The sequence below is a fragment of the Oryza sativa genome, chromosome 4, assembly GCF_034140825.1.
Source record: "Oryza sativa Japonica Group chromosome 4, ASM3414082v1".
In the NCBI taxonomy this organism is placed as follows: domain Eukaryota; kingdom Viridiplantae; phylum Streptophyta; class Magnoliopsida; order Poales; family Poaceae; genus Oryza; species Oryza sativa.
Window position 1 is genome coordinate 19,299,729 of NC_089038.1, and position 70,272 is coordinate 19,370,000.

At 41.2% G+C, this 70,272-nt stretch overlaps 6 protein-coding genes and 2 long non-coding RNA genes across 8 annotated transcripts; 6 read left to right on the forward strand and 2 right to left on the reverse strand.

Annotated features, from left to right (window-relative positions):
- Positions 1–3,648: 3,648 nt before the first annotated feature.
- LOC9270560 (uncharacterized) lies at positions 3,649–4,567 on the forward strand. The gene has a single exon (XM_015779334.3). The coding sequence runs from the start codon at positions 3,814–3,816 to the stop codon at positions 4,165–4,167; it is 354 nt and encodes a 117-aa protein (XP_015634820.2). The 5' UTR covers positions 3,649–3,813; the 3' UTR covers positions 4,168–4,567.
- Positions 4,568–13,136: 8,569 nt separating this feature from the next.
- Positions 13,137–14,429, forward strand: LOC112938660 (uncharacterized). Its single transcript, XR_003241840.2, has 2 exons — positions 13,137–13,393; positions 13,617–14,429. It is a non-coding gene; the product is annotated as an uncharacterized lncRNA (long non-coding RNA).
- Positions 14,430–30,904: 16,475 nt separating this feature from the next.
- LOC4335653 (uncharacterized) lies at positions 30,905–31,878 on the forward strand. Its single transcript, XM_015779335.3, has one exon. The coding sequence runs from the start codon at positions 30,996–30,998 to the stop codon at positions 31,545–31,547; it is 552 nt and encodes a 183-aa protein (XP_015634821.3). The 5' UTR covers positions 30,905–30,995; the 3' UTR covers positions 31,548–31,878.
- An 8,080-nt stretch (positions 31,879–39,958) lies between these two features.
- LOC4335654 (uncharacterized) lies at positions 39,959–42,843 on the forward strand. Its single transcript, XM_066310137.1, has 6 exons — positions 39,959–40,283; positions 40,890–40,993; positions 41,659–41,772; positions 42,198–42,281; positions 42,421–42,556; positions 42,637–42,843. Exons 1-5 carry the CDS (start codon positions 40,091–40,093, stop codon positions 42,475–42,477), a joined length of 552 nt encoding a protein of 183 aa, XP_066166234.1. The 5' UTR covers positions 39,959–40,090; the 3' UTR covers positions 42,478–42,556; positions 42,637–42,843.
- A 360-nt stretch (positions 42,844–43,203) lies between these two features.
- Positions 43,204–48,168, reverse strand: LOC4335655 (uncharacterized). Its single transcript, XM_015780850.3, has 7 exons — positions 47,860–48,168; positions 47,045–47,256; positions 45,334–45,615; positions 44,808–44,930; positions 43,833–44,048; positions 43,647–43,683; positions 43,204–43,555 (listed from the first exon to the last, which is right to left on the reverse strand). The coding sequence occupies exons 1-7, from the start codon at positions 48,038–48,040 to the stop codon at positions 43,437–43,439; spliced, it is 1,170 nt and encodes a 389-aa protein (XP_015636336.1). The 5' UTR covers positions 48,041–48,168; the 3' UTR covers positions 43,204–43,436.
- A 1,585-nt stretch (positions 48,169–49,753) lies between these two features.
- LOC4335656 (uncharacterized) lies at positions 49,754–50,936 on the forward strand. The gene is made up of 2 exons (NM_001419254.1): positions 49,754–50,148; positions 50,235–50,936. The coding sequence occupies exons 1-2, from the start codon at positions 49,841–49,843 to the stop codon at positions 50,749–50,751; spliced, it is 825 nt and encodes a 274-aa protein (NP_001406183.1). The 5' UTR covers positions 49,754–49,840; the 3' UTR covers positions 50,752–50,936.
- Positions 50,937–53,034: 2,098 nt separating this feature from the next.
- LOC4335657 (B3 domain-containing protein Os04g0386900-like) lies at positions 53,035–54,160 on the reverse strand. Its single transcript, NM_001419253.1, has 2 exons — positions 53,705–54,160; positions 53,035–53,585 (listed from the first exon to the last, which is right to left on the reverse strand). The coding sequence occupies exons 1-2, from the start codon at positions 54,026–54,028 to the stop codon at positions 53,271–53,273; spliced, it is 639 nt and encodes a 212-aa protein (NP_001406182.1). The 5' UTR covers positions 54,029–54,160; the 3' UTR covers positions 53,035–53,270.
- A 374-nt stretch (positions 54,161–54,534) lies between these two features.
- Positions 54,535–58,783, forward strand: LOC136356365 (uncharacterized). Its single transcript, XR_010741101.1, has 5 exons — positions 54,535–54,740; positions 56,520–56,687; positions 56,860–57,158; positions 57,271–57,361; positions 58,373–58,783. It is a non-coding gene; the product is annotated as an uncharacterized lncRNA (long non-coding RNA).
- Positions 58,784–70,272: the final 11,489 nt, after the last annotated feature.

Sequence of the window (70,272 nt, forward strand, 5' to 3'; positions counted from 1 at the left end):
TGTTAAGGAGGGTACAGTACTATTTTCTTCTTGCGTGTGGCATATCTCGGAGTATAAGTGTGGTGGTGTACGCGTACGTGTGTACTTTTCGTGTAATGGGAAAGCAAAACATTTTTGGTTTCTGGATGGATGAAAGTTATATGTTCACACAAGTTGGAACAAAGTGAATTTCATTCCGATCAATAAACAAAGATATATTTGATTGTGCAGTAGTAAATGGTTGTGATTTTAACCCCGATCTGCAGTGTTAAATTTTCAACATACTCATAATTTCTTCTTATAAATTATTTGGAGGGACCTCGGTGTGCAGGTGACATTTGGTGGCTTCCGTTGCGGACACTATGTTTGGATGAAACTCCGAGGTGAAAACCTTGCTTGGCTTGCCGATGCTAGCAACAGCGACACCCGGTGCTATTTACCTTCTTGAAGGCGTTACTATTGGATCCTTTTTCAACTCCACATCAAGGGATTTCTCCGGGTGAAAACCTTAGAATCGTTAGGATAGGACGATCTTGTTGTTCTGTCGGCGCCCATGTCCTTCTTGAAAGCTTCGTTTTATGAGTTTTTTCCTTGTTGGGCTGGTGTTCTTAGTTCTTAGGTTCAGTTTATCAATACTGGGTTTTTGCTAGTTTTCTATAAATTAACCGTGCCGTTTGTAAGATTTTTAGGGTCCGATTTTCCTTATAAATTAAATCAACTCTCTTCTTTTATAGTGAATTGTAGGAGCTCCTGCTTGTTCCTAAAAAAAATATATTTGGAGGGACATGTCCCTTTAAATCTCGTTTTTTTATTCTGATCAATAAACTGGGCTCTTTTAGAAAAATGAGATTTGGAGGAAATATGTTTGTCGAAACTTTTTTTAAGAAAAAATTATGACCGCGTTAAGGATTGAACACGGGATCTTGTTATTAAAACCATAAACCATTTACCAACTATCAGATACATCTACCAACTGGGCTCTTTTTAATTTCCAGGGTGTAAAAAACACCTTTTTGACTAGGAGCTTCTGGTCACTACTAGATGAAGTGCACTGCGGTCCATGGGATAGCTTAATTAGCTAGCTAAGCTAAGCAATTCCTTTTACACGGCGAAGATAATTCAGCAGCTTGATTGATTGATTGATCCTTAAGAAAATTAAAGAGGACCAGCAATTCCAATCGATGATCATGTCGCTGTCGTTTTCCTGTCTAAATCTGGGCACCTCAGTGCCAACTTAAAAGATGGAAAACCACTTTCGCCAATCTATACCAGACGCTGTTTCGAGCAAAGCTGATTTTTCTTTGGCAAATTGCGAACAGTACGCGAGTACCATGCCTCAATCAGTTCAGCTAAAAGTGCACTGGTATACTGCACTAAAGAAATAATTTCATGAAAAAAAAGACAGACGATTTATTTATACTTTAACAATCAATATCTAAATGTTCCGTGTAAAAAAGGGAAAGGGGTTTTGCTATTAAACAGTTGCCTAAGATTGCCCAAACCATCGGTTAATACTTCAATGGCCAGGATCACTTTGAGATTTGTGCTAGGGTTAAAACCATTTCCTCCCTCTCTCTCCACGCCCCATTCCCACCTCCACCTACGCGCCGCCACCTTCAACAACGCACCGCCATCTTCTCTATTATGGTCTCCCTTCATAGCTCATTGTCAATGAGCCATCTACAACAAGATTCTCTTGCCTAACCACTCCTCCCCTGTCTCCAACGGCTTGAGCCAGTAGATACGGTCGCCATACTCCTACCTCATAATCTCTTCGGTGAGAAGCCATAACCCCATCTCTCCTCCCTCATCTCTAGCGGATCCCGCTACCAGATCTGTCACCACGTACCATTCCTGAGTCCCTAGCCACTCTGGTAGATCTGCCCTGGCTTGCCACTAACACTGGATAATAAATGTGTCCTCCTTTCCCTCAGCTAGTGTGGCGATGCCGCCGCTTCACTACCAGTCACGAACACCACCTATTATTGGGCCACCACCACCCCGGCTATTCCTGTAAGCCTGAAAATCCTCCGTCTTCTTTCTTCCTAAACCTACTTCAAAACTTAGTTCACGCGCCGCCACTCTCAATGGCATCGGTCAAGAAGCCACTACCAAGGAGGACGGCAGGAGCACGAATCGTGGTGCAAATCAACCATGAGCAGATTCAACTATTTTTTTTCTTTTAGTTTTTTGGTTGCCTAATGAATAGCAAAGGTGAAAGGGTTGATTCTGTCTATGCTGGAGAAAAAGAAAGATGGCCATCCAACATGTAGAAAGGACAAGGGAGAAGGCTAGAAGAGATGTTTCATGGCAATGAGATGTATCTCACATCTGCACTGCAGTTGCCATCATGCACATTTATGAAGTAGTCTGGATTCCTTATTAGATGTATATCACAAATAGATGTTTATTGAGTCATGAAATTTCCAGGAATTCGGATGATGGGTTACTAGAGGTTGGAACATAAAGATTCCATCAAACCAGGGTTACAATTAAATTTTTGGTGATCGAAACATGGACACACACCATGAAAAAGCCACCGGAGAACGATTTTGACGTATGAAGCCAAGCTAGTGAGAACATTAGTCTAGGAAAAAAGAATTTACATTTTCAGCCAATACTTTTTTCTAACTAATTAGTTGAAAGATAAAATTTTCCACTTGCTATATCTAGAAGCTTCAGTGGAATACCTATGTTGAGTGACAAGACCAAATTAACCGTGCCGAGAAAAGGTGCACCCTGTTTATGAAAAAAAAACAGAGAATTGCTAAAAGACTATCATAAGTTTTTTTATATACTTTCAAACAACTGTAGTACAGTTTTAGTGTACATGTAATTTTGCAGTACTCATATACATATTATATAGACTAATAAAATTGTTATAGTGTAATTATATATAATTACATTATAGCATATACTATAGTTACATTTAAAAGTTTTGAAATAAAAACAGGTAATCTTTTAACATATTAAAAAAATCAAGGGTCTATTTTAAAATTTTTAGAAAAAAGTTTTATAAAATATATGAAATTTTAATTATATTATTAAGCTACTACTAGTACTAGGAAAGCGACAATTCCCACGCGTCTAAGTAATCTCCAATTAATTTCCCCCCTCGTCCCCAGCTAATTAATAAATTATATTAATCAATGAAAAATAATACTCCTCCGTTTTTTAATAGATGACGCCGTTAACTTTTTCTCACATGTTTAACCATTCGTCTTATTCAAAAAATTTACGTAATTATAGCTTATTTTGTTATGAGTTATTTTATCACTCATAGTACTTGTGATTTATATCTTATATATTTGTATAAATTTTTTTGAATAAGACGAATGGTCAAACATTTTAATAGATGACGCCGTTAACTTTTTCTCACATGTTTAACCATTCGTCTTATTCAAAAAATTTACGTAATTATAGCTTATTTTGTTATGAGTTATTTTATCACTCATAGTACTTGTGATTTATATCTTATATATTTGTATAAATTTTTTTGAATAAGACGAATGGTCAAACATGTGAGAAAAAGTTAACGACGTCATTTATTAAAAAACAGATAGTATAATCACTACCCTCCAAAACCCACCCACCATCCGCCCATTGCCCCAATGCCCATGGTCGCCATGACGCCCGCCTTGACGACGCCCCACGCGACGACCCACCCACTCTACTATATATCTCCCCCCTCCTCCCCTCCCCTCGCCTCATCTCATCTCATCTCATCTCCTCCAAGAAACCCACCCATCTCTCTCCCTCCAACGATCCATCCATCGATCGATCGATCCAGCTTGCTCGCTTGCTTGCTTAGCTAGCTACCGACGAGTGACGACCATGGTGGTGGTGGTGGCGCCGATCGCGGTGGCGTCCGCGGGTCTGGGGATGCTGGCCGGCGTGGCGATGGCGAACAGGAGCAGCAACAGCAGTAGCAGCAGCGGCAGAACGTCGTCGCCGGCTGCGTTGCTGCGGTGGGGGGCGCCGGAGCCGGCGCCGCGGTGCGCGGCGTGCGGAGGGACGGGGCGGGAGGAGTGCCGGCTGTGCGCGCGGTGGTCCGACGCCCGGGGCGACTGCTCCGGGTGCCGGGCGTGCGCCGGCACGCGGCGGGCGCCCTGCCGGAGCTGCGGCGGCTCCGGCACGGGCCGCCGCGCCCCCGTCCGCGTCTCCTCCTCCGCGCCGCCGTCACGGTGACCGGGATCGGAAGGAGAAGCTGTGTCGCCTCTCGCCGCCGATGGATCGATCAAACCCCCCAGGCTCGCCGTCGCCGGCGTCGAGCTAGGCAGAGCTTATAGTTGGTTCTTGATTTCTCCCGTTGCTGGGAAGGAGATGAACCTGCAACATCTGCATGAACAGCTCAGAGCACTAGATTAGCAGAAGATTAATTAGTTAGCTGATCAGTAGTTGTAGCACTAGCTTAGCTAGTTCAATCAAAAGGCTCTGTGCTTGTCTGATCTGTCCATTCCAGTCACTGATGCTGCTGCTGTTCAATCAAGGCTCGATGTGTAATTAGCAGCAGCAGATAAGCAGATTAGTTAGCTGATTAATTGTAGTGGCAGCAGCTAGTTCAATCAAGGCTCGATTTATGTGATTATGTCTCTCTGACCTGTTCATGCCAGCCACTGATGCTGCTGCTGTTGAATTGCTTGCCCAGCTTGATCCAACCTCACTGTCAAAAGTGGAGAAATGAAACAAACTGTGAACATGTACTGTGTTCATCTATCAGCAACATCTCTTAATTTTGAGCAGCTCGCTCCGGTCCTTTCTACTTGGAGTAGAATATGAGCCGTTGATCGTATTTAATCGTAAGGTTGAGATCTAGTTCTACTCCCACCAAATTTTATGGGAGTAGAAATGTGGAGGGGTATATTTGTCTAGAGATAATAATTCGCGTGGAGGTATTATCATAATTTGCCATTATCTAACTGTTCACCCTCTCCCTATCCTATTCTAATCAACGTCATTCCCCTCCATCCCTCTCCTTCATCGCCCGTTCCTCTCCATACCCGTCTTTGTCGCTGGTCCTTCTCCCTCGCTGCCTCCGTCCCCTCCAGCGCCGTCGCCTCCCCTGGCCTCGCCGCCTTCTCTGCAGCAGCGTTTTCTTATAGGGTACAGCGGACTTATAGCTACAAGCTGATCATAGAAGTGAATTTTGCTGCTGATGATATGGATCATGTTGTTATAGCTTACGCCCACCACGGGTTGTCGCCAGTCCTGAAGTCGGTCTCCACTCACACCCACGGCACGAAGAGAACCTTGTCGTCGTCGACGTCGGCGTGAACCAATGCCAGCGACTGTTTCAGACATAGAAATGCAGCCCAGCTCAGTTCAGTATGCAACATGTAAGCGCAGTTCATTATGCAACAGTTAAGCTCAATTCAGGAAGCAAAATTTCAGTAAAGATTTTGGAGGATCTTTTCATCAGCAAAGATCAAAAGTTCAGTGAGCCATATCAGATTGTTGCAATTCGGAAGATCTTTTTCATCAGCAAGAATGCGATATCAGAGTTGGGAAACTTACCAAGGGAGCAGGTCCACCAACGACCCTGCCCTGGTCACATCATGACAAAAAAAATCAGGGGAAGAGGAAGAGGAGGATGAGAAATTTTGGTAGTGATGCGGGCCAGCGTCGGGGGCTCGGGCGCAGCGCCGCCGGCCGCGTCGCCGCCTGTCGGGAGGAGGAGCAGAAACCGCGGTGATGCGTCGGGGGCGAGATGCGTTGCGGCAAACGGTCGAGATGATCATCCTATTCCAAAATTACCCCTAATCTGTATGAAAAGATTACTAATCTATCTTTTAACATAAACGGTCGAGATTAATTCTACTTGTAGTAGAATACTGTAAGTATATTGCACCGGAGCACTACTCGACAGAGTTACAGAGTGTTCAGTTCAGTTATGCAATAATTCAGTACTTTACCAAGTCAAGACTGATTACTGACTTGCATATTATTACTGCATGCTGAGCAACTACTGCAAGTAAATTACTTCCCCACTTGCAGTTACATACATAATTAGAGTGATCAAGTTGCGAAGTGTGAACTGACTAATTAAAACCGAGTCGTCTGCATCAATCGACAACCCCGGGGAACAGCCCAACAGCATCTGGTCCTGTGAGATCTTGAAAATGGTATTCCAGAATCACATTCCACTTACTACTTTTTTTTCTTCATTTCTTTTAGGGTACCAAATAATAATCGAATTCCACCACTACTTAGTGGCACAAGAAGAATCCCAGCTACCTTCCACTCCGAAAAGAAGGAAAAAAGTTAATCTTGTTGATGATCTATATTTTCTAGTTCCAAATTAACACGGATCGCAGAAATAAAAAGGGCAGATCGAATCTTTTCCTCGAAACGCAATGGATAAAATCCTACGTCCGCCACTGCTCAGTCCACTGCTGGAACTGTCCAGGCAATTTCTTCTTCAGCGAACAACCTGGAAAAGAGAAACAATATATCTGGAATAATATCATATATATCGACTGAATAATTAGGTGAGCTAAACAAGTCGGAAATGTTCAGTTCATATGGACGCATCGATCGGCCAATTCAGGCGAGGCGACGCACATCATTGAACAGTGCTGGCGATAGCTGCTGAATCTGAAGCCGACCTTCAACCAACCAACCAACCAAACCACATCGATCATCAAACCGATCGATACATCCATGCGTGCTCCTCCTGAATAATCCTGATCAATTTGCACGCTGTTGTATTCTGCATTGAAGCGGGTTGTACCTACGCACGAAAGGTTCCCCGCTCTGCATGCATAAGACATTGAGATTTTTTTTTTCGAGAGAAGTAAGACATTGAGATTTGCTCTGGTCCAACAAAAAGTACCTTTAAGATACCAGCATCTTACAGTACTAAATCATTTTCGACTGTTAGATCTAACAATGCCTATCTCATCTAGCTAGATTCAACGATCGAAAACGATTTGGTACCATGAGGTACGGAGCAAATTTTTAAGGCATTACATCGACCCGTTTAAGATACTTAAAATTTATAGATCGATGGATATCTACGAACGAATTGATTCCTACAAATTAAAAGGTTGTCCTATAAAAGCAATCCGATAAAATTATATTTATAATTTTTTTGTGTGTGGAATGCATCGTTTAGGTGCATGCGAAGCATGCAAATAAAAATATAGAATCATGAATGATAAAAGAAAGGGGAATTGTGTTATACTTCCTCTGGTCACAAATAAATACGTTTTGCAATATGAGCGGTCATAACATTTCTATCTTTAACCAGTGCCATGGCCTAGTTTCCTTAGCGGCAATCAGTTGGCCTCGTACAATGGCTGAGTTTTTCTTCAAACTTCCAACTTTTCCATCACATCAAAACTTTCCTACACACACAAACTTTTAACTTTTCCGTCATATCGTTCCAATTTCAACTAAACTTCTAATTTTAGAGTGAACTGAACACACCCAACAACCGTATGGGACATGTTGTTGCCTCCGAACAGCTCTGCTGGCACGGCTTAGTTCGACCCGAGCCGATTGACCCTAACAGTCTCAGATGTTCAAACCGTTCTAAGAGCTTATGTTGCCGGCAGCTATTCTCAACCGTCACAGCTACAGCCACTGCGGCAACAAGCAGAAGCAAACATCATGTGAACCTCCCTGCAAGGCCTCGGATCTGGTCTACCTAGGCTGGAGAGAAGCACTACTGGCCCACGACCCACACGGCTTTGACAACTTTGCATTCCATGTTAAGGAAATTGGCCAAGTGAGGGACCCCAAAGCCATGATCCCATATGACACTGACATCTACTAATATCTCTTTGGATATTTTTTTATTCAACTTTAAAAGTGGTATGGCTAAATTTAGCTCCTAAAATAGTTTCAGAACAATAGAACTTTCCTCTGTTTTTTTATATGTTTTATACTTTAGTAATGAATCGTCAAAGTACTAGTGCCTTGATGACTTTTGATGTTCAAAACTTGAAAAAATGTCACTTGTTTGCAACAGGAGGTAGTACTCCCTCCGTACTTGTAAAGTAAGTCGTTTAGGACAGCGACACGGTCTCCAAAACACAACTTTAACTACTTGTTTCTATAAAAATATTTATTGAAAAATGATATATGTATACTTTTATGCAAGTATTTTTCAAGACAAATCTATTCATATAATTTTTACATCTTCAAACTCAACAACTTGAGAGTTAAATTTATATTCCCAAGGTTTGACTTAAACATTGTCCTAAACGACTTCCTTTACGAGTACGGAGGGATTACTTTATTTTTGAAACGAGGTTGTACTAATTCATTTTCTGTCTAAATCAATCATATTATCAATGCAGTGTATATACATACATCATACAACATGCGAGAATCAAGAAAGAATGACGTATGTGCGTGCATCTACTATGAAAACAAATAAAACGCACGTGCGTTCAGTTAATCTGGACTGCGAGAAATTAGATCGAGGGGCTGTTTGTCCAGAATCGATGCAATTCTTTTGAAAAAGTTTGTATGGAAATTTTGCAGTATTTTGAATACTTGACTTTATTCTATCATATTTGAACCATGAATTACGAAATAAGTGGTTGTAGCTTTAGTTAAAACAAACACCAGGTTTATTATTATTATTTTAAAATTAAAGACCAGCTTTTAAAATATAAGATGCACCTATCACGATGACTCCATGGGAGTCTGGGGACTAGAGCATGATATTATTAAAAATGCTCATTTATAATGGCAGCATAGTATATGTTGTTCCGTAAAAGTTCTCTATTAGAAAAATGATCGCTCCAAAACAGAACAATATAATGGCAATTGGCTAGGCAAACAAATTAAGCAAGGTTTGGCACGAGCTACAAAAAGGCCATTAATCGCAAGGTTGAAATGGCCTTGCCTCCCGATCTGTGGCACCACATAATATATTAGCTTGGATAAAATCTTCTCGGTTTAGTGATAACCAGCGATGAACGAATTATGAGAAGAAGTACTACTACACGTGTTGACGTGCATGCTTATTTTTCATCTTAGACATGCATGTCTTTTTCTTCATTCTTATAAAGTTTTCTCTCAAATTACTTATCCGATCTACAATCCGATTGCAACATTGTGTTCGTTACAATTAAATCTTCACAACAAGATCTTACATGATTATATTACGATGAAAAAATATTTATATTTGTAAATTACTTTTATTATATACGTAAGTTACTTTTATCATATATATATATAATTTACTTTTAGATTTTACTAATTTACTTCTTAGACATATAAAAGTAAATTCAATAAAGTCTAAAAGGTATTTACATGTATTATAAAAGTATCTTAAAACAAAATGGAAGTAACTTTGTCACGACATTAGAAGTAAATTTATTAAAGTTATTTTCTTTTGTTATAGTTACTTCTATAATATATGTAAATTACTTTTAAGTTTTATTGAATTTACTTTTATATGTCGAAGAAGTAATTTAGTGAAATCTAAAAGTAATTTAGTGAAATCTAAAAGTAATTTATAATTTTTCATCAAAATATAATCATGTGAGATCTTATTATAAAGATTTAATTGTTATGAACACAACAGTGTAATCGGATCATAGATCAAATGAGTAGTTTAAGAGAAAATTTTATTTGAAGTATAGGTGGATAGAGTCTCTTATAGGTGGAGTGGTAGCTGGTTTAGACAAACTAGCTATCACTAGCTGTGTAGTCACGTCCATTAGCTTGCACTTTTGTCTTGAATTATAGTATATGTTTTGGCCCCATATATTATCTATCATTGTCAGACAAAATTTGGCTGCTAGAAGTGCACCATCAATTCCATAATCTCCTGCCTAAAACGAGATACTCCGATCCGGCGTAGCCAAAATAGCATCGTTTTACAATACAACTTGCAAATTATTGCAACGGAGTTCGGCATACCTGGCTATATGGAGCTTGAACACAAGTGTATGTATATATGGCCACTTGCGCGACAGAGACGAAAGCCAGTAGTTATATCACTGATATCTGAGATTTTGGCAACGTGGTATATTCACAAGTTGCATGTGTTCTGTTGGCATGCAGTCACCAGAAATGGTTAGCTTTGTGCGACGAATTCAGAGAAAGCATCCATGAATGTAACGAAAAACAAAGCCATATATTCGTGATATTGATATGCCTTGATTTGATCAGCATTTGTTACTGTTTATTTATTTTATTTCATTTTGGTATATATAATATAGTTCATTTCACTGGTGATCACCGGATCGAATCAGACGAATTATATGCAAAAACTGTATAGTATCAACCATTTAAGAAAGCGAATCAATTATAACTTCAGACATTTGTCTGCGGAGACTGAGACGGGTCGTCGTTGAATTTCTCAAATCTCAATAATCTGAACTAATCAACAGGTCGATCCGATCAATTTGAATATCTGCTGATCAGGTCATGTATTTGCGAAAACATGCATGGATATCTCAAGATTCTCGTCGATCTCGGTGTGACAGTGCATCATGGTGCTACTAAAAATACTAATGGACATGAGTGAGGCAACCACGTCTCGTTCGCATGTTTAATTACGCGTGCGATGGATTAATCACCTTAATTTGATTTTTGTCCGGTGGATCGATCAAATCTTGCCGAATCGATCTTCTGCTTGCCTCGTCGGTAGTCATAATCAAACACGGTCTCCCCGCTGTTAAATTTTTAGATACGTTTAATCATTCGTCTTATTTTTCAAAAAATATATAATTATTATTTATCTTATTATTATTAAATATTTTTTAAAGTATGACTTAAATATATTTTATATTTTAGAAAGGTTTAAATAAGACGAATGGTCAAATATTTTCTAAAATGTTAATGACGTTATATATTACACACGGAGGTGGTAGGAATTAACAAGCGAGCAACGCACGTATCTTCGTCGCTATCTGTCTATTCTGCTAAGTGCAAACTACAGATTTTAAAGATTCGCACGAGACGGTGTAAAGTTTGATTGATAGAGTAGTTATAAATTACAAGATTACAACACTGGAGGGTCGTAACCAGGAAAAAGTAAAAAAATATACCACCACCCACACACCAACAGTGCCAACACATAAGTCCGGAAGAAGGCTAGCACCGGATCGACCGCCATTAAGCGTGACCAACTGCAGCTAGACCAACAAAGTAACGCAGACGAGATCGCCCAACAGCTAGCTGCCAAAAAGATGTCTTTAAGAAGAGAAGCGATGGAAAACCGCGTCACCGTCCGTCGGGGCTCAAAGGAGCCAAGACTGGGCTTTCACCCGGCAACCACCCTTGAGGGGTGATACAGCACGATAACGCCCTCAGGAGGGAAAATTAACCATTGTTGTCGGTCCGGCTAAGGCTGGGCTGGGTTTTCACCCGCTCACCTGCGAATCCACGGCTGATGCACCGATGCTCCACCACCACTCAACCTCTGCCGACATGTGGGACCCCTGCACCGACGCCCCCGCCGGCTAGCCTTCATGCGCCGAAAACTGCTCCACACCCACTGGCAGCTCCTCCTCGCACCGAGGTCGCCTCCTCCATCGCCAGCCGCGCCTCTCGTGCCAAGCCGGCCTCCTCCACCGGACGCGCCTCTCGTGCCAATCCGGCCTCCCTCCATCGGTCGCGCTTCTCGCACCAAACCGGCCTCCATTTGCGCCGTCCGCATCTCTCGCGCCTAGCCGGCCTCCGCTGCCATCGGCTGCGCCTCTTTGCGCCAAGACGGTCTTCAACCCCTCCTCCAAATGTTGCCGCGCCAACCAGATGCAGCCGTCTGCCACGCCCTCGGCTAGCTGTTTGAGGCTGCCATGCCTCCTCCCACCTTAGCCACGGTGGCCACCACCTGCCGTGTCGCCGCCGCCATCACCATCCGCCGTTGGTAGCCGCCGCCAGCCGCGACCGTCACCGCCGCCGCCGCCATCGGCAGCCATGCGCGTGGCTTGCCGCCGCAGCCTCCGTAGCCACGTTGCCATCGCGATCGTCGTTCAGCCAGATATGGCCCACCGCGGTCGCCACATCCCGTGGTCGCCCGCCGCCGATGCCGTCGCCAGCGCCAGCGGACGGCCACCACCACGCCGGCCGGCCCACCCAGTTGCCACCACCGTCGCCGCAAGTCCGAGTCACGCCGATGCCGCCGCCTCGAGTTCTCCCGCCCAAGCCGCGCCGACATGCCATCGCGGCCGTCGCCGCCACCGCGAGTTCTTTCGCCGAGATGCGCCGCCACTGTCGCGAGCTCGACGCCAAGTCGAGTCGCCGCGCCGTCGCTGCCTCTCTTCCGATCTGGCCACTAGGGGGCCAGATCCGCCACCGGGGAGGCCGGATCCGCATCCGACGCACCTGGATCCACCCCGCCGGCCGCTCAGCCACCTGCCACGCGTGCGTCGTGTCACCTCCCATGCCGAGGAGACGCTCCGCCGTCAGCGCGTTTTCTCCACCGCCGCCTTCCCGGCCGGCCGCACGGTTTTCGGCGGCGGGCTCCGGTGGCTGGAGGTGTCGGGAGGGGGTGGCGCGGGCGGCTAGGGTTCCGTTCCTGAGCCGCCCGCGTGAGAGCGGCGCAGAGAGCCCCTTCCTATAGCTTTGATTTGCAGATGATCACTAGTGATTCTATGTATATAAACAAAGGAAATAAATCAAGGTTAAGCTAATTACTCCAATACAGAAGGTGAGTCTCCCGACATACTTATGTGGCATTGTCCTAGTTATTCAACGTTTACTCTCTTGCAAATTAATTAGCGTGCAGTTATTTTGCATACTCACATTTTCCAGCTTAAACTCCCTCACTATTCATGCACATTTTCTAAACTGATACCGGTTGGTACTTTTTTAAAAAAGAAAAGTATAGAAAACTTGCTTTAAAATTATATTAATCTATTTTTATTTTCTAATACTGAACTAATCATGCTCTAATTAATCCGTCATATTTAATTTACAGAAAGTAGTTTGCTACTTTACCAGCTTATTAATCAACTGGATTTTATCGTGGAAAAAGTACACCGAAGGTTCATCGAGTTACAAAATCGTCCTCCAACCACAAAACTAGGTATACGGAGTCTCTTAACTATATAAAATCGGTCACCCGAGATCCTTCGGTGGTTTTGACTTAGTTTTGTTCTACGTGACGGCTGAGTCAGCGTAAGACCCATATAGACCCCACATATCATGATGCCACGTCATCTCCCCCCTCCTCTCCTCTCCTCTGTCTCTCTCTCCCACGGCGTGCTGTGCCTGCGCTCTGCTGTGTCCGATTCTTGTTCCGCCATTGCCACGAGATCAGAGGCGGTGACGAGAAAGATCACCTAACTCGCTGCCTTTGTCTTCTTCAGACCGTCTCCATCGGTACGCCTCTGCGCCCACGACCCCAGAGCCCCGCAGCGGGGATACCGCCGCCTCCGCTCAGCTATGGCTCGATGGCACTTTCTTCTTGCATTTGCCATCCGGCTCTGTGTCCCTGCTCCGTCTGGTAAGTCCGATTCTTTTACAGTTGAAAATTCTTAAATCGCACTGATCTCATTTGTGAATTTCAAAGATCATATATGAGGAAAAAAGGTACAAGATAGATTTGGGAAATTCGTTTAGTTTATTTAGCACCATATTTCTTAGCAGCGAAGAAGGATAATTCTTCTCCCCCTCTTTTTATTTTTTGTTCTGTGATCTTTGGTTTAAGTGTTCCTTGCGTTTTGCAGAGCTTGTGGTCAGTTTGTTAGGATCAACTGCCGTCGGCCGCGCCCTCGCCGGTCACCCGGACCCCTTCCGCGTCGTGCACCGGTCCGAGCTTGCCGAGAGGAGGTCATCGGGGAGTGCGTTGACGCGGTCCTCGCCGTCGTAGCCCTTGGCTGCGGAAAGCGTGGCGCCGTTGCTGGAGGCGGGATGGCCGGGGAACCACCGGATGCGGCCTTGGACGCTGCGAGGACCGCGGCGAGCCCCTCGTGCGCCGGCGTGGAGGGCCCTAGGGGCGGCGTCGCCTTCGGCTTCCGATTCTAGGTCGGTGCCGGCATCCCCTCCCGCCTCGCAGCCGCCGTCGACGCCGCCGCCTCTCCACCACCGCGCTCGCCCGCCAATGCCGCCTTGCCCTGCTGCCGCCCTCCCCTTCTCCTGTGTCTCCGCCGCCGCGTCGCCGCTACCGCATCGCCAGCCGGCCTGCCCAGTCCAGAGAGAGGAGAGAGAGAGAGAGGAGGAAAGGAGAGGAAGGGAGAGACTGGCTGACGTGACATCCTGACATATGGGACCAACGTGGGTCTCATGCTGACTCAAGCCGTCACGTAGACCAAAACCAGGGTGAAAACCACCGAACAATCTCGGGTGATCGGTTTTGTATAGTTAAAGAATCTTGTATATCAACACGCTCCCCGACGAGAGGAGGTCGTCGGGGAATCGTGGTTTTGCGGTTTGAGGACAATTTTTATCCCGATGACAAGTCGAGGGACTTTCGGTGTACTTTTTCCTTTTTATCGTTGAGCTGTTGATATGCAAGAGCAACGAATTTTTTTTATTTATAATTTTTTTTATTAAAAGTTTTACAAAAATAATTTTCCATTTTGAAAATTGACGGAAGTAGTCGCCTACCGCCCTCTGGGAGGGCGATTTGTAAAAATCGCCCTCTCAGAGGGCGGCGAAAATGACGTGACAGACGGCCGTTCGCTCTCGGGCGACGGCCGTCAACGAAATTTGCAGGCGGCCCCCTTACCGCCCTCCGCTAGGGCGATTTTATACTGTGCGGGGGGCCGCCTGCAAATGGGCGGCGAGGGGGGGCATGGAATTTTGCAGGCGGCCCCCTTGCCGCCCTCCGCTAGGGCGATTTTGTACTGTGGGGGGGGCCGCCTGCAAATGGGCGGCGAGGGGGCATGGAATTTTGCAGGCGGCCCCCTTGCCGCCCTGGGGGAGGGCGATTTTATACTGTGCTCTATATTTTTTATAAATATCAATAGTTATCAAATCTTTTTATATTGAAAACTATACAAGATTAAAATCTCCAAGACTGGTAAAATACAATTTTATTATTTTTTAGGGCATATTTGGATTATTACCGTACAAATATTTTGTTAGTGCCAAAATATAAGCAAGTTTTGGCACTACCAAATATTTGGTAAGGTAAAATTGCATTTGATCATATTTGGTTTGCTGCCAAAATGTAAAATTGTAGTGAAGAATGTTCTACATAATCTCAAATCTAGATTACGTATTACCAATGAATAGGCTTCCATTTTCGTGTGTGGTGTGCTAGTGGGAAAGAAGATATGAAGAGGTTGCCTTCAGATTGTCAATTATATAGCGTCGTTTTCACTGCAATATATGTGAACTCAATGAGATACATTATTCATTAGATGTGACAAGACGATCACGCGTGGGCGTGATTCACTTTATGTCAACAGGCAGCGCCGAAAGTTGATAGTGATAACTCGAGCTGCCGCTTTTCATGTGTGCTGTTGTGGACTGTGCACGCTACTGGATCTGACACTACCGTGAAGCGCCGAAAGTGTGTTGTCGTGAGCATAAGTTGTTCTAGCACTATATGAATGAAAAGAACTATGTAGACGAGACAAACACAAGTAGTACTGCAGTAGTAATAGTAAAAGTAGTACTGCTTTACAAGTTTGTAAGCCAAAAGAAACGGTCACATAAGGACTGAAGAGGTAGAACACTACTGACGAGGCCTCTTACCCCTGTCCCTCCTACCCTGCGCCCTAATGTGCCCCTGGGAGTACGTGAGTCGGTCCGGGGGTACGGCACGGCCAACCCGTCCTGCCTGTACAGGTGTGACCTCTGGCTGCTCCTGAGTGTGCGCCTCTGGAGCTCCTCCAAGCTGAGAGGAGCCTAGTACGTCGTGGTGGTGTGCACCGTGCAAGTCGTCGTCGTAGAACTGGCTAGTAGGACCAGTCCTACCGGCGTGAGACGAAGAGGCCCCAGTACCGAAGATCCCGGCTGCAAATCCTGCTGGACAAGGACCATCAGTTTCGTACAAGTATTTAACAGTAGTAATAAAAAGTAAAGTACCGTGTGGGCGAGGGATCGGCGCTCCGTGAGATGAAGAGCTGGCGAACGCGCCCGAAGAGGTGGCGAACGCCCCTGCGGAGCTCGCGGAAGCGCCGGTCGTGCCTGCGAACGCGCTCGAAGGCAGACGAGGTCCTGCGATGAGGAAACGTGCAGTTAAAACATGGTGACATATTCGTGCAAAAGCTGAAACAAAAATGAACTAATAGCTGGGCTGAACTGTACCGTGCGAAACCGGTGCTATAGGTCGCACTGCTCCGAAGCTAGGGGCGCTCGAAGGCAATAGTACAACAATAGTCGGAGGTACTCATTACAACAACATTGAATTGAAATTACACGATAGAAGTATTTAGTCCGAACACTCATTACATCACAACAACATTTTATTTCCTAAATCGAAAGCATTGTTACACCATGGAATCGCCTGCTGCGCGACGACGCATTGGCCTTGCGCGCCTGCTTGTTGTTCCTTCACCAGGTGGTCGCCTACCATCACTTGCCTGTCCAGATGGACTAGCATCTGCGCCGCTTGGAACTTATGCATTCTTCGGGCATTTCTTGTAAGTATGGCCGCGCAGATCACACTTGCTGCAGCGTAAAGTCCTCCCACCTGCTTCTGACTCATCCATATCATTTCTGATGCGTCTAGTTTGGCGTCGACCCTTTTTCACCCTTAACTTAGATGGATCTGGAATATAAAAAACTTGGGCACTCAGCGTTGTGTAAGATCCTGAGATCCCGAACCCATATATCTCCTCACTCCATGTATGAAAGATTGCTTCTTTCCTGAAATAATTTGAGACGTACACATTGGGAGATATGCCACAATCACCGGCAGCAGCAAGAACGTGTGAGCAAGGAAGGTGATGAAGCTTCGGCTTCATACAACTGCAGGTACATCCACCATCCGCCTTCAAGACACATTCCTGCACGGCTTGCTTGCAATAGATACCACGCCTGCTCCTATCAACACACATTATTTCATACCGATGCACTTGTGTGCCTTGAGCAACAACTCGATGTCTCCGTGCCTTTTTGATTTTATCTTCCATGTACTTTGTCACTACGTTGCCAAACACTATGTTGTTATCGGCCATGGACGGACCAATTTTCTTGTATCGATCCCTAAAGTATGCTTGCGTGCCGTGAAGGATGAATTCAACAATAGCAACCAATGGAAGTACCCGAACTCCTCGCATTACCCAGTTGTACACCTCTGCCAAATTGGTTGTCATTATGCCATACCGAGATCCATCGGTGTCGAACAATAGAGACCACTTCTCCTTAGGCTCATTCTCAATCCACTGAGTGAAATTTCTGATGGACGACCCTGACCTCCTTCTCATTGTTGGTGGGTCATCATGTAATGCACCAAGAGGTATGGGAGGCTCGTCACCTTCAACTAGTGGTCTGCGAGATTGCTCATCTGTTTGCTTCGTTGTCAACTCATCCAACTTGTCCCACAACTCATTAAATTTCTTCTCTTGGTTCTGTGCACAGAGCCTCTTAAAGAGCTCCATAAGATGCTTGTTCTTGAATTGCTTGTAGAAATTTGCACCCATGTGACGCATGCACCACCGACTCCGAACATCAGGCCACTTAGCTGGAAGTCCCTTCTCATCCCAACCGTTCTGCAAGTAGTCAATAGCCCGCAACATACCCGCATGACGATCATGTATAAGGCAAACGTTGGGCCTCATACGCACCACTGCAATGTGCACTCTCTCTAGGAACCAGTACCAGCTTTCAGTGTTCTCACTCTCTACAAATGCAAAAGCCATAGGTAGAACCTGGTTGTTCCCATCACACCCAATTGCTGTCAATATCTGACCTCGGTATTTACCTGTCATAAAAGTTCCATCTATGCATAGAACAGGTCGACAATGCACAAAAGCATTGATGCAAGCACCCAATGAGAAAAAGGCTCTTTGCAGCACACTCTTTGTTCGATCATCAACCGATGTAAATGTATGTAGGTCATAGTACGTATTATTATTCCTCTGGGCAATGGTGGCTAACAAACGAGGCAAATTATCATAAGAAGCTTCAAATGTGCCATACCTCATCTCAATGATCTTTTGTTTGGCTCTCCAGGCCTTTGCATAGCTTATGGTGTACTTGAATTTGTTCTCGATGTGCCTAATAATTGATTTTGGTTCAAAGCCAATGTTACCAACAACACTGCTGTACATCTCACTTGCCACAAAAGCTGAAGTGATGTTTCGGTGATACTTCTCCACCCCTTGTAAGTAGCACTTGTGCTCGGTCACAATGCTAACTTTCCAATAATCATTCCATTTACCCTTATATGCATGGACACGCCACGGACAATCTTCCTTCATGCACCTCACTTCATACACATAATTTGTTGACTTGACCACCCTAAACTCTCTCTGCAAGGAAACTGCCCAATGCTTCACCGCCTCCTTCATCTCATCCTTATGAGCATACCTTGCACCCTCAATTACCTCGTTCTCCTTATACTCCCAGGATATAACAAGTCCAGAGAAGTCCTCATTTGCCCAATCAGTGGCCATTACATCACCTTCCTCATCGAATGATGCGTCGTCGTCCACTTCCTCATTATCCGAATCTTCCCTCTCCATTTCATCAACAATTATACCGACTCTCTCCCCCTCATCCGCCATGCCCATAGCCTGCTCCTCCCTTGGTTGATTTTCCTCATTTTGCATCGATGGTCCAACAACATCCCCTGCATTGATAGGACCCTCTACATCTTCGGTTTGCATTGAAACATTTATATCTTTCTCTTGTACCGACACAAATATAACGAGGGGCCATGACCGTTCAAAAGCCATTTCCACATACCGTCTCCAAGCATCAGTGCTGTCCATCGGCATTAGTTCCCAAAAATAACCTTCTGTTGCACGACTCACTACAACTGACACTGACATTGTGTAGACTTCTTGGTCTATTCTAAATCCTCGCATTAACCTCGCATTTCTGTACTACGCCCTAAGTTACATTCTCTACAATATTGTTCTCTAAATTTCTAAAATTACGTTACATTCTCCAGATCAAACTAAACTACATCTTACAATTAACACTACTGTCTATGTCTCAATTCATACTATTATATTCTATGCTCTGGATCTACACATATGTGCTGTGTGCTATAGATGTGCTAAAATATATGGAACTAAAACTAAAACGCAACATATATACTCAAACATAACATATTAGTACAAATGCAAAAGATGTATGGGAGCATACCTGTGATGAATTGAGCGAACCAGCAGGGCTTCGCCGCTCCCCTTCTGCTGCCCTCCCCTCTCTCTCTTTCGTTTTTTTTGGATTTTTAGTGAATATAATGAAATTTCACAGATGAGGGACTGGGCTTTATAGGGGGGAGGCAAAAATCGCCCTCCCCCAGGGCGGCAAGGGGGCCGCCTGCAAAATTCCATGCCCCCTCGCCGCCCATTTGCAGGCGGCCCCCCCACAGTACAAAATCGCCCTAGCGGAGGGCGGCAAGGGGGCCGCCTGCAAAATTCCATGCCCCCCTCGCCGCCCATTTGCAGGCGGCCCCCCGCACAGTATAAAATCGCCCTAGCGGAGGGCGGCAAGGGGGCCGCCTGCAAATTTCGTTGACGGCCGTCGCCCGAGAGCGAACGGCCGTCTGCCACGTCATTTTCGCCGCCCTCTGAGAGGGCGATTTTTACCCAGAGGGCGGTAGGCGACTACTTCCGTCAATTTTCAAAATGGAAAATTATTTTTGTAAAACTTTTAATAAAAAAAATTATAAATAAAAAAATTTCCAAGAGCAACTAAGCTGAAACATGGGCCTCCGATCCGTCAGTGCAGATCATTCATGTTGGGCCGGCTAATCCCAAATAAGCCCGGCCCGGGGTTTTTTTTTCCTCACGCACGTGTTTGATTGTTGTTTGTTACTACCTTCTGTTTCGGATATATATATATATATATATATATATATATATATATATATATATATATATATATATATATATATATATATATATATAGTAAATTTGTTTGGTGCTCCATGGTGCCCGGGCACCATTGTTGAAATTGAGTATATACCCAATTCAAATGAGTATGAAACTTTTTCAATTACCTAGGTATTAACATTAACTACTTTACTAACTAGTTTAAAGCAAGTTTGAACTGAATTTGAACTTGTTTTTGTTAGATTTTGATTCTAGGTATATAGCATCCATACATATAATTAGTTAGGTATGTAATCATGTATTGTGAAATAAAGTTAAATTTGAGTTGTTTTGTTGATGTATAGGTATGAATCAAATTATTATAACTAGGTATATACTCACAATTTGAAAATTTTGAAAAATTTGAGTGATTTTGTGCATTAGATACCATGGGGCCCGGGCACCATGGTGCCCCATATGAGTGTCCTATATATATATATATATATATATATATATATATATATATATATATATATATATATATATATATATATATATATATATATATATATATATATATATATATATATATATATATATATATATATATATATATATATATTGCTACCATCTGTTTACTCCGCTGTGCAATCTATAGGTTCAATTCACAAGTATTTACTTAATTTGTATTTCTCCCATATTTCTCTTGCTTTTGGTAAGTCCTGCATTGTATGTTGACCTTATGGACATGTTTAATTATGGAGGCAAGAGTTGTTTCAAAGCATTCCTTTCACATTATACTTCAATTTTTAGCAATCAGAATGGTTTATCTACAGCATATGCATGCTATTTTCAGATTATATATTCACCGTTGATGTATCTCCAGCATGTTCTTAATTTTCAGATTATTCACCTGATTATTATATTGGAAGGTTTATTTGGTCCATACTTTAAAACTGCATTTTTTAAAAAAAATAATCTACTACATTATTTAGACAACTTAATTTAAACTATCGGGTTTGCTAAACATCCGCGACAGTTTTTTTACCTGAAAGTAGTCGAATTTGCTTCCGTCGGATTATATTACTAGTAGCGACATGATTTAATTATTAGGCCATTCCCAATCCAATAAATAGAATGGTGTCCATAGCATTAAATAAGCTGTCACCTAGAATGAAAAATGATGTGGCAAGTGAATAAATGAGGAAAGAGAAAGAAACCATGTATTGCATGAGACTTGGTTTTTATACAATATCCAAGACATCACGTGAGATAAGTAGCATTAAATTTAAGTATGGAATAGTGGTGTTTGCATTAGAAAAATAGTGTCTAGTACTAGTTTTTTTGATGATGTGGAGTATATGGAAGCTATGTTTAGTGTCTTGGGTTGGAAATAGTGTTAGGGACTCTCTATACGACACGACAAAATATTGCGTGGATCTCAGTCGGATTTTGGGTGGTGTGATTAAAGGTCAAATGCCAAAATGTCTGACATATTCTTTCATCAACTCTTGATACGTCCGTCATGTTAACGACCTGCATGTACATGTTTATCGGTGTGACCTTAGGGCTTAATCTAAAATTATTTATTCATTTAAACGTTAAAACCTAAAACTTACAATGTAAAAAAGCAACATATTAATTACATTGTAACTACTTCGTAAATACACCGTAAAAATAACACGTACATGTTGTAACTTTATAAAACAATTACGTGAGTTTTTGGATGATTCGAGCCCATATGATTGTTTTCTGTATGACAAAGGGCCCTGGTGGATCAGATGGTTTGTGGCAAAGGAAACACATCATATATAGCCGTTAATTAAATCGGTTTTGCTAAATATTTATCGATTATTTTGGGAACAAAAATCTATCATATATTCTTTTTTTTCTTTTTTTAAATAAGGTGTGCGTATATTGGAAAGTGGAGGAGGTGTGCCATTTGGTACTAGGTAGTCAACACGGTAATATCTAGCGACTCCCGTTACGAGCCGTTACAGATATGCAGAGCATGTGTAACAGCTGGAGAAATAGAATGTTATAGTTGATGGGCTAATATTTGTGACAGCTCTTAATTTAAAAACGTTATAGATGAGGGGGTACATCTGCAGTGGCTCAAGTTTATTTTTATTTTTTTTGATCGGAACATTTAATTCCATTAGACCACAGGCTCGGCTAAATCGCCGGCAACCAAATCCTCCACATCTGGAGGGGAACCATCCCATCTGACATCAGTTGTCTGGGAGTTATTACATCCGAGTGCAGCTAGAGCATGAGCTACTCTGTTACAGTTGCGAGGACAATAGTGAAAGCTGAAAACATTAAAAGAAATAACACAGGGCTGCAATATATCAAGACAGAGACCACCAGTTGCAGCAAGTCTGTATCCATTACTACTTTTCAAGCCTTGCACCAGCGTCAGGGAATCAGTTTCAAACTGAACTCTCATCATGCCTCTCCTAGCAGCTGCTTCAACTCCAGCTCTGAGTGCAAGAACTTCAGCATGAAAAGCATCCATGAGATGTAGTACCAATTTTCCTGCTCCCGACTCTATTACAAGTGGCTCAAGTTGAGGAGCCATTACAAATAAGTCCTAATTAGCCAGTAACGGTTCTAGATTGTTTTAGCCATCTCTAACTGCTACCAAGTATGCCCGTTACAAATACGTGAATTTGCAACAACTCATTTGGACCTCTTATAGATGTAAGGATTTATGCTAGTGCCTATATATTCACGTACAACTCATTAAGCACATTAGTCCTAAATCAATTATACCTTTGCCTTGATACATGCCCACTTTGAATCACATCTTCTTGATCCTTGGCACTTCATCTTGAACTCTTCAAATGATCAATGTGGATATTACTCGTAGTTTCAAATGGTCTCGCTCGGTCCAACGCGACAATGCCTTCCCTCGCCCTTCGCCACTGCATGGTCCATCGTAGCCAAGTCTCGCTTTCCCTTCTACGTCTTGCCATAGATTTCCGCTTAATATCCCTCATTGCCAATTCCTTCACTTTCATCTCATCAACCAATAATGTCCACTTCTAGCTCTTTACATCATCTTTATGTTGATCATCAATTTACCTTTCTTCTCTCTTCGTCAACATATACTTCAATCCTCTGACTTGATGCCAGAATTCAACCTAATCACACCAACTTAAAGAAATAGTTTGTTCCAATAATGGGTTGTAATTAATAATAAAAAACAATCACCGCACTCTTAGAGTCATAGATCTTCCAACTACCCTTACAAAGAAACTCACATTTTCATACATGTTTTGATAATTGGGCATAAAATGGCATGAATTCGCAACAAAAGATTAAACAACAAATTATGGGATATACAATTTTTTCTACATTATAATTAAGAGAGTTTGGTTAAAATAATTTATAAATAAACTCATACCCTCTCTGTTTTTAATATATAATACCGTTGACTTTTAGAAATATGTTTAATCATTCGTTTTATTCAATTCTTTTGTGCAAACATAAAAAAATATAAGTCATGATTAAAGAACCTTTAGTGATAAATCAAGCCTTAACAAAATAAATGATAACTACATATTTTTTTAAAAAAATAAAATGAATAGTTAAAAGTATCTTAAAAAGTCAAAGAGTGTTATATAGGAAAAAGAATATTACTAAACAACTACTCCTGCAATTCCATCTGAAAATCTTGTATCACAAGTATAATTAATGCTGCCTTTAAGATTCCAAGAGCCCACAGCACACCCAAAGCCACAAAAGCTAGGCTAGACTCGACAGTGTAAGCTATAGGTCAGCGACTCACATAGCTATGACATTTTCCATTGATGCCTCCAAAGGTTGACAACTCATCACCCAAGCATGAATCTACACAACAATTTTTACTGCTGTGATGTGCCAAAAGTAGTGGCTTTGGAGCATGAAAGGGCAAAAGCAAAGGGGCTAAGGTGAAGATAAAGGGAAAGGAACAGTCCAAGATGGAAGTGGGCAAGACACCCTTTTGTCTTGAGGCTGATCATGTCATGTATGGTGACCAAAGGCTATTTTCTCTCTTTCTTTCTCTTCCATTGGGCTGCTGCTGGCCAATAGTGGGAGACCATGATGCATAAATCATTGCCCAAAAGGAGGGGGTCTTTGTTCCCAGCTCATACCAAAATGCAAAACATTAGTAACACTGATGAGATGTATAACATGAGTATATTATGAGTAGAATTGTTGTACCAGTAGAGATCAGTAGCATGCAGTTAGTGGAGAGCACAAGGACCAAAAAAAGCTGATGGCCTAGGTAGAGCTTACATGGATATATGCATGCATTGTTGATGATGCATGCATGCATACAAATGAACATGGTGGGCAGCCTGTGCCTCTGCCCTGACATGCTCCATTCCCCTTTGGTCCCAGCTTTTCTCCCACACAAAGTAAAGCCACAAACTCTCATGCATCAGCACTTGGATGCACTTGTTGGATCTTGTGCAATTTTTTAAATAATCTTTTTACCCTTGCTTAGAGCAATTCTCCTTTTTTTACCAATGCCCAGCAAAAAGCCACTGCACAAAAGTGTGATTTTTCATGCTCTTTCTCAGTTATCCTGCACTGTTTTGGTTATCCCTGCTAAGTTAGGGCCATTGGTTGTCAGTGCCAACACACATTTCACTCATGTGACTATCAGACATAGCTGTATGATATGCCAAAAGTAGGCTATGAGGTGAAATGTTGCTTCATGATTAATTTCAATAAATTTGCAGTTTCCAACAAGGAATGACTAGAAGATGCTCCCAGCATATAACATGTTGCACATGCTTACTTCAAAATGAGGAGGAAAGGGTATTGTTTTGAGATTGCACATTATAGTTTTGCTAAATGCTAGAACCGAGAAGCCAGATTTTCACTTGACTGAGACTCTTAATTTAGTCACATCTCCTAGCCTATTAATTACATAAAGATCCAATATATGGCCACGTTGCTTCTTCTTCCTCCAAGTTAGTACTCCCTCTATTTCAAAATATAGGACACAACTATTTTTTTTTAAACATGTTTCATATTATAAGACGTGCATGTATCCATGCAATTAATTAGCACATCCTCTCCTCTAAATTATTACTCAAAACTACACTCTCAAGATCTAGCATTTAGGAAAACTATATATATGCTAGAACCGAGTTTTTTTAACTATACATATAATCTTTAGTTTAAGGGTGTTTATATCTTATAATTTAGAATGGAGAGAGTAATCGTTGTCAAACAAGCTAGCTGCAGGTGAGCCTCGTTCTCCCTGCTCTTGTTTTTCCACAGCAGAGAGATCATGAGTTAGGGCACCAAGGTAGAGTATGCGGTAAGAAGGGGAATACTACTCCCTCCATCCCAAAATGTTTGACGTCGTTGACTTTTTAAAAAATGTTTGACCGTTCGTCTTATTCAAAAAATTTAAGTAATTATTAATTTTTTTCTATCATTTGATTTATTGTTAAATATACTTTTATGTATACATATAGTTTTACACATTTCACAAGATTTTTTGAATAAGACGAACGGTCAAACATATTTAAAAAAAGTCAACGGTGTCAAACATTTAGGGAAGGAGGGAGTACATTCGTACCTAAAATACTGGCCCTGTTCTTTTCTACAACAAAAGTTGGATAAACTTTTGGATACTCGTGACACACTTTTCAAACTGCTAAATGGTACGTTTCGTGTGAAAACTTTCTATATGAAAGTTGTTCTAAAATATCAGATTAATCCATTTTTCAAGTTTGTAATAATTAAAACTCAATTAATCACATGTTATTACCACTTCGTTTTAAATGAAATACTTAATTTTTATCCTTATCTTCATCTTCGGGAGATTCAAACACACTGTCTTTTTAGCTTCAGATTTTATCTCACTAATCTTCTTAGAGTAGGATCCATTAGACCTCTTAAATACTATTTTATTTTTTTCACTTCAAAAAAATACTATTTTATTTTTTTCACTTCAAAAAAAATACTATTTTATTTTTTTTCTTTTTATTTAACCATCAAATTAACCAATAGTACTTCCTCCTCTCATTTTCTCCCCCTTCTTGTTTTCTATCCATATTAATGAAAGGTATAATATATAATTTCTTAATCTCTTGCTTAATTTATCTTTAACTAGTTAAAATAATAGTCTTTTAGAACCTGAGGGAGTATTCATTAGGGGAAAAGCTATCCGTCATTAATTAGATGATCAGCATCAGAGAAACACTGGTTGATGGCAGTTATAATCATGATTGTTTATACAAAAAGATAGTCAAACCGATATGGAGTATATGCATAGTCGGTCCATATATGCATGTTTTTTTATAAATAAAGTATATATGCATGAATACAGTCGAATCATAGACTGCTTAATTATTCAGAATCATCCATATATACTACTTAGGTCCCATGCATTCTCTAAAAAGCTTATATATGGATTTCCAAGCTCCTACATGGTAGGACTTTTTAGAAATTTATTTTATAGGATATTTTTCAAAAAAAAAACTCTTTGGAATCAACTTTTCAACTCTCAAATAATTGCTATACAAACTCAGTTTCATCGATCTATGAGCGATAAAGAACCGGCAGGAGAGAGTGTACAGTACACACAGGCTAAGGTTTGATGCATATATACAATCGACACGTCTACATCTGCGCCACGTGTGCTGCTATGTTTTTTTACCCCTAACATTGGGATATCTTGCACGAATCCGATCACTGACAACATTGCCTACATATGTTGACGTCATCTCCTCCCATTGCATGGCCCCCAATACCTGCAGCTTTATCTCCTGTAGAGGCGATGCGATGATCATCATCATTTCATTGCATACATTGCATGCATGCATGCAGATGTGTGTTGCAGCAGTGATGCTCCGGCCGTTAGCTACTAGCCTAATACTCCTTCCGTTGTAAAATAAGCTAACCTCGTACTATAATATGGTACATCACTGTAGGCCTATTAGGTACAGCTCCAACTCTTAAATTTAGCTCCAGGAGTTGGGTCTGGAGTGAAGTTGTGGAGCTGCCTACACACAGCTTCACAACTCTAGTTCATTTTGTGAGAGAGCTCCACCCAGCTCCACTCCTAGTTTTGGTGGAGCTGAAACTGTTTGGCTGAGCTCCAGCTTCAAGAGGAGTGGAGCTGGAGCTGGAGCTGTGCCAAACAGGCCCATAGTACACCAAATCTGAACATAGGCCTTATTTAGATCTAAAAAATTTTAGCCAAAAACGTCACATCAAAAGTTTGGACATATGCATGGGGCACTAAATGTAGGGGAAAAAACAATTACACAGTTTGCATGTAAATTACGAGACGAATCTTTTGAGCCTAATTACGTCATGATTTGATAATGTGATATTACAGTAAATATTTGTTAATGATGGATTAATTAGGCTTAATAAATTCATCTCGCAGTTTACAGGTGGAATTTTTAATTTATTTTGTTTAGTCTACGTTTAATATTTCAAATGTGCGTCCGTATACTTTAGAAACTTTACATTCAAAGAACTAAACACACCCTTAAAGTATATCTAAATTTAATAAATTATAGTATGAGATTGACTTATTTTGAGACGGAGGGAAGGAGTACTAGTACTGAAGTATCGGAGTCATATCAACTGGTCAATATCTTTTTCTCGCCACTAAGGTATGTTCTCTCTGGGAGAATGCAACCTAGCAGAGTGTAGTCCAGCATATATATGCAGCATGCATCAGCGAGTATAGCAAGCAGAGATCCCCAGGAAAAAATTGAAAATCATGCATGCAGAGGGGGCAGTGATCTTGATTTTCGCCAACTTTGATGATTTGATGCAAAGCTGACTGATGACTGAGTTAACAGCTTGGGCAATGCAATATCTGCTTGTTTGGGCAACACAATGTAGGAGTAGTATATGTAATGCATGCATCTTTCATAAGTACAACGACTCAAAAATGCTTTGCTTCAAGGAGCACCAAAACCAGCTTTGATGATTTGATGAAAAGCTGACTGATGACTGAGCTAACAGCTTGGGCAATGTAATATCTACTAGTTTGGGCCGGGCAACCATGTACACTAGGTATAGCTACTCCCTCCGTTTCACAATGTAAGTTATTCTAGCATTTCCCACGTTTATATTGATGTTAATGAATCTAGACATATATATATATATCTATCTAGATTAATTAACATCAATATAAATATAAAAAATGCTAAAATGACTTACATCGTGAAGAAACGGAGGAAGTATATCTTACAAGTCCATCAGTCGATGCATAGCTCAAATGCTTCAATGGCGCCAAAAAAAAACTAGTTGATATTCAATATGAGCCCCCTAGATAAAAGAAAAAGATCTCAACAAGACCCCAACTTAATTTTGTCCAGCCGCATTGGTAATCGAAGCATCGAAATGAGATTATGCAATGTAAACTACTTCCTCTGTTTTAGTTTTATATTATAAGTCGTTTGATTCTTTTCCTAGTTAAACTTTATTAAGTTTAATTAAGTTTGTAGAAAAATTTAGCAACATCTAAAATATCAAATTAGTTTTATTAAATTTTACACTGAATAAATTTTGATAATATGTTTGTTTTGTTTTGAAAATATTACTATATTTTTCTATAAAATTGATCAAACTTAAAAAAATTTGACTAGAAAAAGAGTCAAACGATTTATAATATGAAACGGACGGAGTGGAACATATATACTGAGAAGTACTAGTAGTAGCTTTTAATGAAAATAAGAAAAAGGAGAATGTTGCCAACAAGAGATCAAGGAAATTAAAACGAATTTACTTATGCTTGAATATATTTCTATATATACCAGGGAATTAAACTAGATGCAATTATGAATCCCATATATATAAAGAGCCTGGTGGTCGACTGCCATTTTAGTGTTTCAAATATCAAATCTTATATATTAATCTGCAAGATTATAGCCTGGACACATAAAAACATTTGTGTCTTTTGATAGCTCTGGGGTATCTAATTGATGCTTCTCAACATAATTAAGCAAACTTAAACCATCAAGAAATCCTCTGTTTTCTCCCCTTCGCTTGCCACGTATACGGTCCATGCATTTGGGCTGTGCTGCCCCTTCATTATCTCCCTTGACCCCAGCACACCTGTCACACTGGATTCTCTGTGTTCAAGTAGGCTGAATAGCGCGTGTTATACAATTATTCTTTCTTTTAATTTACTCCAATTAACGTGATTCTTTTATGTCTAGACAATTTGTTCTGTACTTCTGTTGACTGCATATAGTGATAATGATCTGCCAAAAATTTCAGATAACATGCATGACAAGAAAAACAGAGAAAAGAATATATAGTACTATCTCTCTGTGTATGTGCAGAAATGTGCAGTTTTATTGACTTTATGGTCTCAAGGATAATGCACATTTGTCCATTATTTTCTACTCACTGTTGCAAAATATAAGTATTTTATTTATAGTTTTGCAGAAATTAGACTGAGGTTAGAAATGATTGTGATTGTTTCAGGTGAGAAAACAAATGAAGAAATATCTATATTTTCATACAAACTTTGAATCTACAAATATTTATATTTTAGAAAGGGTGAGTATTAATTTATATATCCAATCTATATTATTTTAGACATCCATATCCATCTGGCGGTCGAACAAAACGAATTATTCTAAAAAAAATCAAGGACATGATATATATATATATATATGTATATATATATATATATGTATATATATATATATGTATATATATATATATATATGTATATATATGTATATATGTATATATATATATATATATATATATGTATATGTATATATATGTATATATATATATGCAACAGCAGCTAATATAGTACTAATTGATGAACAATCCCAATACAAAATGCATATGCAGCCACCAGAGCTGCAAAAAGGAGATCGATCATCAAGAAGATCATAGAGATCGATTAAACGAAGGTCCAAGGAAGAAGCCCGTTCACCTGTAGCCGAATAGTTTTCTTTGCCTCTCCTCTCTCTCTCTCTCTCTCACTAATCTTCTTCATTTGTCCCGACCATTATTTTTCTTTTACAGAGCGGAGAAAGCTAGGCCTACCAATAAAGCTCTCTCGCTACTACACGCTCACACAGGCCATGAAACTTCTCTCTCTTTAATCTCTCTCACAGCTCGAGCACACATGTGTATGCATGCCAAATAATTTGCGCCATTGCCAACCCGTAAAGCTACCTTGAGCTAGAGAGAGAGAGAGAGAGAGAGAGAGAGGAGGCAGGCAGCAGAGGCATGCAGCATGTGGAAGAAAAGGCAGCCATGAAAGAACATCTTCAGCTCACCCCCTATGCCCCCATTGCGGATTTGGTCGGCAGATCCTCCCTCTTCCCCTCCCCACCTTCAGATCGACCTCACATCATCAGGCTCCCAAAACCGCACCAATGGTGGTGCGCGTACGTGTACTGCTAATTAAGTAACTTCGTGTTTCCGTCAAGGTTTACTAAATCTTTTGGAGTGGGGTTACTGTCACCCCGTGGTTTGGCGGTTACCACGGTAACCGTACAAGGTAAAAAAGAAAAAAGTTGCTGCACGTGGTAACCACAATAATCGTACGGTTTTGTAAACCCTGGTTTCAGTTAATTAATTAGTCGCGCGAGCAAAAAGAAAAAGGTAACCCTCGCTATAACCAGTAGTAGCGATGGCTATGTCGAGAATGGCTAGTTTTGTGCATACTTTGATCCTGTTCGACACGCGTCAACGAGGTTCACAGCATAAGTAAACTACTAGAGTAGCCATAAAATTTTCCAGAGCCCGAACAAATCTAACTACGTGTACGTAGGCCTATACCCTGTCGACGAGGATTTGACACCTTCACCCCTACCATAGGTAAAAAATGTAAATCTGATTGGGTGCAGGGCATGCAGTTGCAGCTGTTGCATCCACAAGGGGTGCATATGTCTGGAGATGCCTTTGCTGTGGTCCATCCACCACACCAGTGCAGTGTGTGTTTCTGCAGCCTAAATAATACCAAGGGTGTCCCCGTACGCTTGAGTACAAAGGGCATCAGTTTGCAGCCTACTCCTGAGGGCATTTCGGTCATTTCACACACGCTCACTTCACCTAGAGTATAATAATAAACACACCCATACGCTAGATAGAAGAAGAGAAGAAAAGCAAAGCAAAGCAGCAAAATAAATACGTAGTACGAACGCGCGATTGCAAGCTTCTTCCTCCATGGATCAGGAGCAAGGCGAGAGAGAGCTCCAGCTGCTGCTCCCGGCGGCCGCCTCCGCCGCCGCGGCGGCATCGCGTGTCCTGTGCGGCGGCGGCGGCGGCGACGCGGCGGCGGGGCTGGGCGGAGGCGGAGGAAGCGTGGACAGCAGCGGCGGCGCGGCGGCGCTGGACCTGGACCTGTCGATGAGCATTGGGCCGACGACGAGGAGGCAGCAGCCGGCGGCCGCCGTGCCGTCGCCGTCGCCGCCGCCGCCGCCGCCGCCGGTGGTGGACGTGCGGGCGGTGAGGCAGCAGACGGCGGAGCAGATGAGGCAGGCGTCGGCGCACCGGGCGTACGCGGAGCGGGTGAGGGAGATGGCGCGGGCGGAGCTGGAGCTCGCGGAGCGGGAGTTCGCGCGCGCCCGGGCGATCTGGGAGCGCGCCCGCGAGGAGGTGGAGCGCGTCGAGCGCATGAAGGAGATCGCCGCCCGCCGCCTCGGCATCGGCCCCGCCGCCGCCTCCGCCGCCCTCGAGATCACCTGCCACGCCTGCATGCAGCGCTTCCACCCCTAGCTAGCTTCATGCACCGCCGCCATGGCGATGGCGTACGTACGCAGCTAGGTCGCCATTGTTGCTGACTTGCTGTAACGAACACTTCAGTAGCATATGCTATAGCTGCTGCGAATGGCGCCATGGCTGCGACATGTGTCGTGTTCAGTTTGGGATGGATGGATGGTGATCATCTGGTTGGATGCATGCATCAACACAAGGCTTCTTCTTCTTCTTCTTCTAGCTTCTTGTTGTTGCTTCTCTCTTACTCTTGATGTGTAAATGCTGGATTAATTTACAGCTAGCCTGCATTAAGTTAAGTTAAATTAATTTAACATGGGCAGGTAAGAACTAAGAACAAGTGAGTTAATTAATTTAGTTAGATATAGCTGCTTGGCCCTTTGCAGCTAAGCTTAGCTATATATGTAGTACGTACACATGGAAAATATAGTATAGTATAATGGAGAGAGATATGGGCTTCTTGATTAAAGGAAAAAAAAAGAAATATATTTACAGTAGTGAGTGGGGGGACCGGAAATATCCTTTTCGTTTCCCTGGAAATTTCCAATAAAATTTAGTTTCAAACATATAGTGAAAGCCGATAATATTATCCAAAAGTTAGATCTAGCTTTTGAATTGTGCTGACCAACCAAAAAAAGTAAAATTCTTGTAATCTCCGGCCTAGAAGTTTCTTTTAGAGTAGTGTTCTTGTGAAGTCTATTTAAATATAGTGTTCTCTTTGGTTTTTAATATGTGACACCATTTATTTTTTGGTGTACATTATATTTGATTGCTCATCTTATTCAAAAATTTTGTGCAATTATGCAAAATATAAGCCATGCTTAAAATATCTCTAATGATAAAACAAATCACAATAAATAAATAATAATTACATATTTTTTTAATAAGGCGAACGATCAAATGTATATCCAAAAGTCAATAGTGTCATGCATTACAAACCAGAAGGAGTAATGATTACTTTTGCTGTGATCTCTACTATAAGTGGAAACAATCTAGATTTTTTATTTTAGGGTAACTGTCCAAATGATTGTCTGATCATTTCTACTACCATTTTTACTGATAGTATATATTCTACTTAAAAAGTACTAATAAGGATATTTATGATTTCACCGGATAGAATGAATATATAATTGTTCCTTTAGACTTAGCCCCTGTTTAGTGGAGCTGGAGATTCCAAAAGCCAGCCATGAGGATTCAGCTAGTGAGAATATAGAGAACTGACCACTAGTTCATTTCTAGATTTTATAGCTATTGAAAGTCTAAAACTTCCCAATGAGCTACAGCTGCCATAAACTTCATCAAATAGGGCCTTAGTACGTTTACATCTACTAGCTGATACTCTTTAATTTCAATTTCATAACTCTTTATGTTTTGGACAATGACACAGTCTTCGAAACACATCTTTGACTATGATTTTTCATTATAATATATAAAACATAAGTAAATATTTTAGTTTATTAAAGTAATTTTTAAAACTAACATATACATCTTATTCTAGTTCCTTTAAACAGATATTTGATAACTATTGATAGTTAAAGTTTTAATTGTTTAACTTTAATTTTATTCAATACATTAAGAATTATAGAACCAGAGTGAAGTACCCATAATTTATTTTTTTAAGACATCGATATGCTTGACGACAGATATTGGCATGCTAGAGCAATATGCAACATAGATGAGTGAGCGAATCAGAGAAGGCCATATCACATTCTTCACACAGTGATAATGCCAGATGCCTTGAATTTGGGTGTGTTTGGTTGGTGCCCTAAACCATGTGAAGGTTGCCCCTGAGGCACTGCATACATCATACATGGTGCCCAATCACAATGCCATATGGACAGCTTCAGCTTTGTTGAGAGGAAACAATTAAAACGATATGCTATATAACAATATATATACGCACTGTTGATCACTATTCATGTCGTCAGCGTGCGAAAGGATTCGATGTCAGATCATCGAAAAAAAAACATGTTCAGATTTCTGTAGCAGCACAGCTTCTTTGATCCATGCTACCACTTAATGAGGAACATCAAGAATCAACGAAACTGTACATGAAAAACGAAAAGAAAACGATAATAGAGCAAAGAACAAAGCAGCAAAATGCAGTGTAGGCGGTGATGAACTAGACATCACATGAAGTGCAAATAAGAGAGCAATTACTACATAACAGTAGACCAGTGTACTACTACTACTACTTGGTAGTATACCTGTGACAAAGGCATATCTGTATCCATACAGACTCTGCAGCAAGCCCAGGTTTTGCCCCCCTGAACGAACAGTGCCAGGGTAAAGGATGGTAGCTGCAGGAGGCTGCAGGCACTGTGCACACTGGCCTGAATGCGCAGAGGAGGGAGGAAGACGACGACGACGATGTTGATTCGTCGACCGGGAATACGGTAGGCAGTACAGTACACCCAGTAGCGCGTACCATGAATGCGACGCCCCATGATTTCAGTGAGCACAAAGCGCCGCATGGTTTTTGAAATCCTGCAGCCCTGCAGGGAGAGGTGTTTTGTTCATGGAGTAGATGCAAGCGCCATTCAGATTCAGGCATGCAGCTATAGCTGTAGCTGGTCAAATGATTGAGAAAGCATGATATGATCGATGTGATGATGCCATTGGGTTTAAGGTTACGCTGCTACTAGAGAAATCATCTTTGCAATCGGCCAAATCAGCTTTTCGTAGGCGTATTTCTTAAGGCTCTGACCGTAAAAATTGATTTTCACAGGCGGCGGGGCTAAATTTAGAGGGTCCGCCTGAGAAAATAAAAGCCATTAATTGTTGGGAAAATAAAAGTGTTATTCAGGATCAACAGGTTGTGACAACATCTCTCCTGCTGTTGCTTTGATTCATGTGGCATTTGATCAGAGACCAATCATATGCATGGCCAAAAGAACAATCACAGGCAGTACTACTAGCTGAAATGATACCCATGTGCTCTTACTTTCTGATTTCCAGCTCTGTTGCCGCTCACCACTTGGGCGGGTTCAATCAGGTTGCATTTCAGCTTATGATCAATGCAACCATGCCCCTGACTGACTCTGACAATCATCTTGGCTTGCATGACACCTGAAAACTGCTAACAAAGCTACCGAAAGAAAAAAAAATCTCTTAAAATTATCAAAGAAATGTGACGCGAATATCTCCAAAGTACAATTTCTTGCGGCACATCGATCGATCTAGCATTGTTTCATTTTCAGTTAAAAAGTTCAGAGAGGTATTGAGCTAGTTGAGGCACCACTTGACACAACACTCTGGGTGCTTTGTCAATTGTCATCCATGGGTCATCTCATCTGATCATCTCCTAGGACCAGCTAGCAGCAGCAAGCAAAAGCTCCACAGGCAATTGCCACAAAAGGAGCTCCAGACAAAAGTTACCACCAAGTGTTCTCATTGCAAACGTTTCCCTACACATATGTTACATGTATCCTGGCTGCTGACTTTCTTTCAGAAGGTACAACCATATGGGTAACGTCAATGAGGGCATGATGATGCTACTTACTGTTAAATCACATCCACTCTGTGTGTTTTTCACAGCCTCCTCATCACCTTTTTAACCTCCCCCATGTCTTTTGATCCCTGCAGATGCAAAGATTGCTGAATCATGCATATAACAGCATTATTGCCCTTATCATTGATGTAAGATGGTTTGGTAACCACATTGTGGTACCAGATAAACCTACTCTCTCCCTAGTTATCCTGCAATGTAGGGCACAGCTTTTTTGTTCCTTTTTTTCCTTTTCTTTTTTTTTTACTTTTTATTTTTGCAAGGACGGGTTGTACTGAATTATATGTTGAGTACAGCAGCCAGGAAAAAAGAAAGGCATAACTAGACAGTACAGTGCAAAATTGTGCAATTTCCAAACAGTATTATTGTAAAAATACTATTTGACGTGTGTCCTGCTGGAACTCATGTTTTTTTATTCTTGGTTGCGAAATTGCTGTCGAAGGACAGGCAAAATTGTTATGGCAAATAATTCCACTATTTAAAGCTGTTTTCTTCTGTACAATGGCATCGTTTCAGCAGAGTTGGAGCCATCAGCCATCACAGAATGAAAAATCTGGCATCATTTTCATCAATTGCCTAACAGAAATCTCAAAATTAATGCTGCGATTTCTTCTGAAAAAAAAAGAAATAAAATGCATATTTATAGACAAGGTAAATGATGCAATCAGACTATGTACTTCCAAAATTCAGAATCATTGATCTTTATTCAACAAGAGGGTATAGGGAAACATGAGTACATGACAACATACATGATCCAAAAAAGGAGTTTCCTACACAGAACTAAGGGATGATCATTTGCTAGCATAGCTTTCCTATCAAAAGACAAGGGAAAGAAACAAAGTTAGCTAGCCTGAACTAAGATTCTCAATAGACAGATCCATTGCATGTTATATATACAGTGAAGTGGTGAAGTACCATCCTACTATTCTATAAACTACAACGAAGAAGGAAAGATACTGAAACTTCGCGCAAATGCGATGTTCCATTTAGTATTTTTATCCCATAGTATAGGAGGTTTGTCCAAACTCCAAAGTATAAATAAATATATATATATATATATATATATATATATATATATATATATATATATATATATATATATATATATATATATATATATATATATATATATATATATATATATATATATATATATATATATATATATATATTTCAGAAGAGATGTTTTAGAATGGTCTCTACTGGTAGTAGAATCAATTTAAGATGTTTATCTTTTTAAATCTAATAGATCATACATATTTATACTACCATCTCAACGCCTGAGATCACTTCTATTGGTGATAACAATGGCGGTAGAATAATAAGGAAAAGGTAATTATCTGCTCATGAGAGCGAAATGGCAATCGATATCCGGTAATTAAAAACATGACAAGAGAAAGCTGAATCAGAAGCAAGAACAGGTAATCTGTCCCCCAATCGAGACCGAATAAACTGCAACAAGGCATACTGATCTGCTGATGCTCAATGAGAGCGAAATGACATGTAGTTAAGCATGATGAGGCACAGCAGCATTGATCTCTGCAGATGAGTGGCGTCCACACATGAACAGGCGGCAGAACAGGCAGAGAGCCCAGCCAGCTGCATGTGCAGTTGCATTCGAGGGCTTTGCTTTGCACTGCACTGCATTGCACCAAACCAAACCAAACCAAACCAACCATTGCCTCTGCTCCTGCTTTGCTTGCCTGCCTCTGCCTGGGGGGCCATGGCTGCATGTGCGATGCACAGCTACAGCTGTTCAATCTCTGAAAGGCTAACTACATGGAGACAAAGCAAAGCTCATGAGCTAATCAACACACTGATGGATGTGAAATGTGTGATGAGTATACCCAGCTCACACAGTGTGTCATTGACTGCATGAGTTTAATCATCTCTCAGGATCTTAACAGACAGCATGTTAGAGTTGGAAACAGCTTAATCACAGTGTGCATGATTATCTGCTTAAACTTAACTGAGGGTGATGGATCAACTAACTAGTGGTGGCAGAGATGGTGACACAAGGGCTGATATGATCTGATCTCTCCTGTGTGCATGTTTGTTTTTCTTCTTTTTTTTTCACTGCAAAGTGTGATGATGGATAGGGCCCTTAAAAGGCACAGCACCTGTGATGATGTGTGCTGGTGTCATGCAAACTGCAGACCACAGCATAGTGGAAGCCACAGTGATGGGCTTCACTAAAGTGACTGGTCATCAACTAATCCCTGGTACTACAAGTAACAGCATTAGGGGAAAATGTATGTGCAATGTATGTGGAAGGCAAAATAAACTGTTTCCAACATCAATCAGATGTTCTGTCTCTTATCACCTGTAATTGATTTGAGTAATGAGTATTAAAAAAATTAAACATTGCATTAATAGGCATGTGCAATGTTGTTCCAAAATAAGTAGCTAAGACTTAGCCTTTGTAACCCAACCCGGAGCTAACATTGCATTACAACTTTACAGTAGCCTAAGCAACGTAGGAAAGATATACGGTGAAAACCACGTATGTGATGAAAATATGAAAACTATCGTAGAATATGTAATGGATATATGAACGTATATAATTTGTCTGTCACCCTGAGTAAATTTAACTCATGGTTAAATATATACTCATAACGATATGGATAATATATTAAACATCCATTTTCTAATCCTATGGTCGTTCCAAGTTTTTACTACATGTAACCACTACATATTTTTTAACACGGAAAAAAATGTAGAATGCTACCACCACCGTTATTGGTACAATCCTCTCCTTACGGATTTGCACCCAATAACAGGAATCAGTCGATCGAAATTTGACAGAATCTTAATATGCACATGAAAAAGCAAAAGATGTCATAACTTCTCGATTATTTGAACAAGAAATTAAAAGTCCCCGGGCATGCACAAGAACCACACAGATGGCCATAGCATGACCGGTTATAGGCAGGGATGTTCGAGGGGGTTCGAGTCTTTCTCCACAAAAAATTTGGTAGCCCCATTTGTCAGCTTGATCTCCATTGCTGCAAACTGTCAGTACTACAACCACAAATTCACAAGTGTACCTCCTTGGCTCCATTAATTAATTAATCCTGGGAAATGGTTAATGTAACAATGTTTGAGAAAAATAAGCCTTTGCTGATGTAGCTGATGTATCACTTGGAGGAGAAAACTTAGCCCTATATTACTGCACATGCATGGTCTAGTGCAGCTGAAGACTAGTTTAATTTAGCTAATTATCGCAGTGTATTTACTTAATTATAAAGATAAATTAAATATTTTGAATCTACCCGTCATCCAGCTGAAAATGTCACTAGAATTTGTAGCCGTCAAATAGAACATGTATGTATGTGTACGTCAAGCATGTTGCCTTCCACATGATTATGGATGAAAAATACTCGAAGCTCATGACTCAAATCAGCTCTGTGATCAAGCTGTTGGCTTGGATCTAACTAGAACGCATAGTTATAATGAGTCGAGCTAAGCTAGTTTTTAACATGCAAGCTTAACGAGCTAGCTCTTATTTACATTTTCTTTTCAAAAAAAAAAGAAAAAAAAACAAACACCTCTCACTCTTATCTCTCCTCAAACTAGATCTAGATTACGCCACGTATAAAACTAACCGTTGTGCTATTAATGAACCTATCAAAAGGTGTAAATTATGTGGTAAAACAACATTGCACAATGATTGGCTAAGATTATGACCATTTTGAGCTCTAATTTGCAAATCAAATACTTGACGTATAGAGTAATATGTGCATAACGTAGCACACTAAATTATCCATATTAAACACATGAAAATGGAAGAAAATTTTGAAAAATATAGTAGGATATAAGATAGAACTAATCAAAAATCTATCAAAGAGATAATATTCAACCCGACTGTTTCAATTATTCATCTAGTTTTCGATGTCGTTGTTGAGGATGTTTTAGTAGCTTCGGGTAGGTAGATGTAGACATATACCTGATCTGATGTTTGAACTTATTAGCGATTTAGCTGTTAACAAATATTCCTTTTCTAAGTCTAATCTCTATGGAACGAACCAACTTTTTAGTTAACTCAATAAATCGTATAAAAATCTTCGACATGGTGGGAAGAAAGCTGCCCTAGCCTCTGTCCGGTCGATCATTCCACTGGCATCTTGCATTCACGCCTCGGTTTGACTGCCGCTGGGGAATGTAGTTGCGGCATTTCACATGCTGCAAGAATTTTACTAAAAGAAATTAAATACCTGAACATCCATCGGTTAAAGGACTTTGTTAACAACCAGTCACTCATCCAGAACCTTCAAAAATAAAATTTGATTACTCTCTTACCGTCGTACACTTATACCCGTCCCTTTTTGCTACAATACACAAGTAAATAACTATAAAAAAAACATGAGCTACAACAAAAATGGTCTTTCCAAAAATAAAAAAATCCAAACGAAAGCACCAATAGTGGTATCCTATTGAAACGGGATACCTTTTATGAGACAGTACCTGATACCTGATATCTGTTATGGTACCAGTTGCATGGTACTTAATACCTGTGATACTTGTTGTCCAGTACCTGTGTGATACTTGTTGTCCAGTACCTGTGTTATCTAGGACCTGATACCTGTGATACTCGTGCAAGACAATAGTTAATATGTCTATTCCGTTGCAACGGGATCCCATTTTGTAGCAGCCCTCTAGTGCTTAGTAGAGTCATGAATGTATGGCCCGGTGTGATTTAAATCATGGCGCCAATAAATTTTAGGCACAATCAGTGGGTTTTCAATAGGATTTTTTTTGGAAGAGTTTTCAATAGGATTTTAGTGAGATGGATGTCATGTAACTGAATAAAAAAATAATATCCGGATAATAATAACCTAAATAAAAAAAATCAAAGGGCAAAGAAAAAGAAAAATCTTTAACGTCGCCCTTCCACGAAATCAGGCCCAGCAGCAGCAGCGAACGAGAACTCCCGTCTTCAGACGCAACCGCGAAAATATCCGGCCGACTCGCCGGAGAGGAGGAGAGAGAAGGCATCGCCGGCCGCCGGCGGAGATTCCGACGACCCAGCAATCGTGCGATGGCGTGCTGCCGGGCCCTCGCGCTCCGCTCGCTCCTCGTCCCCGACCACCCCCGCGCCGCCGCCGCCGCCGCGGCGCGACCGGCGGCGGGGAGGAGGGCGCCCCGCCGCCGGTCGCGCCACCTCCGCTGCTGCTCCGGCGGCGGGGACCCGGGCCAGCCCCCGCAGGAGGCCGTGCTCGAGGCCATCTCCAGTGAGACCCCCCCTCCCCCAAACCCCATTTCGTTAGGTGTTAAAAAAATTAATAATAATAATAATAGTAGTAGTAGTAATAATAATAATATCCCCGCAATAATAATAATAAACTGTTCTTTGGATTCATCTTGCGAGTAGGAGTAGTTTGTTAGTGCAAGTCTTGCTGAATAGGTTTCATCCTTAATTCTGACCAATCTAAACTAGTATTCGATGTATTCTAGCATGGAGAATTTTGGGGGTTTTAGTATAGTGTCTCCTAATCATTCGCATTAAAATAAGAATAATAAGAACTGTAATGTGTCAATTCCTGTTCTTCAACTTGAAAATAGTAACTTTGTGATTCCATGTGTTTCAATTAAAGTTGATATATTCAATAGCGTGAATGAAATATATAGCCATCTTGTTTTCTCTATTGCGGAACAGAACAAGTGAACCGTACCACATTGATGAACTGGAGTTGTAACCAATAGCGGTTCTTTTTCAACGTACATGTGGACTGGTGTGCAGCAGCATATTATGATCGCGGCTATATATACAGTTTTCTATTATTCTCTTTATAAAGGAATGGTTTGCACTGAGCTGATCTCATTTTTGCTAAAAACAGAGGTAGCCAGGTCTAAAGGAAGGGTTGCACTCACAACAAACATGGTCCTTGGTGGCACTGTGACAGATGATGCAAGTGATGAATGGCTTGTTCTGGATCAGAAGGTGTGTATTAATATCCAAATCGCCCTCCTTTTTTATTGTTTCAGCTTGAATGCAGCAGAATGGACCTAACATAGTCATTATAGAGGAGCAGGTGAAACAGGAATTTAAGAAATTCAATGCAATGATAATGAGTTCCCTTGATATATGAAAGTTATTTTGTGTCAGTATTTCATTGAGACAACTCAAGGCTAGATTACATGTCAGTAATGTTGCATTTGATTGCCTCTTGGTCACCCTTTGATTTATTAGGTTTGCTCCTGATATGTTGAGATGGTGAATTATGGGTAGGCAGATCGTGACTTGTCAGTTGTTGCTTGCCACTGCATGATGTAGTCATTTACTCATTTCATGTATTTTTTTTCTCTATGATATTTTACACTGTGGATGGTGTTAAGCATTTGTTGTGGAACATTATGTAAGTAAGAACATCCTAGGCACAAAATGCCTGAATATAGTCATGCCAGTCTTTCATTTTACCATGGCAATTGGTTCTGCATGCTGATGCTTACTCTAGAATTGTGGAAATAGTTTAATTACTTGATTTGAGTTTGCTTTGGTTGGTATTCTTTGTGTTTGTGTCAGAACTTTGAAAGGAATCTTGAAAGACAAAATTTTTTTCTTTGCTTTTGGCCTTTCTAAACACACCATGCCATGCTGTTTCACAGGTAAATTCATACCCCACAAATAGAGGATTTACAGCAATTGGTACTGGAGGTGATGATTTTGTCCAGTCAATGGTTGTTGCGGTTGAATCTGTTCTTCAAGAACCCATTCCCAAGGTTAAAATTTCCAGCTGTTGAAAACACTTTTATTGATGTCCATGTTTTGTACTAAAAGAAATGCACTAATTCCATAGAAATTTCAGATTGCTAGCCTTTTGTGCAGGATTAATGCTGTAGTAGCATATTAATGCATGAGCTATACCAGTAATAAGTTGAACAGTTGAGCTCTGTTTATTGTTTGCCTACTAAATTTGAATGGTTCCCTTAGAAAAATAGACTATAGTTCCATCAAGATGTTGTTCCCCATGTGACATGGAAAGTAGAATATGTTTGCCATATGAGCGAATCTTAGGGGCTGGCGAACTCCAATGTTTAGTTTGTAACTACTATATTCTTAAGCAATTCTCTTTAGCATTTTGTTATCTTCCCCTTGTTCTATCCATTGCATTCTTTTGATCTATGTATCAAATTCGTTTGTACAGGGCCAGGTGTCTCATAAATTGTCATCTAGGGGGAAGTATGTTTCTGTAAAGATTGGACCAATTCGTGTAGTTTCCAGCGAGCAGGTACCCAATGTTCCCCTTATGATCAAATACAAGTTTATCAGGAAATCGCAAAGTCTATTTACAGTGTTCATTTCACCTTCCTATTCATTTCATTCTGCGTCCAATTTGACTTATTGAGGAATTGATTGTTGATTTTCAGGTCCAAGCCGTGTATCGTGCCATGAGAAGTGATAATAGGATGAAGTATTTCTTATGAACTGAAATAATACGCCATGTATATTCCATATTTCCGTCCATGTTGTTTCATCATCATCCTACTGCATTCTGGCATGCTTGTAAGTACTGATTCAAATGGACATTTTACACTGAATTCCAGAATGCTGGGTTCTTTTGACATGAAAATTTTCACTTGCAGGCTGGGAGCCTTTGTAAATCGAAGAGGAATAGGGAGGACCCTTTTTGTGACATCAGAGCCCAACCAGAAACGGCTCCAACGCATGCGCTACAATGTAACAAGTTATTAGTCTGTAGCATAGAGATCACGATTAGCTAATGTGTATTGTTTTATGTTGCATGTTTATCGATTTAATAAAAGGAAATAAATATGCATGTTACCACTTCATAGCTTTTTTATGGAAGCATGTGTGAGAAATCTCTGTATGTTTAGCAGGCGAGATGCTCCTAAACTTTTTTAACAGACGTTTTGAAGCTTGCTGCTAGACAACTTGGCAGAGCGTCATACTGGTATTCTGTACATTCTTCGATACAGTGATGTGTATACAGAATGGCACACATGCCCAAAATTTGTTCTATGCTGGGTTTCTTGATACATGCATGGTTGCAGTCAGTGATGATCAGTTGGTTCATGTTGAGAGTACATGACAATATGGCATTGCCATTTATCTTTGTACATGACTGATTCTGATGAAGATTGCTGTCATGATCCCTGGCATTTGTTGCCGTAGGTCTGCAGAAAAGAACATTCTAAAGCCCCTGATGATAGGTTTCTTTTATTTGAATCAACACAGGAATCCAGGATTATTAACACCACAAGGCAACGCAAAGAGGAAAACCCAACTCGCAGAAGTAACACTTCAAGGTACTACGCTAAACGGCTACCATTACAACTTGGAAAATCGTTTGCTTCAATATTGAAGGCGATTTGCCCTACATTACTGGCCATCCATGCTTCTAGGCAATGTATGTAGGCATTGATCACTCGATGGACACCTGGATCCTGTCGCCAGTTGCATCCTCACGATCAAGCAGCAATTTTCCTTTCTGGGACTGATCTGCACCCTGAAGTATTTCCGTCAAATTGACACCAGCCAAGCCTGTGAAACGACGATAGTAAGATATGGCCATTATCAAACATGGGTTGCACACTTGCTCGTTTAAATGTGGTTTGCGAATAGAACTACAAACCTGGAATAGCTTTTGATATCTTCTCTAGGATTCCAGCCTGTTGCAGAAAAAAAGGGGAAGAAAGCAAACAAGAAGTTGTAAAATGGAGTCTACATCAGTTGGAAGAAAATTGAAGATGTGATGAATCACTGAATGATGAGAGAGAGAGAGTGAGTGAGAGTGAGAGAAGGCAGGATTGGTTCTTACAGGTATCCCTTCATTTATCTTCTGCGTTCCACTTTTTTCTGTGATCTTTAATCGAAGTACAATATTTGTGGATAATGGCTGGGCTTGCTGGACTGTTGCATATTGCTTTTCTTCTTTGTAATATCGGTTAAACCCTAGAGTATCCTTGATCTCCTGAAAAGATGGCAAGCTACCAGGTCGGGGTGCACCAGTACTTTTTATCGCAATCAGAGCATCCTGCAGATCAAAGATTCATGTATTATGAAATACAAATAGTGATTCCACACCAAATTGAATAGCTAACGAGTGTAACTAGTCTTGTACTCATGCACAATGGCACGTGAATATGTGCATGCATTGAGAGATGTTAGGCTCCTCCCTGATGTTTTTCCCCCATACAGTAGCAGACATTGGCATCAAACAAAACTTAGGCCCTGTTTAGTTCCCAAAACAACTTTTCACCCATCACATCGAATGTTTGGGCACATGCATGGAGTATTAAATGTGGACAAAAAAAAACCAATTACACAATTGGCGTGTAAATTGTGAGACGAATCTTTTAAGCCTAATTACGCAATGATTTGACAATGTGGTGCTACAGTAAACATTTGCTAATGACGGATTAATTAGGCTTAATAAATTTGTTTCGCAGTTTCCTGGCGGAATCTGTAATTTGTTTTGTTATTAGACAACGTTTAATACTTCAAATGTGTGTCCGTATATCAGATGTGACACCCCAAAACAAAAAATTTTGGGAACTAAACCGGGCCTTAATTGAGGAAGATCACATGTACACAGAGGTACCATAGGATTAAAAAAATGCAGTGAAATAAGATTGAAACAACTAAATAATTATCAATCAGGCAGAATAAATAACAAACAGGAATTTTAAAAAAAAAAACCATGCGCCCTTGCTCAAACAAAATAGACATGCAAGTAATTTTGCAGGACATTCAGAAGTGTCCAGGATAAGAGCTGTAAACATAATGAACAAACCTCCATTGCGAGCATTGATACCCCAATCAGGGACAATGGGTAGACTACGAGGCTAAAACCAATCTCCTGAAGTTCAGCAGGGCTCAATATGGGAGTTTTACCACCACCTTCTAGCATGTTTGCCTGGAGAACAAAATACAGGGCTATAAACTCTCCTCACTTCAATGCTAGAGAAAAGTAACAGGCTAATAGCTCAGAGACAAATAGAGAAGAGGACATTTGAAAGCAGTAATTATAAATGATTATGATATAACAAAGCTTAGGGTTACATCTTCAACTATGCACACTGAAAAATTTGCGAAAATCTATGGAACTTGCCAATTAGAAGTGGGTTTACACCCATGGTTGTGCTGTTCATGTTCAGAACTTCAGCTCAATAGAAAAAATATAGAGTGCAATCCAAGAAAGAGTATTCCACTATTTTGTTAATGAAATTCAAAGAACCTTGGAATAGCTATAAACTCTTACATGGTTATCTCAAATTTTCAAGTATCTAGAAAAGGCAAAAGAACAGAGTGCATCTAACCATCTTTGGAACTTTAGGTGAAACCGCACAAAATGCTTTCATCTCTTCTATTGAAGCAAGAGCATCAATGAATAGAACATCTGCTCCAGCATCGGCAAAAGCCTGTACCCTCCATAGCGCTTCATCAATAGAGATAGCTTGACGAGAGTCTGACCTTGCAATGATAACAATGTCAGAACCACTCTCTTTCCTAGCATCTACGGCAGCTTTTATGTGCATGATAGCATCCTCCCTTGAGATAACTTTCCTTCCTTCAGTATGTCCACATGCTTTTGGTGCCACCTTCAAAAATCATGTGTCATATCATTAACATGGAAACTAAAAAGGTAAAGAAATATCAATCTTGGAAGTCTTCTGCACATATATCAATAATGGATTAAGCTAGAATGAATAAAGTAGCTACAGTAGTTTGAATAGCACAGATATGTGAAAGAACTAAGTATAATTTAATTACTGTAGGTGAAACATTTTTATCATAATGCAATAGTCGTGCTCAACAGATTGAACATTTGAGCTTAGTGAATTTGTGCTCAGGCTGTGATGTTAACATGATAGCTTAATTTGGACTAAGTATCACAGGACAGATCAATACGAATATATATAAAAGTTAAAATATTTAAATAGCACCTCTAGCCTAGCAGTTACAGTGCTCAAGTAGCACCTCTAGGCCCTAAGTTCGACTCCCCAAGGGAGCGAATTGCAGGCCTACTTAAAAAAAGTCACTCGCTGGCCCCTCATCAAAACAGGTGTCAAGAACCAATCCATAGTGGGTGACTCCACATGTGGGGAGCAGAGCAGGGTTCGTGGCTTTCTCAGTCAGTTTTATTGTGGCTTCTTCTTAATGAAAAGCCGTGGGGACAGTCATTCCCCTGCCGGTCTAGTTCTTTTTTTTAAAAAAAAAAATAGGAGTAAGTGTCACTCACTGGAGAGATCAATATAGTTAGGTTGGAGCACTGCTATGGCCGGATTTTCAAAAGAAACAGTGAATACTTTAACTTTACTTTCTTGCCCTTGCAACACCCATTGTGACGTTTGCGTCAAAAAAAAACACCCATTGTGACGTGCAATGATGCATATTAATTATTATGTGGCTCTCTTTTTTTTTTCTCAAAAACACATGAGTTGTGTTTCATCTCATTAAGAAGAAAGAAAATATTAGTACTAAGAAGGGCTCAATGAAACAACCCCAATACAACCCAAGAATACATCCCACAAGCAATGCTCAACCACAACACGCCCTACATCAGGCATCTGGTGTCAACCTCTCCACTATGTACTTATTGAAGCTCTTGATTTCCTATCTAAAGGGAGGCTCCTACTAAACAAATTCTCATAATTCAGTGCCTTGGAACTGATGTCCCAATCTTAGCCACCAAACGGTATCTTCCATAGCTATACGACAGTAAAATTCCTATAGAATTGTACACTATACAGCCCAACATTGAATAACATATTCATACATAAAAATTAAGCAAGGAACTGAGAAAGTAGAGCTCTCAACATTAAAAGTGATCTCAAATGTCAGTACAGGAAATTGTAGCCTTATATAACAAATTAATTGAGATTCATAAGTTTAGGATGAAGGGATGTTCACCAAAAGGTCTAATGTATAAAAAAAATGTTACAAATATGACCATAGATTGTTAAGACAACGGAGAGAGCCAATCCATGAGAAGATCATTTGGTGATACTTAGGAGTTAGGAAGCATACCTGATCTTCGAGCATGATTCCAGCAAAACCAGCATTAATATACCCTTTTACGGTTCTCTTAATGCTCATAGCATTTCCATAGCCATTATCACCATCGCCGATAACTGGGAGTGATACAGCTTCAGTGATCAGACGCCCTTGATCTACCATTTCTCCATATGAGATGAGACCAGCATCTGGCAATCCAAGTCGTGCGGCAGAAACACAGAAACCTGAAACAAATGACAAGTATTAAGTCTCCAACGCATTAATTGTCTTGAGAATATACCAAAACCTTCCTTTAGAGAAACTAGTACTGGCTCGATATGCAAAATATATTACAGTAAGACTAACTACTGAGTAGACTCCATACTGGTTCCATTTTCACTGAGTAAATCAATGTGTTCATAGAACAAACAACCAGTGCTCGTATTGTCTTGTAAAGTTAAGACACTTCCATTCTCATGCATTAAAACGCCATTGTGTACTCCTTCGTTGGATCAATACCGAACATCTGGAGTGCTTTCCACATAGTTATTAACTTATTCCATGGGTGGACTTCACATCTACTTCTAAAGATGCAACAGGACTGTAGTTCGCTTATGATTATTGTTTCGCAAATTGCAAGATTCATGAGTGGAATTTTGCATAACACCTACTCGGCTGTTAGCTAATACTAGCTAATCTGCTCTAAATGTGATTGGATCCAATAATTGCGTGCTGACCAGGGAGCAAGTGCGCATCCACCAAACTAAAACCCCCAGCACGAAGGTTTTAACCACGAACAGAAACGAGCGCGCGCGAGCGTGAGGGAGAGCGAACGAGGCGATGCGCACCGCCCATGAAGCAGATCGGGAACCCCGCGCGCTGGATGAGGCGGGCGCCGAGCGCGTCGAAGCAGCAGGGGGCCTGGTGCGCCCCCGGCGACGCGAGGATCCTGCGGAGCGCCGCGGCCGGCGACTCCCCGGCCCGGATCCCCTCGCTCTCGGGGACGAAGTAGGGGCTACGCGCGGCCATCCCGGCTCAGCAGCGGCGGCGGAGGAGAACGCGGCGAGCCGGCGACGGCGACGACGACGACGACGAGAGAGGGAGGAGACCGGAGAAGGAAGGGAAGGGGAGTGTGTGGTGGTGTGGAGTGGATGACTGGCATGATGGTAGGGTGGTTGAGTCAAGGTCAACCTAGTCAGCAACTGTCGTCGCTTTCCGCGACCTTTGTGGCCCATCTCGGCCCGGCCCTCGAGTCTAAATCCAGCTTCTCCACTATGGGCCGGGCCATACCGGAGAAAAGTCTAAAGCGTCCGGTTTAGTTGCTGATAGGGAAGATAAAGGAGTTCAGTGCTGGGCTTCGCCAAAGTAGAGCAGGCGTAGGGTAGCTCTAGATTGATGTGTACTCCCTCCGTTTCAAAATATAAGTTTTTCTAGCATTTTTCAGATTCATATAATATCAATATAAATATAGAAAATATATGTCTAATGTGGGAAATACTAGAATAATTTATATTGTGAAACTGTGGGAACGGGAAGAGCTGTCTTCCTGTATCTCCAGCCTCGGCTATTTTGATCCTTTCGCTTCTGAATGTCTAGTACTCCACTTGGATTGCTCATGGTGTTGTATCCTTTTGGTTTGTACTCTGCTTGTAAGCTAGAATCCTCAGCATAACTCTGATGATTAGCTTTCAATATAAGCTGGGTCCTTGTGACCTTTTCTCTAAAAGAGCATCCGGTTCCCAAATTTTATAACACCACTTCAATTTTCAAAACGGATTTGCTAGTAGAAAACTTTCCAAGGCATTTTCTGATCATCGAATCGCTTTTAGATTTATGCATGACGAAAAATATTGTTAGAAAGATATTTTTACATATGTCACGTATAAAATTCTAATGCTAGCTAACTACCATAGTTGAATGTTAACTTTATATAAGTTACATTTATGTTGTAGTTATAGTTTAGTTACAATACTATTACAATGCAACTGTAATATAGTTACAATATAATTGTATTTTAATTATATATAGTTTCATAAAAAAATATATTTTAAAAATTTACGGCAGTTTATTAGGGCCTCTTTGAATCAAAGAAAAAACCATAGGAATTCTAGAAGATTTTATCCTATCGGAAATAATCTTATAGAGTACTTGAAAACACCTATGGAATAGGCATTACTAGAGTAATTTTGGAGGAAAATAAGCACGAGGTCTTACTTCATGTTTTTCTCATCATATGTCTAATATTCCTATGTTTTTCATGTGTGCTAATCAAATAATAGTTTGAAGATTTTCATGTGTTTTAAAATTCCATACATATTCAATTAGTGTGAGATTATATTTCTACGTTTTTTTATTACTCTATTCTCTTAATCCTACGAATCAAATAGCCCTTACATATTTCCATTTCAAAATGGCCACGACTTTTAGTTCTGAGAATACATTGATCTTCCGCTGGAACCATCCAGACGCCGGAATACTCATCTCCTCTCCCCCCACCTTTGGCAGCTCACAGCTCGCATCGGCGCGCAAACCCCGAGGCGCCACGCACCCCGCCCCGCGTGTCCTTCCTCCTGCACACGTGCCTCGCCGCGCGCGCGGGCACGTCGCACCCACCTGCGCCCTGCGAGCGCCGCGGCCGCCCGAGAAGACAAGCCTCTCCCCGCCACCTCCTCCTCCTCCTCCCCCGCGCCACCTGTTCGACGCAATCCATATACTCCGCTCCGCTCCTCCCGTGCTCCTGCATTTCCCCTCCTGCTGCTCTAGCTACTGCTCTGCTCTTCGTCTCCGATTCTCCGATCAGTTGCGTTTGCGTGCGAGGAGGCGGCGGCCATGTCGGGGATGTCGCTGGCGGTGGGGCCGCGGACGTCGGGCACGGACGACACCGCGGCGGAGCGGGGGCAGCAGCAGCCGTCGACGATGCTGGGCGGCGTGATGGGGTCGCTCCGCGTCATCGAGCTCCAGCTCGTCGCCTTCATCATGGTCTTCTCCGCCTCCGGCCTCGTCCCGCTCATCGACCTCGCCTTCCCCGTCGCCACCACCCTCTACCTCCTCCTCCTCTCCCGCCTCTCCTTCCCCCCTCTCCACTCCACCCTCCCCTCCTCCTCCTCCTCCTCCCAAGAGATCTTCCGCGGCAGCACGTAATTACTATACTAACCCAGAAATCTAAGACACCATCAATGGCGATCGATCGGAAGAATGATTTCTTGTTCGGTTTTTCTTGCAGGTGGTTCCAGGCGTACGTGGTGCTGGGGACGACGGTGGGGCTGTTCCTGCCGCTGGCGCACGTGCTGGGCGGATTCGCGCGCGGGGACGACGGCGCGGTGAGGTCGGCGACGCCGCACCTGTTCCTCCTCTCGTGCCAGATCCTCACCGAGAACGTGGTCGGCGCCCTGGGCGCCGCGTTCTCGCCGCCGGTCAGGGCGCTGGTGCCGCTGCTCTACACGGTGCGCCGCGTGTTCGTCGCCGTCGACTGGGTGTACGACGCGTGGGGGAACCGCGCCGCCGCCGCCGCGCCGCAGGAGGCGGTCGCCTGGATGTGGTTCGGCCGCTACCTCGCCGTCGCCAACCTCGTCTACTTCTCCACCAACCTCCTCGTCTTCCTCATTCCCAAGTTCCTCCCCCGCTCCTTCGAGAAGTACTTCCGCATGCGCGACGAGGTGTACGCCGAGACCGCCGAGGACCGGCACGCAGCCGCGGCGACGGTGGCGGCGAAGCCGGTGGAATCGAAGAAGGCAGACTGATCGACGATCGAAAGCTATATATATTTAATTTTGCTGTGAGACTCTTGTTATTTGTGATTATGTTTGTGTTTTGTGTCATGTGAAGTTTGTTGCTTGTTCGTGTATTGCAACTTGGTGTTCGAGTGTCACGTCGTTGAATTGGTAGTTAAAATTTGCTAATAACTTGCTGAATTTGGATTGATTGGAAATGTTTTAGTAAACCGCTCGAGTAAATGAGCGGCGCGTTGGCCATTTCGAAATCTGAACACGGCGGCGGCGGCGGTTGTGCTCCTCGCTTTCCATCTCCGTAACCGCACCACGGCTATTTCAGCCGCGCCGCGCCGCGGCGTCTCTTCCGCTCTGTTCGCCGGCGCGCCGCCATGAGCACCTGCAGCACGGCCACGGGCGCCGCCCGCGACGGGCGGCGCCGGCATGGTAGCTGCGAAGACGCCTTCCGTGGCGGCGGCGGCGGGCTGGAGATGCGGTGGAGGGAGCTGGAGCGGGAGTGGGACGCGTACAAGACAAGCCGGTGTTCGGGCGCGTCCCGGCGCCGCCACCACCGTCGCAGTCGCTCGGGCTCGGGCACCGGCACGCCGTCCTCCGCCGTCATCGTCGCCGCCGAACCCGCGGACGCGCCGGGCAGCCATCTCCTCCTCGGGGTCCGTCTCGGCGGCTCGCCGAGGCGGCTCGTCTCGTCCCTCCAGCGAGACGGCAGCAGCAGCAGCACGGCCAGCGCCGGCGTGACGCCCGAACGAGGCCGCTACGACGGAGACGACCACCACGACGCGGCGTCCAGCGTCAGCTCCGTGGACGCTGGCGCCATGGCCGCCATGGCCGCCGCCGCCTCGTCCAACTCCTCCTGCTCCTCCGCAGCCACGTCCCTGTTCTCTCTACGGGACGACGAGCTCGCCGTGGTCGGCGAGGCGGCCAAAACAGGGGGAACAGCAACGCCGGCGACGGGCAGCATTGGGCGGTTCGTCGCCGCCATTGCCGCGGCGGGTGTGGTGCTGCTCGTGGCGGCCATCATGGCCGCGGCTGTCCTGGAGTTCGCCATGGACGACGGCCAAGCCGAATTCCTAGTGCCCACATGAATACGTACATTGATGGCGATGTTCGTTTGTTTAAATCCTTTTGTTTCCGTTTGTGTTCGATTCAGCTTCATATTTTGTTGATTTTTGTTCATGTTTATGGAACCCATTTGTACTGTGTTCATATCCAAGAAATGGATCGGACTGAACATGCAGAAATACTACGATTGTGGTTTGGAAAATCTGCAAGTGACATAAACATTTGAATCTATGGGAGAAGACGAATGTTTGCATGATTTTCATTTGGTTCTGTGAATCAAAATACTCAAGTCAGGCCTCTCTCTCTCTCTCTCTCTCTCTCATCATCTGCTTGTGCGTCCGAGTGTCTGACCATGTGATGAAAGTATTGAGTCACTACTCAGTTGTCTTACACTGAATACAGGTCTCGGAAGTTCAGTTTTTCTTTTTAGTTGGATAATTGCAACATGGCACCTTAGCCATTTTATACAACGTAAGATAGCTGATATATAGTACTAGCAATATGATATTGCAGTTCATTGTGTCTATGTTTCTCCTAGACTTTGCAGAAGACAGACAGATTTTTTCAGGGACAACCTGTTAGAGAAAATATTGTGGTTCATATTTCACACTGTCGAATAAGCTTGAAGCTCAATAGGTTTCCACTTTGCCTGAAGTTTGTGATTCATCGATAGCAAACTATAGTGTTGTGAAGATTTTCTTGCCGGGAGTATCATTTAAATTACATGTGTGCATACCTTTCTTCAGGTAACTTCATGGGAATGATGTTAATTTTCAAAAGACTCAGTTTCAGGTTCAGGCCAAGGTGAGCAGAATGCATGATTAAGCATGAGCTATTCAAAAATGAAATCAAGATTCTTCCAGAACATAAGCACTCAAATAAGTCAAATTTGTGGAATTTTGCACTGAGCAAAGCTAAAGGGCTATGGCCACGGATGCATGCAGAACGGGACCTAAGTGAACATGAGTAGTAGTGATGCTCACAACATTGGAACTGAATGCAGCATTACAAGAATTCCTAAAGATGAAATTCATCTGCAGTGCACAAGTCAGAATGGAAAATTTTTTTGGCCTTTATAACCAAATCTATGAGTGTATCTCGTGATGTTTCTAATATGAACATGTCACACGTGATCCGATTGTCTTTCAAGATATTATGTAGAATGTTTGCGGATGTCTTGAGCAATTCAACAGCAAACCAGTGTACTTGTTTTTTCAATTGATATTTGCTAGTATATATTTCCTAATTTTATATTTGTAAAGCATTAAGCATATTCCAAAATTCACAATGAATGCAACCGAGGGTCAGGGGTGCCAAATTTGTCTTAGTTATTTCTGAATTCATCCTGGAATCAAATTGTTTCCACAGCTGCATTACCTGAAACTGAAACCTCCCAAATTTCAGTTCAAAACGAGCTGCTCGAGATGGCATCGATGGCGATGAACAATGGCAGCAGCAGCAGCACCATCGCCCTAGTCTATGACGATGGGGGTGGCCGAGGTGTAGCCGCCGGCGCGGCCCCGGATCCTCGCCGGGATCTCCGCGCGGAGGACCTGCACCCTGAACTCGACGCGCTCCTGCTCGCCGCCGCCGCCGACGAGGAGCTCGAACACGCACCCGTCGCCGAGCCTGAGGTCGTTGTCCACGGCGAAGCCGCGCCACCCGGCCTCCAGCCGCTGGATCAGCCGCCCGCCGGTGAACCGCATCCCCCACGACCGCCCCCGCCACGACAGCGTCGCCGGCGTCGTCCTCGACGGCAGCAGCGGCGCGAACGACCTCGGGACCACCTGCCTCCCCAAAAGGTTTTTTACTCCCCGATCAAATCGAAGTTTAGTGAACTCGAATCCGAAGATATCAAGAGCAGAGCTGTGATTTTTGGTTTGGATTTATTTTTTTTTGGTTTTACCACTTGGAATGGCGGCTGGACATGGGACTTGCACATGATGCAGGTGAAGTAGGGCTTCCCGAGGAGTGGGAGCACCCCGTGGCGGGCGACCTTCTCCGGCTCCGGCTCCGGCGGCCGCGGCGGCGCCGCCTCAGTACCAGCAGCAATGTGGCCGCTGCCACCCTCGCCGCCGCTCTCCTCCGCAGCGTCTACCGCCGCAGGATCCTCGGCGCCTGCATCGCCGGAGGACTCCGGTGAGGAGCAGCGAAGCTCAGTGGGATCACTGGCCATCGGACTTGGGGAAGAAGAAGAGGGGATCGAAGGGAGAGCGGTGGCAGCTCGCATTGCAGCTTTGGTGATGGATTTGGGGGACACTGGGAAGGGAAGACGAGATTTTTTTTTTATTTTGTGAACTTTTTAAAATAGACTCTTTTAAAACTTATTTTCAAATTTTTGGTCACGTGTCAAAATATTTCACACCGATTTGACTGAGGTAACAATGATATTTTGTCACGCTGGTATGGCTGATGTGGAGGGCTATTTTTCTACGGTTCCTCTGATGTAAAGTCAGAGGGACATGGTCACTGACGTTAAGTCAGAGGAGCCTCTCTATTTTACCACACCACATTTGCTAGTGTGATAGAATAAAACTATCATGTTCGCTGTCAATGATGTTTTAGTATTGTTTCGTAGTTGAGTTACAAATTTTTTTAAGGGTTTATTTTAAAATTAAAAAAATCAAAAATAAAAAAATTATGAAGATGAATTGGAGCGCCACGTGGCAGCAGCTGCTCGCCACCCGTACGAGTTTGCCTTCCACGTCAGCAAGCGCCCTCTCCTCCTCGTTCCCCGAGTTCTAAGGTTCTAGCGTAGCGGCGGGAAAAGCACGATCGTTTGCCGCCAAATAGCCACCAAAATTCCCCATCTCGAACTCTCGCGCGCGGAGAGAGAGGAGGAGGTGTAGCGCGCGACGCTTCCACCGTGATTGGAGCCAAGACCTTCGCTGTTGCCATGGAGATTGTGAGATCCCACCGACCGGCAGGAAGAGGAGAAACTGGTGAGGCGTCCTCTCTCTTTCTCTCTCATTACGATTGTAATAATTTCTAGTTTTCTACCATGGGAGATGTGAACTCCGCTCTACATGTGCCAAATTTCGTTTCTTGGTGGCCTTTCCAATTTCAATGTTCAATAGTGTATTGCGATGGCATATATTGAGAATCCCTGTGATAATATGGAGATTAGATACTGTATATGCTGAGTTCTTGGTCTGACCTGGTATTCAGGAAAGTTCGCTATGTCAAACTGAACATTGAGGACTTGATCTGGTTCTAGTTGAAGCCCCAGGATTCAAATAGGAGCGATTGCCTTCCAATTTGCAGTTTTCTGGTGGCAAAAATGGACCCAGTAAAAACTGAATGTTTAATTTTCCAAACTGCAAGAAAATAACTTGGAATTTTATCACAAGAAAAAGTAATGCTGCTTCCGGAAGTCACTCCATTCATACACAGAATATCAGGTTTTAACACTACTAGTCTGTCAGTTGTTGCTTGCATTCTATAAGCACTCGTTGATATCAACTGGTTACTGGCAACCCATATCTAATGTGCAATTTAGCAATTATACAAACCTAAACATGCTGCTCACCATTTGCTATGTATGGCTTATTTTTCAATTGACCACTTCTGTCATTTGACTTGTCAGTTCCCAAGAAGTTCTTAGATCCAAAGGTTACTCAAGAAATTCTTGCAGTTGCGGCTTTGCATTTCATTTATGTCATGCATTCTGCCTCATCCTTGTATTCCTGTTGCCTATTGTTACCAGAAAACGGAGATTGCTCTACATTAAGTTCTGGTTTGGAATTTAAAAGGGCCTCATTTGGAAAATGGGCATTTTTTGTGAATTGTTTTCTATGAACTTCCTGCAAAATACTCACTCTAAACACAGTTCAAATGTCAGCACCTGCTATTCCTTAAACTAATGACCATTGCTATAATTTGTGTACACTATACACTAGGAGCGCCGCTATACGTACAAGTACAATATTATTTTTACGATGGCTGTACGATGAAACGCTTCAACTAGCGTAGTAGCGTTCAGTAACGGCTGCAAGTTCTAGTCCTACGTGGATGGATTTCTCTTGCATCGCTCATCCCATATCCATATTAAAAAAAAATGCAAAGCAAGTTTATGATGACATGTTTTGCAAAGCAAAAAATTTAGATTAAAACCATATAAATGAAAAAATATATACACGCATTACAAGGTCTAGATTAGCGTACCAACGAATATATGTTCGTGAGGCCAAAGGAAATCAAACAAATAAGATAGACATACCTCTTTGTATGCAATCTAGATTAGTCTATGGTTGTAGATTAGATCAGACGGTGAGTTCGAAAAAAAAATAAGTCATGTTTACAGTACAAGCAAAGAGGCAAAAGACGGGGAGGAGTTTGTATATGGGTTTCAGGGCCCATGAGCGACTGCAGCACACACGCTCCGCATCATTTTATTCCCGTGTTGCCCCATCCGCGTTTGATCGTACTAATATCGTAAGTGAAAATCGTACACGTAGCATTTTCCATACACTAGCAACACCCCTTGAAACTTATACAACTTATACAATAACAATAATATTTATGATTCCTGTCGGCCGGCCCAGCAAAAAAAGAAAAATGATTCTTTCTTAACACTACAGGAATATTTGTAGATAGGATTTGCATTAAATGTGTAATTTATGCCCTAAAACAGCATGAAAATTTTGCATAAAAGTTCTTTTTTAATCTGGAATGCTACAACTAATTCTTACCATCTTATGAAGTATTTTATGTTCCTACAGCAGCTTCGAGTAGTATCAAGATTCCACTTTACTGCTAATGATATGGAGAAAACAACAAATGCTATTCTTTATGCTGATGCCTAGAGGGAATTCTATTGCTCAATGTGGTCTCGGAATTCCAGCAGCAGGATGGTATCCCACAAAAGTGATGGGTGTCCCAAAAAACAGGTAACTTATGCACAAAAGGTAGATAGAACCGTAGAAGTATGTGCTCGTCTAATCCAAAGGATACTGTGATCCTGGAAACCAAATTTATTGTTCGTGTTAACTTGGTAATATTTCTATAATCGCAAACTTATTTGACAGAAAACAATAGCTCTGATTCAGCAATTACTTGCAGTTCCATCAATCTGCTTGAAATGTTCAAGGTGGCTTTTTTACCATTCTGGGTGTCTGGCTACCTCCGAAAATTCTCTAGATGCAACCTGTTGGTAAACTGAGATACTGCAGAGATCCCAGAGGCACTGATGCTGCAGGAGTAGTTCCAAATTTTCCAACTGCTAAGGTTGTGTCCAGTTGAGTTGGATAATTTCACACGAATGAACATATCCATTTCAGATTCCCAAAGGTGAAAACACCTGACATTGACAATACTCAAGTATGGTCTGTGAATGTTCCACTTGGAAAAGTAATTACCAGGTACCTATTTTCTGGTATTGTCTTTTCTCATGGATAAGAAAGTCGTCATCCTCGTTCAAAAGGAAAAGTAGATGAAAGATGAGAATATCCTTTTTGTGTCCACTTGCTGCAGGTTGCTGCCACTTTGAAAGTTCTGAAACCCTGCAAACATAAGCGCATCATAAGATGATAAAAAACAAGGTTCCTATGCTGAAAAATCAAAGGTATATAATCATATTCTCTGCATGGTTGCGTTTTCTTTTTTCTAAACAAGGACTTCATCAGGCATCAGCATTCTATGATTTAGCGGGTGAAAGGGTGATCTTATCAGACAAACATGCGTCCGAATAATCTACAGAGAGATTTAATATTGGAGCAATCGAATATAGAGTGATAAACTTTGGAACAAGTTTGTAGTATTACTGTAAAAACATCCCCGAACACAGTCCGGTACAAAGGATAAAAGAATAGCAACAGTTTCATATGGATTAACACATTTACTACAAAATATCTGCAAATTTCTTGCCATTCTAAAGATGTTGACACATAATAGAGTTAACTTCGTAAACTTACAGGATTCCTTTTTTAAAGATAGCCAGAGAAGAATTGATCAGTGGAGGCTAGCTAGAGCAGAGTAGTTTTCTTCCCAAAGGGATCTTAGTTGATTCTTCTCTATAATTGTAGATGCTGTTCCCCGAGAAATAAAAATAGTTAGCACTGTTATTCAGGCACAATCTGTTCTTGCTTTTTCTCTGCTCAACTAAACAGGCAGAGCTCTAGCCAATAATCTTTTCCTTTTTTGAGGTCAGCCAATAATCTTTTCGAAAGAAAAGAGCTGGAGAAGTAAAGTCTGTCTCGTTCTTTTTTACGGTTACATAGAAGACACACACAACTACGCACACCGCTGTGATTGAGTGCGTCCCTGGCACACACCAAAGTGATTATCTGTTCGATTTTGGATCAAGATATAATAACACGTGCCAGATAGCCCTAAAACCATCCATGCTGACCAATTTTCCCTACAAACATTCATTCATCTAAAAAGTTGGTTCATAAAATTCATCTTTTACCAGGAATGCTACAAATAATACCCTACAATCTTATTGTTGCAGTAAAATCTGATGATTTGGCCCTCTGTTTGTTGCCAATTTGATTATATTTACACTCGTGAGTGAGATCATATGAGTCAATAACAATGGCCAGGATGTCAAATATAACTGAAACCTATGTTACAGGGTGTCAAATATCAAATCTCTATGTCAGCTTGGCGTAGTATCAAGATTCACTGTTGCTGCTATGAAACGGAGAACAACAAATGCTAATATTTACTCTGATGCCTAGAGGGAATTCTATCGCTCGATGTTGGTCTAACAATTCCAACTCCAGGATATCATGCCGCAAAAGTGATGGGTGCTCCTGGATAGGTAACTTGTGCACAAAAACTAGATTGAGCCTTAGAAGTAATTGCACTTGCCAAATCCAAAGGAAACCGTGATTCTGAATACCAAATTTTTTGTTGTTTGTGTTAACTTGTTAATATAACCATGGAGCTGTGAGTTGTGAACACCCCCATATCAGTTGTGCTGTAATTTCTGTAATTGCAAACTTATACGACAGAAAACAAAGGCTCTCCGATTTGGTGATTAGTTCCAGGTATGCAACAAAGAACATTAAATGGCTTGAAATATTCAAGCTGGCTTTCTCGACCATTCTGGGTTGGGTGTGTGTGTGGGTAACCTGTATGATACTAGTAAACTTGAGGTAGTCGATACTGCAGATATCCCAGAGGCACTGATGCTACAGGAGTTCCAAAATTTCCAGCTGCTAAGGTTGTCCAGTTGAGCTGGAAAATTTCACACGATTGAACTTATCCATTTCATATTCCCAAAGGATGATACTTATTCACAATATATGATTTGTGAATGCTCCATTTGGAAAAATAATTACCAGGTACATATTTTTCTGCTGTCGTCTTTTCTCATGGATAAGAATGTAGTCATTCTCGTTCAAAAGGAAAAGTAGATAAAAAAAAGATAAGAATATCCTTTTTGTATCCACTTGCTGCAGGTTGCTTCCACTTAGAAAATTCCAAAACCCTGCAAGCATAAGCACATCATAAGATGATCAAAACAGGGTTTTCTATGCAGAAAAATCAAAGGTATAGAATCATATTCTCTGTATGATTGCATTTTATTTTATTTTTTTTCTAAACAAGGACCCGCATCAGGCATCAGGCTTCAATGATTTTGAGCGGGTGAAACTGTGATCTTATCAGACCAACATGTGTCCGAATAATCTTCAGATCTAAAGATCCAATATTGGAGCAACTGACTATAGAGTAATAAACTTTGGAACAAGTTTGTGGATAGATATTGGTTTTAATGGAATATATCGAAAATATTGGAACAAGTTCTGTAGAAACATTCCTTAACACAGTCCAGTGCAAGGCTCAAAGAATAGCAGGAGTTTCATATTGATTAACACATTTACTACAAAATATCTATAAATTTCTTGCCATTCTAAAGAGACTTGATCATATGTAAAGTTAACTCCGTAAACTTACAGGCCATGTTCAGCGAATGGGTTATGAGAGATGGGATTGGGAAACGGAAATAAGTGGATGGTTAGGATTGGATGAGGTGAAAAGAATGAATGGCTAGGAACTTGAATCTTTACCCTTTGATGGGTAGGATTTCATTTCCCAAACCATTTGTAGGACAAGCCTAAAAGTTTATCCTTTTTAAGAGAGCTGGAGAAGAAGTGATCAGTGGATGCTAGCTAGACCAAAGGCCATATATACTAGTAGTTCTCTTCCCAAGGGATCTTACTTGGTTCTTTTCTTTAACTTTTAACTGTTGATGTTGTTCCCCCTAAAAAATGTTAATCTGTTATTCAGGCACAATCTGTTCTTGTTTATTCCCTGCTCAACTGAATATGCAGAGCTCTAGCTAATATAATCTTTTCGAAAGAAAAGAGCTGGAGAAGTAAAAGTATGTGTCGTTTTTCTTTAACGAGTACAAAACATTCATTCATCTAAAAAGGGTCATTACCAAGAGGGCTACACAAGAGAACAGGAATCCCCAACTGATAAGATCGATCATTCATGTCGATTATTCTGCGAATTTGTGTTGTTTTATTCTTCATGCATATCTGCAAAGCCTTGCTAACTCACACACACACACACACATTTTTTTGCTGATGAAGTGATTAACTCATCACAAAACACGCTATACATCAAACACCCATCTTAATTAAACTCTCAGTGCTAATTAATTACACCTTAATTTTTATCAAGTAATAATAGTAATAATACTGTGGTGTGTTAAGAGCTATAGATCACTGTCAGTAGCGATTCCTCCAGTACTCCTCGCTCGCCGCGCGCTCGCGCCTCAGCCGCTCCTGCACCCTCGAGATGTACATCGCCGCGCGGCGGTCCACGTCGGCGTCGCCGCCGCCGCCGCCGCCGCCGTGGGCGTGGGCGTGCCCGACGACGGTGACCGCAGACGGCGGCGGCGCTGGCGCCGGCCACGGCGCCGCGGCGGAATAAGGCACGGGGGCGGCGGCGGCGGGGGCGACGACGACGACGGCCGCCGGCGACCGGGGGTAGAAGGCCGGCATCGCCGCTGCGGCGGTCGACTTGTGCTTGATGATCCTCCTGCCGCCGCGGTTGTAGAAAGCGATGTCCATTGTTGCACACCGGCGAGAGAGAGCTGTTGGTGTCTTCTTTAGGAGAGGGTGTGTGTGTGTGTGTGTGGTGGTGTGCAAGCTAGAGGTGCCATGAACTCGAGTATTTATAGTGGTTTCTTTAGCTACCTCTCGCAGTGATCCCTACATAGGCCTAGTGTGCCACCTGCACCATGACAGTGTAGTATAACTTTTTAGAATATTTATTGAGTTGCATGCACTCCCCCTCACGCGAGGCCTTCTTGAGTCTCTAGCATGGAATAAAGATGGGTTGTAATTTTTATTTAATTGCGTGCCAGTTAAGATTCGAACTCAAGTCCTCTGGTTCTGATACCATATTGAGTTGCATGCACCAATCAATTCAACCCAAAAGCTTAAGCTAATGAGAAAAGACGGACAATGCACTTTATGTTCCAACAATACTAGTTACGGATCTGTGTGTTATAAGGGTTTGTTTGGCACACGGGTCCATCTCTTCTGAAGGTGAAGTCCAACCAAACGGTTTTAGCTCTGTAAAAAAAAGAGTGAAGCTAGCTAGAATGCTCTCATAAAATAAACTACAGAGGTGGAGCTGTCTTAGGCAACCCTACAACTCCACTTTAGATTTAACTTATAAAGTTAAATTTAGAAGTTGGAGCTTTACCAAACGGATTCTAATTGTTTTTTTTTTCAGATCATTGGGAGGATTTTGGTATAGTGGGATCTTCGATTTTTTCAAATGGTGGATTGTTTTTGAGAAATTAGTTTTTTCGTTGAGCGGTTTCTATACTAGAGGAAAGAGGTTTTTACATGAAAATGGAGGATAATGATTCCTCTTTTAAGTAGTAGAGAAATACAACAATAACTTGAACACTAGTCCTAAAATACCACGCAAGCTTAACTGATGTAGTGGAGGAAAAAAATGAGATGAGAGGAGAGAGTGTTAGCACTACCCCTTGTATTAGAGAGTGTCAGCCCTCTCTAATTAATTAAACTTTAGAGAGTTTTACTGAAGTTTAATTAGAGATGTAGAGGTTGCATATTACAAGGAAACTAATTAAAGTTTAATTAGAGATGTAGTTGCAGCCTTGCATATTACAAGGAAACTAAAGTTTAATTAGAGATGTAGTGGGGTAGTGCTAACACCCTCTCCCTCGCTTGTTCTTATGGATGAAAATATGCTGAGATTTACTATAAAATGGTGTAAGATCAATTTCAAGGTTTCCGCAAACAAAGGAATTTCTTTCAAGGATTCAACTAATTCGTGCATATATTCTAAAAAGCACTAAAGTTTAAGCATAGTAGGCATGGGGAAATATCAAGTGAAAATCATCGAATAAGTGAAAATCCGTGAAAAAATCATCGCTGAAAGTTTTTTAAATTCATCAAAAATTTACTATAGATAGGTATATGCATGAAATGTATTCACCAAATCAAATATAAACTGAACTTTATTTGAGAGGAAAAAACAAGTTCAAGTTGAATAGTATCATGGTACTATATATTCACCTGGAATATTTCTTTTTTTTTACACCCAAATCAAGTTGAGTTTGAACTTGAAATTTGAAATTTGGTGGGAATTAATGTATTCCATACCTACACTTTTAGGGATTACCTTAGATAAATATCTACTTTCTGTCATGTTGGATATATACTTGCAATTCAATGACGACACTAAAAAATATCTTGGCATTGCACTTGTACTCACTCCGTATTTTAATGTATGACGCCGTTAATTTTTTGACAAACGTTTGACCTATCGTCTTATTCAAAAAATTTATGTAATTATAATTTAATTTATTGTGACTTGATTTATCATCAAATGTTCTTTAAACATGACATAAGTATTTTTATATTTGCATAAAATTTTTGAATAAAACGAGTGGTCAAACGTTAGTTAAAAAGTCAACGACGTCATACATTAAAATATGGAGGGAGTACATGTTATTGCATCAATATCTCTTATCTATATATCATGGACGAAATATCGATCTGTATCCTACTTTTACAGATCGTGCATGTTCTTTTCCATGCTACGTGCGCTGTGAAATGGACGGACACCATACTACCACATATAGAGAGCTTTCTACCTAAATTATAGCGTCTACAAAAATTAATTGATGCTTCCTTTTTTTTCCCCTCAATCTAGATATATAGAAGGACAGAGACACATGCATCCACCTAGATGTATTATTCCCCTGGTTTTCTCGATTTTCAAGTGCATGATTATACAACTCTATATATTGGGTTCAATTGTGTGCTATACGCAGTTGAAAGTGGGTCAAGGCATCACCAGGCATATATATGCAGCCTAATTTGACCCACATCCAGAACAAAGAATTAAGAATCTAAGGCCCCGATGCTAAACATAGACTGGGACCTTTACATTTTAGAAATCCAAAATACAAAGGAGTTATATTTTTATCTTTAGATTATGTAAGTATATCAATAAAAGTTTTTCGTAGTAGATAAGCCTAAATTTACCCACTTTTCACTTAAAGCTAGCTATTTTTGCAATCCATTAGGAGAGGTACGTTCTCCACTGCCATTTCTCTCAGGGTGTGTTCTTTTCTACTTAATGGAATAGCCCCAGCTATGCCTTGCTATTGAATGGGCCAGAATTGGGCAAGACCAACGATGGCTCAAGATATGCAGGAGGACAGAAGAAAGCTCAGCAGCCGTGGTGGTCATATCCCTAACTTTGGGAAGAAAAATTGTGTAATGGTACAGCAATAATTTGGTTTTCTATTGTAAGTGAAAACATGGATTCTTCAGAGCCTGGAACATGCTCGTGTATTCTTATCATGAGAGAAATAGTACCCCCTCCATCCGTTTCAGGTTATAAGACGTTTTAACTTTGGTCAAAATCAAACTGCTTTAAGTTTGATCATGTTTGTAGAAAAAAAGTAGTAATATTTTCAACCCAAGATAAATTTATTATGAAAATATATTCAATTATTGATTTGGTGAAACTAATTTAATATTATAAATATTACTATATTTGTATATAAACTTAGTCAAACTTGAAATAGTTTGACTTTTACGTAAGTCAAAATGTCTTATAACCTGAAATGCAGGGAGTAATTGTTTAGGGACTACTCGTGTAGGGGGCAAGATGGGATGGGTTGGGTTCATTCCTGATTTTTTGGGATATTATGGTCTTATTTTTCTGTTTGGTTGGAGGAATGGAGTGAACTCTGTTTCTTGTTTGGTTTGAGGGATAGAAGGGGATGGAATGGTCCTATCGCTTGTTTGGTTAGAGGGATGAAGATGGAATAGTTGGATAGAGATACCTGCTCACATGGAGTAGGTGATGTTACCTCTCTGGTACACAACCAAATACTTGATAAACATAAAGAGGAAAAATAGATTTGAAGCAGCAGATAAAATCATATACTCATGGCCATTATTGAAATCAATATATTTGCTGCAGCAACACAAATGAGAATAATCTACCGAGAAGAAATTGACAACACAGTGCACTTGAACTATATTTTTGACGGTGAAGAACATTCATCTCATGCAAAAACACACATACAGATCTCATCCAGAGCTTGTGTTTCCTGTTGATGGATGCTGCAAGCAGGAAGGGACCATGGCAATGTAGAGCAGGAAGAGATAAGAGCAGTCCCGGCTCTTCCTCGGTTCCTCCTGCCGCCGCCGAGTAGGAAAGGACGACGAGCAGCAACAACTCTTCCTCCAACTGCTGCCGGACAGGATGGAGGCTGCAGGAAGGAGGCCGCGGCCGTCGCAGACTCACACATACGCGGGAGCGCCGCTGGCTCGCAGATCCGCCACCGCCGCCGCCACCGCCTGTGCGGCATCGCTCTATGGGGAAAAACGGGAGGGTTGTGTGTGACTTACCGCGGGTAAGGGATAATGTCACCGCGAGGAGCGCGTGAGGTCGCGAGATTGCAGCGCTGGCGAAGTGGGTCGGCACCGTCCGACCGATTTTTCACGGATCAGGTCGACCCGCATATGAGGGGGTATATTCCTTTTTGACCTAACCCATCCCAGCTAGCACTTCAACCAAACACCTATGTAAATGGGTTCGACCCAACCCGACCCAAGAAAACCCTTCAATCAAACACACCCTTAGAGACAAATTAATTAAAGAGAGATAATTTTGGTATTTCTCCGGACAGTTCTAATCGAGTCAAGTAGATCTTCATAATCTTGCCAAAGTACGTCTACTACAAGACGCATGTCTAGTCTGGGAAATCCTTCCCCGGTATACAATTTTTGCCCGATGTAGGACATCCCAAATGTACATCGATAATTGTTTAGTGCATACAACTAAAATAATACGACAGATATGGTATTAGAGCTAGATGTGTTGTATATTAATCTTGGAAAGAAGATAATCACATCTTATAAAATAATTGTAGTCAGCTTTTGTTCCATGTCTGACCTGAGGGGCCGGGGCTGAGTAAAAATAATATGTTTATACCCAAATTAAACACTATAAAGTTGGACCAACAAAATTGTGTGAATTAACTGAGATAATTGGACATATATATAGATCGACCAATATAATTCCTTGCTATGACTCGTCAGATTTCATCATCAAACGAATGTTTCAAGATCTATCAAAAACAACCGAATTTGTGTGCTTAGAATTCGAATCATTTGAGCTTTCGCACAAAGTGGTACAGAATTCCAATATCCCTCCTTAAATAGAATTTCCAAAACATTGCCTTTATTCCTCCATCATTGGTAATCTGCTTTATATATACACACCTCATTATGATGATTTGCAGGTGCGAATTTGATTTGTCTAATCAACACAAGTGTCATTGTAAAATGATAGTACATATCCATATCAATGCTTCTAACTATAATAACTAACTGACTGACTAATTAATAAGCTTAATTAGCTATTAAGAATTCCTTAGTCCATTTTAGGGAGATAACAGGAAATGAGGATAGGATTGATGTCCTTGTAGAGAATAAAGTGAGGAGATTGATAGGAACACACCTCCTCAAGTAGGTGTGATCGTTCTGCCTAAAGGAAGTTGGCAAAAAGCTAGCAATACATATGGTATCATTCGCAAACAAGCATGGCATCTCGATCTCTTTCATTTCCATATGTACAAAAAGCTAGCACAGAATCAGCCAAAAAGGAAGAGGCAAGCAAGCGATGCATATCCTATCCTGCTAGTGTTCCAAGAATATTCCTGACAAAAATAGTGCATTGGTTCCAAGAATAGTTATTACTCGAAAGATTGGAGTAGTAGGCTTGTAGCACAACTCCTTAATTAGGATATATAATCGGTTTTTTTTAACATTGCTTTGTTGTTTAACATTGTTAATCCCGTTAGAATTATGTGGGCTATAGGACCACATAGTGTGAGAATGGTTCTAAAATAATACCCTTTTTTATATTATTTTAGAATAATAATATTTGAAATTTAAGTATCATCTTTTTTTATTTCCAAGAGAGTGACCATTTTAAAAGGGCTAGTGCTCTCCATGCAACTGGAGCCATAGGGTGAGAGAGGACTAAAGTAGCATATACTCTCAGTCGGTCGCCTCGCCTCGCTGTGTAGAATCATCCGTCAAAATTGGCTCTAATTGCTTGCATATATAGACGCATCTATAATGTGCCGACACATATAATCTGTCTTATCCTGAACACCAAATAAAGTTTTTAGGAAGGTCTCTTAATTTATAAAGCGCCACCATGCAATATAATCTACTCTATCTTGTTGCATGTAGTAAATCTACTTTATCTTGCCTCATGTAATCTACTCCATTCCACTCGCTAAATAAAGTTTTTGGACAAGGCCAATCAATATACATACTGCCCCATCACATGTAATCTACTCAAGTTTGTCCGTCGTTGCTAGAGACTTCCTCTATGCTTGGGCGTTGAACATAAGCGCATTTTCACCCATGCAGCAGCTGTAAAGTCTGTTGTTTCTAACTCTGTCAATGAAATAATTAATATGCTTTAATTATGTTAAGTATATTTGTTCATGTTCATGTATAGTACTATCATACAGTACATGTCTAGGATACACTCATTCGATATGGTTTTGTTACTTCATATATTTACCTATAATGATTTATATATAGATAAATAAAACATAGAAGTGCTTATATTTTTAATATCTCGTACGATGCGACTTGTGTCATGATTTTGCCTATCTCCCTTACTTCGCCCCTCCGATCAAAATATTTGATATACAGGATAGGTTTTGGTCAAACTTTTAAAAATTCTGATCAACAATAATTTCTCAAATACTTAATAAAAATCATATATGTAGATTTTCTCAAAAATACTATAAAAAATGATATATGTAGATTTATCCAAAAATATTATCATGGTACCATAAAATTATTTTAATATAAAATTGACTGGTAAAATTTTAAAAATTTAACCGAATCTTCTCCAATACATCAACTCTTTTTGCTTTTTATAACAAAGACATTGGTATCATGATCTAAAGTGAAACTTTGATTCCATGATTGGCTCCTTTTTTCTAGCAAGTTGCACACTATTTGCAACATCTTGGAGGGGACACTTGTTTCCTGTCCAAACATAAGGAAGTAATTCTATGAATAGATCAGGACTGCACAAAGTAAACGGTAATGGCATGAATAGAAGTTTAACATATAGGTATCTTTCTTCCTCCGGAATGAGATCATTGGACTACAAAGTTAGAGAGACATGATCAGTTGATCACTGACACCCACATAGGTGTCATATTAGTTATCACGTTGGGGAAAGTTAAGTTAGAGGATCTCAATCCTCTTCCGCCATATTAATTTATAGCTTGGTTAAGCTAGAATATTTAGAAATTAATCTAAGGTTCAACCAATATTGCTATTAACTAAGTTTTGAAAAATGCTTCTATCCAACCATTTGATGGATAGGAAAAAATGGGATATGTCTCATGATTTAAAATATCAGGCCCCACACCTCTTGCTTGCTTTAGTTCCATGAATGATTTTCTTTCTCCAGTATACCGGAGCATCTCATCTCCTATGCATGAATGTATATATATATTTTTATCAAATTTAAAATGACTTTTCTCCTAAAGTATTTATCCAATATACAATTAAATTATATAGTCACACTTGTTATAATTAAATCTTTGCAACAAGATTTCACATGATTACGTTCAGATGAATTTTAAATTTAGCCTTTTGTGTTGCAGTTGATCTTTTTGAATGTTGCACACTGATTTATTTGGATGTTTCAATAAGTATTTTCTAATGTTTTATTAGTTTATTTTGTAAATGTTACACATCGTATTGTGTGTATGTTTCAGCAAGTATATGTTACATTTCAACTGTTACAACTCGATTTAATGTATGATATAAAAACATTTCAACATAATCAAAGTATTTGCATATATATAGTATGTTTTGTATTATTTTTCTTCGATGTATCATTTGTTAAGATTCAATATTTCATATATTGTTGCAAGTGTTTCAACAATATTTTTATATGTTATATCTTTTGAAACATTATTTGAAGTGAGCTAAAAAAAATTGACCTCAAGTGATAAAACATTTTTCTATAACATGTGACACAACACCCTTTTTTATAATTTTTTTATCAGGATATAAACATAGATGATTTTATTGTAAAAATTTTAATTGCAACGAATGCAATGGTAATAATTGGATAATATAATTGAGAAGAAAAAATAATTAGAAACTTTCTAGCAAATTTGATTTTGTAGTAGCATTTCATGGGAGAGCGAGAGTAGAAAGTTATCTTGTAGATAAAGCAAGGGAGAGAGAGAGAGAGGAGAAAATGTAAGGGAGTAGCACTCGTTGGTTGCATGCGTACAGCAGATCCACGTGCCAAGAGTAGCGCCTGATTTTTTGTATTCGGTTGGACGTCTGACGCATAGTTATCTCCTAGTTTATCGGTTGCATGAATTAATGTGTAGGCTTAAGTGCTACTTTCCTTTGATTGAGCTAAACTCAATACTCGCCAAGTATTGACATCCTCTCCTTTCTAAACCAAAACACAGTAATCGAAATTGCTATTTTCACATGTTTTAATTTTCTTATCTCTACTACTTCAAAAGCAAAGCTGTCCTACTTCCCTAACCTCCCTATCCTACGTATAAAAAAATAACCTGAAAAAAAATGGTGCACCCCAAAACAGTGACCAACCAAGAAAATAAGTTAGAAAAAATTGAACCATTATTTTCCGGATCAAATTGAACCATGTTATCCAGATTCCACATATGTTTGTTGCAATGTACGGGCATGCGACTATTACAATTGGACATAACTCCTTGAACCTAGTTAGGGCATTTTTCTAGGATTTAGGCTCTGTTTGATTCAGCTTAGGATTATTATAATCTAGATTATTATGAGTAAGCTGAAAAAAACAGATACTCCCTCCGTTCCATAATAAAAGGCACAACTACTTTTTTTTATGTTCCATAATATAAGGCATGCATGCATGCATACAATTAATTAGGACCTCTTCTCCATTAAATTATTACTTTTTTAAATCCTCCACTCTAAAGATCTCTAATTCTATTGGATACATGCATTATATTTATTAGGGTGATTCAAACTAGGATATGATAATAATTGTTTCTTGGTTTTTGGGTTAAGAGTGGTTGTGCCTTATATTTTGGAACGGATGGAGTAGCTTATTAAGATATATTATTACAATCTATAAAGCAGATTACTATAATCTGGTAATCCACTCTAAAGATGTTTTTTTAATTATTGGGTGGCTAACAACTAACAAACAACTAATAATTCAGAGAAACAAACAGCTAACAAATTATTTTATGTTGACTTATTGTAATCCAGCTTATAGTAATCTGGCTCAATAATCTAGATTACAATAATCTTAAGTTGAAACAAACATGGCCTTAATCTCATGAGGTGGCACATACACATACAGTCCATTCAGTGGTAAAGCGTGTCACGCACTATACGAGGCTAGACCTATAAATTCATTTACTTGTTTAAAAAGAAAAGAAAAGGAAAGAACATATCTCCTTAGGCCCTTTTACTGGAAAAGAAAACAAAAAACAAAACTCATGTTCCTTGCAATCTTGGGATAAAGCACAAGATCCTAAGAAAAGATACAGCCCAGCATTTAATCATAGTTCTGGGCTTCCGGCCCAAATTTGATTCGTATCCTTTAACCCCAATACCAGATATCTTACCCCCCCCCCCAAAAAAAAAACTATTGAAACCAGTGCAAAATGACTCCCTTGATGGTTTTCGCTGACGTTGCACGGTAATCTAGTCCACCTCGCTGAGTCATCATGTGAGACCCTTGTGTCAGCGTCCCTCTTCCTCTATCTCCTTCCTCTCTTCTCACTTCTTCTCCAATCACCTATATATCCACCCCACGTAGCCGTACCATGCTCCCTTCCTCCATCTACGTCTTCAGCCTCGGCCTCTGCAGTGGCCACCTCGCTAGTGCCAGGGATGGCGGCTACCTCACCGATGCCTACGTGGATGGCTCTCCTTTCCTTCG

Excerpts from the sequence above, each read along its gene's own strand:
- LOC4335653 (XM_015779335.3), top strand. The coding sequence starts at position 30,996 with ATGGATCAGGAGCAAGGCGAGAGAGAGCTCCAGCTGCTGCTCCCGGCG.
- LOC4335656 (NM_001419254.1), top strand. The coding sequence starts at position 49,841 with ATGTCGGGGATGTCGCTGGCGGTGGGGCCGCGGACGTCGGGCACGGAC. Across the intron at positions 50,149-50,234 it reads GAGATCTTCCGCGGCAGCAC|GTGGTTCCAGGCGTACGTGG; the intron begins GTAATTACTATA and ends TTTTTCTTGCAG.
- LOC4335654 (XM_066310137.1), top strand. The coding sequence starts at position 40,091 with ATGGCGTGCTGCCGGGCCCTCGCGCTCCGCTCGCTCCTCGTCCCCGAC. Across the intron at positions 40,284-40,889 it reads CGTGCTCGAGGCCATCTCCA|AGGTAGCCAGGTCTAAAGGA; the intron begins GTGAGACCCCCC and ends TGCTAAAAACAG. Across the intron at positions 40,994-41,658 it reads GGCTTGTTCTGGATCAGAAG|GTAAATTCATACCCCACAAA; the intron begins GTGTGTATTAAT and ends GCTGTTTCACAG.
- LOC9270560 (XM_015779334.3), top strand. The coding sequence starts at position 3,814 with ATGGTGGTGGTGGTGGCGCCGATCGCGGTGGCGTCCGCGGGTCTGGGG.
- LOC4335657 (NM_001419253.1), bottom strand. The coding sequence starts at position 54,028 with ATGCGAGCTGCCACCGCTCTCCCTTCGATCCCCTCTTCTTCTTCCCCA. Across the intron at positions 53,586-53,704 it reads TCCAGCCGCCATTCCAAGTG|GTGGTCCCGAGGTCGTTCGC; the intron begins GTAAAACCAAAA and ends TTGGGGAGGCAG.
- LOC4335655 (XM_015780850.3), bottom strand. The coding sequence starts at position 48,040 with ATGGCCGCGCGTAGCCCCTACTTCGTCCCCGAGAGCGAGGGGATCCGG. Across the intron at positions 44,931-45,333 it reads CACCTAAAGTTCCAAAGATG|GCAAACATGCTAGAAGGTGG; the intron begins GTTAGATGCACT and ends TTTGTTCTCCAG. Across the intron at positions 43,556-43,646 it reads GATATCAAAAGCTATTCCAG|GCTTGGCTGGTGTCAATTTG; the intron begins GTTTGTAGTTCT and ends GTCGTTTCACAG.